General features: G+C 46.8%; 1 long non-coding RNA gene across 1 annotated transcript; it reads left to right on the forward strand.

Annotated features, from left to right (window-relative positions):
- Positions 1 to 16004: 16004 nt before the first annotated feature.
- LOC138430833 (uncharacterized) lies at positions 16005 to 51213 on the forward strand. The gene is made up of 4 exons (XR_011253401.1): positions 16005 to 16513; positions 26110 to 26152; positions 28749 to 28817; positions 51137 to 51213. It is a non-coding gene; the product is annotated as an uncharacterized lncRNA (long non-coding RNA).
- The last annotated feature ends 20876 nt before the right edge of the window (positions 51214 to 72089 follow it).

Below are 72089 nucleotides of genomic sequence, written 5' to 3' on the forward strand. Positions count from 1 at the left end.
GGTAGCAGGCTGGCTGGGTCTGACACCCTTCTCCCAGCTCCTGGTATGGCATCCTGAAAAGATGCACAGAAGGAAAAAAACAGAGGAGGAAAGTAAAGGCCCGGTCCTTCTTTGTCATGGGGCTGTCAGAGTATCGTGGGATGTTTACAGCATCCTGGTCTCTACCCATTAGCTGCGAGAAGCACTCCCCACTCTTATCTCTGGCTTTGACAAAAGCAGTGGTCTCCAGACACTGCCAAACTCCTTGTGGGGCAGAACAGCCCCAGGCTGAGACCCAGGACTTAACTGACCAGCGTAGCCAGAGCCGGGGCAGCCCCTCTCCTGCCTCTCTTTCATCACCGTGCTGCGTTTAGTGGCTCAGTTGTGTCCTGCCGGGCTCCTCTGTCCATGGAACTCTCCAGGCCAGAACACTGGTGTGGGCAGCCTTTCCCTTCTCTGAGGATCTTCCCAATCCAGGGATCAAACCCAGGTCTCTTGCATTGCAGGCGGATTCTTTACCAGCTGAGCCACCAGGGACGCCCGTGGTACCTCTTTTTTTCACTTTTTATGAAAGGAGCTGACCAGGGACAGATTGAAGTGCTCTGAAGCCTGGGGCAACTTGTTTCTAAAAAAAGTTTAAGGGAACACGTTTGGACCCCAAATCGTCAGTGCTGGTAGAAGCTAAAGTAATGGTTACTTTTGAGAGAGGGACTGTCGGCAGGGTGGGGACACAAAAATGGCTTCTCCAGTGACAGAAATACTCTGTGCCTGGATCTAGGGATGGGGATGCGTGTTGAAAGGTCCTCAGGCCCAACTGTGCAGCTGAGTGCACTTTGCTGTGTTTAAGTGATGATTCAATTAACAAAAGCATCATCAAAAGAAAGAAAGGCACAGGGCAGAAAACCCAACTCAGGCAAAGGAAAAGGGCAAAGGGTCATCTGTTTGCAGATTAACATGCAGAGAGCATGGTTCTGAATGTGCAGAGCCAGGCGCATGTTGGCCACCCGAGCTTGGTTTGGGACAGGGGTGACTCCTGGATTCTCACGAAGTCCGTGTGGAGCTCCACAAGCCCCGTGGGGTGAAGGGAAACCTAGTGTTAGAAGCTGGTCCTCGGGACTGGTAGATGCAAGCTACTACATATGGAATGAATAAGCAACGAGGAGAGACTGCATCGCGCAGGGAACCATATTTAACACCCGTGATAAACCGTAACGGAAGAGGACGCAGCAGAAACGGGTGGGACAGTGTAAATCCACTGTTCTTTAATAAGATCAAGGTTAAAGAAGCAGGACCTGTCTTCAACCAACTGCCATAGCCTTAGAGAAGTTTCAGGAAAACACAAAGACGCTGGATCAGTTTTAAAGATGCAGAACCCCCTAAATGTCTGTAGGTCTTGTCCTAGGGGACCTGGGCAGCAGGAGTCCTACCCCTCAGCTCTCCAGGTCCTGACCCTCCAAGCGCTGCCGGGGGTCAAGGGAGTGCCCGTCAGTGGCTTCAACATAACCCTCTCCTACCTCCTGCCTTTGTGTCAAAGGCGCCATGATTCATCCATTTGCTTATTTCTTAGTTCATGTACTCGCCCAGCAAGCATTTATTTATTGATAATTTTATTGGAGTCTAGGTGCTTTCCAACGTTGTGTTACTTTCTGCCGTACAGCAGAGCGAATCAGCTACGCACACACGTGTAGCCCCTCTTTGGGGGTTTCCTTCCCATTCAGGTCACCACGGAGCGCTGAGCAGAGCTCCCTGAGTTACACCGTGGCTTCTCATTAGTCGCCTATTTTAAATATAGCATCGATACTATGTATACGTCAACCCCAAACCCCCGATTCATCCCACCACCACCGCCTCCTTCCCGCTTGGCGTTCTTAGATTTGTCCTCTATGCCTGTGTCTCTATTTCTGCTTTGCAAATAAATCATCTATACCCGTTTCCTAGATTCTGCACGTATGTATTAACGTATGATATTTGTTTTTCTCTTTTTGACTCACTTTACTCTATACGGCAGTCTCTAGGGCTACCCACATTTCTACAAATGGCCCAGTTTTCTTCCTTTTAATGGCCGAGAAGCATTTATTATTTCACATAGACTGTATTCCAGGCGTTACTTTCTGCGTGAGGGCTATAGCGGTTTATGAGACAGACAAGATCCCTCCTCCCTTGCAGCTTATTTCCTAGTGGAGGAAACAGGCCAAGTCAATCAATAAACAAGTATATATTAGAGAATGATAAGTGCTACGGTGTAAACGAAGTCAGGACATGGGATATTGACTGGGCGTGGTGGGGTAGAGAAGGTGTAGTTTTGTCTATGCAAATGAGAATGCAAAGTCTTTAAAGACCCTAAGGTAATGAGGTGCTTGGTGACTTGCTAGCCTACTGGTATCCACTTGTTCCCTTCTTAACAGACCTCTTCTCAGGGAGACTGAGTGTCCCAGCTCCAGTGTGAAAGGCCCTGGGTAACAGCCCTAGTAATGGTGGCCCACGCCCTTGACAACGATCGGCCTAAAATTCTGGGCCTTAAAACATGGGGTTTTCCTGTCCTCTGGCTTTGGTTCAGGAGGGGTCCCTGGATCCAGCCTGAAGCGGGAGATGTGTCCAGGGAGTGGTGGCGGGTTTCTAGAAACATCTGGGAAGTTTCAGTTCAGTTCAGTCACTCAGTCATGTCTGACTCTTTGCGACCCCATGAATTGCAGCACGCCAGGCCTCCCTGTTCATCACCATCTCCTGGAGTTCACTCAAACTCATGTCCATCGAGTCAGTGATGCCATCCAGCCATCTCATCCTCTGTCGTCCCCTTCTCCTCCTGCCCCCCATCCCTCCCAGCATCAGAGTCTTTTCCAATGAGTCAACTCTTCGCATGAGGTGGCCAAAGTACTGGAGTTTCAGCTTTAGCATCACTCCTTCCAAAGAACCCCCAGGGCTGATCTCCTTTAGAATGGACTGGTTGGATCTCCTTGCAGTCCAAGGGACTCTCAAGAGTCTTCTCCAACACCACAGTTCAAAAGCATCAATTCTTTAGCACTCAGCTTTCTTCATAGTCCAACTCTCGCGTCCATAAATGACCACTGGAAAAACCATAGCCTTGACTAAACGGACCTTTGTTGGCAAAGTAATGTCTCTGCTTTTCAATATGCTATCTAGGTTGGTATCCTTAATAGGAAGAGATGGCCTGTTTTTCACTAGCTGAGAACGAGGAGGCAAGAAGCTGTGGCCGTGCAGGAAGTGGGCTCAGAGCTGAGTGCAGGGAAGCGAGGGGTCCACCCGGCCCCCGGGGACATGAGCGAGCCCGTGGCACACGCTGCAGGTCTGCTCGGCGGGCTGGGCCTTCACCCTGCGCGGCCGGAGCTCCTGTGTGTGCACAGAGCTGGAGGAAGGGCCCCGGAGGAGTGGTCCTCAGCCAGAGACAGGGAGAGGTGGTGGACGACTGAGACAGCTCGGAGCATTCCTTGTTCTCCAAGGAGGGACCACTTGCGCTGAGCCCTGGATGACGACAGGAAGATGTCTGCGAGAAGAGTGCTCCCAGCTGAGGCAGAGGTCGGCAAAGACCCTAATCTGGGATCTGTTTTGGCCCATTCACGAGTCAGCACAGAGGAGGGAGAGCATGACCAGCGTCTGCAGTCAGGGAATCTGGCTGAAGTCCTCGTCTGTTTCTAGAAGACCATTTATGTATGCACTTGACTGTGCTGGGTCTCAGTTGGGGCTTGTGGGATCTAGTTAGACCAGGGATTGAACCCAGGACCCCTACTTTGTCAGTCGTGATATTCCTGTTGGAGCTCCCAGTCTTAGTCCCTGGGCTATCAGGGAAGTCCCTAGAGTTCTCATTTTTCCTGCAACTTGATCTTTGATCTTGAGCAGTTTGATCTTGAGTGGGAGCTTCCTCTCCTTTCAATGGGCTGAACCATAGCATCCCCAAGTCAGGGCTGTAATTGAAACAGTGTAGGCGCTCCTGTGTCCTTATCTTTTGCAGGAAAATGCTGACTTGGGAGATAATGATTAGGAGATGCAAAGATGCGGAAACAAAGAATAGCTGTTGGGCTGAGGAACTGGTAACAGTTTAGCCTATAATTCTGCCACGTAACAGAATCACCAAATCCCCAGGCCCCTGAAAGATATGGATAAAAGCTTACATACATTCCCAAGCTGCTTTTACAGGAAGCAGACCTCCCTCCAGATGAAAATGCTGGCCACAAGAACATGGACCCTAGACAAGTTGAAAGCAGAAGGCTGATGATGCTTGAAACGTCACCTTGATGGCAGCCGATCCAAGAACTGCCCATGAGCTGACCACGTCCTGCTCCTTGAACACTATACAGGTCCTCATGACCCCCCCAGGGTGGATCACAGTCTTCAGGGCACTAGGCTAGTGTGCCCCCTTTGCCTGGCAAAGCAGTAACAGCTGCTCTTTCCTACTTCACCCAAAACTGTCTCCGTGTTTGTGTCTGGCACCAGTGAACAGAGGCGGAGATTCAGCAACATAATGAGACTCAAATGAGCTCCTGAGTGTGAAACGTCTGTTACGGCCCTTGGCCCAGAGAAGCTGTTCTCTCCCCTGGATCAGGTTTGCTCACAAATGTTCAGTTTGCCATGGGTTTTACATTTCTGTGTGTGCGGGGTCATTGTCAGAAGGAGCAGAGTAAGATCTCACTCAGCTGAACCTTGGGACAACGAGAGCAAGCCAGCACGGATCAACCCTGAGGAACCATAGCTAAGCGCCCGTCATAGAGGGGTTATCCGGATCCACTTAGAGCGGAGATGCCCCAGTTCGTCTCCTTGTCAGAAACTCTGGGAGCAGGCCTTCAGAGCTTGCACAGTGTGGGATGAGGGTGTCATCTGGACCAGGACACATCACTTCCCCGGTAGCCCTGTCTACTGCAGAGTATCAAGAGATACTCTGTCCACGTCCATAAAGCTTGTGGCTCACAATGCACACTTTGGTCAATTTGTCCATCAAATAAAATGGAAAACTCACTATGGACATGTTATTGGGAGGAGCTGGAAATTCTGATATGCTTTCCCTGGAGCACTCATGATTAATTACCTGGTGGACCTTGACAGGTGCCTTGTGCCTGCTTCAAAAGCTGCTCTAAGGCTGACTTTCTACTCCTAACGGAAAGAAGTGTCCAGAAAAGAGCCTGGACTTTCCCTGATGTCCAGGGTCATCAAAAAGTTCCCGCTGGATCAGCTGTGTTCAGTTTCCAAGGAAGCCAGTGGAAAATTGCTTATGTTAATGGCACAGATGACGCTGCACCATGAATTCAGAGCATACCTGCAGAAGAGGAGTTCCATCCAGAATGCTTTTAGCAGAGTGCTATCAAGATGTTGGGTTTAATCACGCGTATTCCTTTACGACAACAGAGACGGAGAACATGTGTTTCACCGCGCCTGTCGCTAGTGATATTTCTGTTAAAGTACCCTGTCAGAGAAGTCTCATGAAATAATAGCAACGGCCAAGTAGTATTTATCTAGGGCAAGTGATATTTTTCTGACCCCTAGGAAGCTCTGAAAGGAATCAAACCTCTCCATACTCAGTCAAAAGCGATTTCGGGACCATTTCTGTCTCCCATCATGAACTAATTTTCTATAATTATGGGCTATTAAAAATGAAATGAAGAGATAAAGAAGGATTCAATCCCGAGCTCTGGCAGTTACTCATTCTTTGACCTTATTAATAATCATAGTAATAATGACAGTTAATATTTATGACAGCTTACTGGGTCCTAAGCCTTATGCATAGCACTTAACTCATACCCGCCTCATTTAATACCTGCACAAAGCCTTTGGGCCAAATGTATTATCGTATTCTTTGTATAGATGAGAAATAGAGACTCTAAAAGGTTATGACTCTCGACTCTCGTCTAGGCTCACAGTCTTAGCGGGCGCCTGGGATGCCTTTCCAGCCTGGGCCGCCCACCGGGGGATCACTAGTCACAGTCTAGAGTCCACCTCCTCTGGGCCTGATGTCCTCAGCTCTGTTTGTCTTGCTCTCCGATGTAACTGGGGAGGCCAGGGCCTGGCGGACTGAGTTTCCGGACTCGGTGTGGGGGGACCAGGAGTGGCTCAGCTCTGATGTGGTGTGGCATGGAGCAGGGTGAGCCTGGAGCCGGGGCCGTGGCCGTAGGACAGTGCCGGGAGCAGACGTGCCCCTGAGGCGCCCGGTCCCCTCCTAGTGACCCACGTCGGCGACCAGCTGCAGAAACGCTGTGAGACCGAGCAAGGGTGTTGGGAAGGCAGATGGCAGAGATTGCCTGAGGCTGGGCGACAGAAACGGGGGCTTATCAGAGGCTGTCCGGGGAGGGGGCACAGAGTTGCCCAGGGAGACCTGCACAGATTCCGGCCCCCATGCGGCAGAGGGCCCCGGCGCCCCTGCCTCCTCGCACCACCTGAGGACTCATGGAAGAGCCTAGCGCAGGCAGTTGCAAACTCTCCAGTGAGGACTTTTAGTGCAAAGCATCGTCTGCGTCTGTGCACGCCGGATAAGACGAACCTGGGTGTCTGGTTCTCCCTCTGCAGCCCGGCCATGGATTTCTGGTGCCGGACCCCTCAGCCGGGTTTAGGGCTAGGACAGAGGTAGGCAGATGGTCATGATGGAGAAAGAAAGAGCTTCCCGTTTTGTCATTGTTCTGAGAGGGGATCTGTGAGGGAACCAGGAGGAGGACCAAGCCCACTGCAAGTTAATGCTTGACCGCGATGGTCTCTGGAGGACACCGCGTGGCCTGGTGACAGCTGGAATTCAGGACTTGGAGCCCGTGCGGCGGCTTGTATTCTGTAGCCACAGCTCAGCGGCGTCCGTTCGTGGCAGAGGGGTGCGCCAGTGCTGGGGGGCACAGGGTGAGCAGCCAGGAGACCCTGGGAGAATCTGAGACCCCGGACCTTGGGACGCAGGCTGGAGACGGGCAGTGGGGGTCCCGCTGCTGGCTGGCTCTTCCAGCCCGGGGAGCTGAAGTGAACAGAACCCGAAGGCAGCTGGCTTCCCGCAGCCGCTGCGGGCTTGTGTCCAGCGGGGTGGTGAGGCTTGTGTCGGAGCTGGCTGGCAGCAGCGGGCGGGCAGAGGCGCAGCTGTTACCTGGCACGGAGGCCGGGCACACGACAGGCTCGCGGCGGAAAGCCGGAGCTTCCCGGGCTCCGCCAGGGCTGGAAGGACTCGCGCAGAAACACGGCTCTGCTGGGAAGGCCCTTGGCTCCACTTGCACGCCGTTTAGTTCAGGCCGACTGGGAAACAGACACCAACGCCAACCAGCCCTCTGCGCCGGAGCCTGCCAGGACTCCAGGGTCAGTCAGGAGATGCAGGTGAACCCGGCCTTTCAGTCTGTGGAGGAAACACTAAGCCAGGGTCGGCCTGACCCTCCTGGAGGATGAGTGAGCAGGAACCAGCCAGAGGAGCTCGCGGAAAGACTCCGAAGCAGGGAGACACCGAACCCCCTCTTCAGGATGTAGGAAAAAATGGGCAAAGAGTTCAAAGTGATGGCAGATGGAGAGCTTAGGAGCAGGGAGGAGAGATTACACAGAGGTGACTGAGGTTTCTCAGAAAAGCAGACCAGGCGCTTCCCTGGTGCTCCTGAGGGTGAGGCTCTGTGCTTCCAGGGCAGGGCTGACGGTGTGGCCCTCTGATGGCCTCTCTACGATAGGAGACTTTGGAAGAGGTACATTATGGGAACAGATGGGGCAAAGATTTGGTGTAAGAACGGACCTATGCTCTCTTGTTTTGTAACAACCTGTAAGGGAGGAGGGGCTCCCAGATGGCGCTAGTGGTAAAGAATCCAGCCGCCAGTGTGGGAGATGCAAGACACGTGGGTTTGATCCTTGAGCCGGGAAGATCCCCTGGAGTAGGAAATGGCAACCCACTCCAGTATTCTTGTCTGGAAATTTCCGTGGACAGAGGAGCCTGACAGGCTACAGTGCATAGGGCCGCAAAAAGTTGGATATAACTGAGCGACGGACCACATAAGGGAAAAGAATCTGAAAAAGTATATAAAAAACTGCATCACTGTGCTGCAGACCTGCAAATAATACATTGTGAACCAACTATGAAAGTGAAAGTGAAAGCTGCTCCATGGAACTCTCCAGGCCAGAGTACTGGAGTGGGGAGCCTTTCCCTTCTCCAGGGGATCTTCCCAACCCAGGGATAACCCAGGTCTCCTGCGTTGCACTCGGATTCTTTACTAGCTAAGCCACAAGGGAAGCCCCCCAACCACAATTAAAAAATACGCTTTAAAAAATTTTAAAAATAATGGTGCAATCATCTTATTATAGCAAGTTCTATCTATCTATCCATCCATCCACCTCATTCCATTTCTGAAAAGGTAAGCCAAGTAACTAGCAAAGAAAGTCTCCTGAAAAAATGACTCAAAGGTGAACTCTAGCTGACTTAAAAGATGCGAAGGGCAGTGATGGGAAACTCATGGGAAAAAAGGCTCTGCGCTCATTGCAAGGCACGCAGAAATTCAGTGTGAAGAGCTGTGTTCAGTATGGCTCTAAACCAAGTGAGTGGCAAAATCTGAAAGAAATGCGTGTAATAGACATTTGTCAGGATAGCTTACGTATATCCTTCCAAAGCACTTGACACACAGCACATGCTTTATAAACATTTGCTGGATGAGGGTCGCAAAAGTTTAGTAGTATAAACTCTGAGGCGCTTGATGAGGCTCCCTGAGCAAACAGCTTCAGTCCTGCATTAGGAAGTCGAAGTGTCTGCTTCTGAGAGCAGACGGGTGTCTTTTGCCCTGTAAGCATTGCCATGTCAAGGGCCTGCAGGGAAAAAGTGTCTTTCCTGGTTTCCGACTGCCAGCCGTGGAATCCGGCCCAGGAACATCACACCCTTCCCTCACCTCTGCATCAGTGTGACTCTCCAGTTCTGGCTTTCTCACTTTGTTCTGGATTTACATGACTCAGAGTCACGTTAGTCTGGTTTTTCAGGTATAGGGAATCGACTGCAAACTGACGGGTAACCATGATTCGCTGGGTCTTTTAAAAGAATGAATCAGTCAGTTAATTAATTTGGTGGCACCAGGTCTCAGTTGTGACAGGTGTAATCTGGTTCCCTGCTCAGGGTGGAGCCTGGGCCCCCTGCATTGGGACTGCAAAGTTTTAGCCGCTGGACCACCAGGGAAGTCCCTTGATCATGATTCTTTCAAGATGACTACTTACCAGTGGGCCACCGAGTTGGCTGCGTAGGCGTCCGTATCGGACACCCCGTTCATGCCAAACAAGCTGATCCTCTGCATAGAAACAGCCTGCTCCGAGGGTGAGGGCTCAGATGAGCAAGGTGGGCTTGTGTTATGAACAACACAGGGTGGTCTGCTTCTAGCCGCTCTAGGGTGAGGGCCAAACTAGCAAGAACCATTTGCCTCGTTTGTCCCTGAAGATCTTAAATGAATGAGACCTGTTCTGGGTTGGGGATTAAGACCAAAACCCACCCAGGACGTTGTAGGCAGGAAAGTTGATTGTGGAGATGACGGATTCCAGAGCCAGTGTTTCACAGACTCCAGGGGTGACAAGATTTTCAACTTGAGCTTTATTATCATTTACGTATATTGCATTATCTTTTTAAAAATGTTCAAAATTCTTTTACCTATTACTTTTCACTAGGGTTTGTAGTGAATATCGTTCCCTGTGCAATACGGTAGGACGGTTTATCCATTTTGTACACCATAGTTTGCCTCTGCGGATTCCAAACTCGCATTAGGAGCTGCCATTAGGACTGGGAGTTCGCTACTTTGGGCGGCCAGGTGTGTTTCCTGGGGTGAGCACATGTCTGGAGACTGAAGGTGCAGGCTAGGTGCTACTGGTACTACACGGGGCACAAAGACACATTCTCTCTGCCCCCTGGAACGTGCACTCTAGTAGGGACACCAGTATGAGTCGTGTAACCACCTAGGCATCACGGATTCAGTCGTCGCTTATTCATCCATGCATCTGCTATTTTTTAAGCACCTGCCACGTGCCAGGCAGGCACTATTTTAGGTTTTGGGGACTCTGATTCATCAGTAACGAACAGGACAACAGGATTCCTGCCCAGGAGGGCTTTAGAAGGTGCCAAACTCTCTAGGCTGGAGCTACCTTTCCCAGAATTTCTTTCTCGGTGCATTTCTGGGATGGGAATGGCCCAGAACAATCTGTGACAGTTCTGTGCGGCGAGAGCCCAGCTCTGTGTGGCACCGTCTCTGAAGGTCGCTGCGGGGGCAGCTCGTGACACAGGAGCAGACCCGCTGGACCACCGTCCCGGGGCTGGGGTCACCTGTAGGCTTGCTGGGAATCTTTTGCTTCCTTCTCTGAGGCCTGGCTCCAGCTTGCTGCCACGTGAGGGCAGAGGACCAGTTTCTGCTGCGATTCTGTTTGACCCCGGGGCTGGAGGCAGGTCCCAGGTGGTCCCTGTGAGTGCAACCGTGCCCCCGCTCCCACACACGCCCAGGTCTCCTTCCTGACAGCCGGGAAGCTGGACTCCAGGCTCGCCAGCCTTCACCAGATGCAGAGGCGACAGCCCCCACGGCCACACCACCTGCTCCCGCAACCGCACAAAGACTAACCCCTGACATCTGTTCTGTTCTCCCGCGGCTCTCCTGCTCTGGCTGAGCCCTGATGGATAGCCCGCCCTTGTGCCATTGACACCCTGACATTCTAGACAACTGCACCAGGGCAGACTATCCTTCAGGGTTAGTTATTAAGCAAATAGCTTAATAGACAAGCAAATTATGCAGCAAGTTTAAGAGGGGAAGGTGTAATGAAAGAAAATTAAAGAGTCAGAGGGACCCGGGGCGCCAGCGGTGAATGCGGGCAGACAGGTGTGGTGGGAAACAGGGCCATCAAGGTGAGCCTCTCTGAGGTGGGATGTGAGGGGACTGGAGGGAGGGGAGGGGCCAGCCAGAGGAAGACTCCAAGGGCAGGAGGACACAGGACGCTCCTGAGGCAGGGGGACGCCAGAGCACTCCCGGAGCTCCCAGGAGGCCCGTGTGACCGGAAAGAAGGGGCAGGGGGACAGAGGGGGAGAGGCCCTGGAGGCTCTGCTGTGTGTAGCATGCGTGCCTGCCTGCTAAGCAGCTTCAGTCATGTGTGACTGTCTGCAGCCCCACAGACTGTAGCCCGCCAGGCTCCTCTATCCACGGGATTCTCCAGGCAAGAATGCTGGAGTGGGTGGCCAAGCCCTCCTCCAGGGGATCTTCCTGACCCAGGGGTCAAACCCGCGTCTCTCACGTCTCCTGTGTCAGCAGGCGGCTTCTTTACCGCTTGCGCCCCTTGGGAGGGGTCAGCAAACTCACTCTGGTGGCCGCGTCTGGCCTCCTGCCTGCTTTTGTGCGTCAGGTCTCACTGGCGCTCAGCCGTGCTTGTTCATTCCCACATCGTGCACAGCTGCTTTCTGGCCACTGCCGCAGAGCGGGAAAGCTGTGACAGGGATCGTATGGCCTAAACAAGCAGAAACAGTCACTCAGAAGGGTTCCCGATGCCTGGTCTAGAATCCGATGTTTTGCCTTTTAATCTGAATGAAGTCTAGAGCCATTTCAGAGCTTTGGGTGGAGGAGAGCCATGCTGAGACTTCCCTTAAAAGCAAAAGCGTTAGTTGCTAAGGTGTGTCTGACTCTTTGGGACCCCATGGACTGTAGCCTATCAGGGTCCTCTGTCCTTGGAATTTTCCAGGCAAGAAGACCATTTCCTTCTCCAGGAGGTCTTCCCAACCCAGGGATCGAACCCGTGTCTCCCGCATTGCAGGCAGACACTTTACCATCTGAGCCACCAGGGAAAGCCCTTATTTCAGGGTTATTTCTGCTGCTGTGTTGAGAGCAGATGGCAGGAGGCAAGGGCAGAAGCGGGAAGACTCACTGGGACGCGACTGCAACAGTCTACGCTGAGATGGGCGTGGCTTGGTTGAGAGCGGCAGCAGGAGGGAGCAGCGGAGGCCGGACGCTGATTATCTTTTGGAGGCTGAGCCAAGCCGACAGATTGCATCTGGGCTGTGGGGAAAACAGGAGTCAGCAACTGCATGACTGCAGGCATCTTAAGAGCCGGTTTCAGGCGTCCCTTGGAGAGGCCTTGGGGGCCACGGGGATGGGATGCTGCCGGGCTCCCTGCGCAGCTGGAGCAGCGCTGCGCTGTCTGTTCCGCGTGTTGGACTTTCCGCTGGAAGGAAGTCTAGTTTTCAGTCTTGGCTCCAGGTTAGAGCCGCCTGCGAGGTCTGGCGAGGTCTGCTGCCTGGGACCCACTGCCCCCGACCAAAGTCAATTCACTGGCTTCTCTGGTGGTTCAGACACTAAAGAATTTGCCTGCAGTGCAGGTGACCCAGGTTCGATCCCTGGGTCTAGAAGATCCCCTAGAGAAGAGAAAGGCTACCCACTCTAGTACTTTTGTCTGGAGAATTCCATGGATAGAGGAGCCTGGTGGGCTACAGTCCATGGGGTCGTGAAGAGTTAGACGTGAGTGAGAGACTCACACTTTCTTGACCTGAGCACTAGGATTCATAAAAGATTCCCAGATGATTCTTTAATCAGCCAAAGTTGAGAACCACTGCTCTGATATTTTCTTTGAACAAACTTTCTATGACTTGCCTTTTTAGATTTGAATATTGCTTTTTTAAATGAAAACATTTCTATTGGAGTACAGGTGAAATAAATTTATTTACAAAACAGAAACAGACTCAGATCTTGAAATTAACTCTATAGCACTTGAATGATGGAAATGGGCTGGTTTGAGGTCTAGAAGGGTGCAGTGGAGTTTGTCTTTTTTCCTTTCCTTTTTCTCTTCCAGCACTTGGCACCTTCACAACACCACCTTGAGTTCCTTTGAGGAAATTTTCCATCTCCCCTTTGTCCTTGGCCTTGCTGGTAATAACGCCTGTCCCGCCGTCTCTAAGGTGAACTTCCTGGGTCTTGTCTCAGCTTTTCTCTGGTGCGGCCGGATGGCAGCTCTTTGACTTGAGCCTAACCAGGTGGACACACGGATGTCAGAGATGGTTGGAGGTGATGCTACAGCAGTGGCCAACACGCGGCCAGAGTCTGAGCAGGATTTCCCACCACTAGGTGGTTGCCGAGCCCTGCTCCCGGATTTATGGTCCTCAGTGTCCTGGCTCTTTCCATCTATCCCCAAGCCTGCCGCCCCCACTTCCTGTGGCTTCTTTCAGGCCCTTTGCCCTGCCCTCTATCATGTCAACAAATCCCCTATTGCCTAAGTTAGCTTGAGTTGCTAATCAAGAACGTTCCCGAGGCAGAATGCCTGGGTAGCACTCTGCTCCATTTGTACCATGACGTTATTCCAACCTATTCATTTGGCAACTGTGCACTGTGGCTTTGATGGAAAAGAGCAAACAGCAGAAATAAGAATCTCTTGAACTGGGCTTATGCGATAGGGAAGAGACAGATACGAGTTGGAGCCCAATCCTTCAGAGGTTATAACAATCCTTTATAAAACGAGCATAGCTGCCAATAATCACCAGTAATTCCCAGGTGGTGCAGTGGTAAAGAATCCACCTGCCGATGCAGGAGCTGCGAGAGACACAGATTCCATCCCTGGGTCAGGAGGATCCCCGGAGGAGGAAATGGCAACCCAGTCCAGTCCTCTTGCCTGGAGAATCCCATGGACAGAGGAGCCTCTGGGGCTGCAGTCCATGGGGTCACAGAAGAGGTGGACGCAACTGAGTGAGTAGGCACACAACACATTAGCCATCTACTTCTTGAAATACACGCATTTGATTTGATATTCCAACAGACGCAAAGACTTTGGTTGAAAAGCAATGTAGATAAAATCTTCAAACTGGTGAGTTAACAAGACCTCTGTCTGGAGCCATGTGTCCAACATCCAGAGGAACAGCGACCTGTGCTGGCTTCAGTCCTGTAGGAAGCTGGCCGAGACAGAACTAGAAGTGCAAGAGGTTTAGTGTAGGAAGTACCCACGGAAGATCAAGAGGAGCGGCCGTAGAAGCCACTGGAAGGAAACCTTAGGCCAGGCTGAGGGGCTGGCACCTGCGAAAGGAGAGTGGAGGGGAGGGAGGAGCCTCAGGAACCCTCGGGGCGCAGCGCCCTGAGAAGGTCTCGGCTGCGCGGATGAAGCCCCAAAGCCACGGTGGCCAGTCGGAGGGGAGGGGTCTTGCATCGGCCCGAGGAGACGGCGGAGCGCAGGCATCCGTGAGAGCAGGCCCGCAGAGCGACCCGGGGTGGACGGTGGGGCGGATCTCAGAGAGGCAGCGGCCGCAGGTGGTTGGCTAAGCACGTTTCCTGCTGCAAGTTCGTTCCTGAAAGATGTGAGCGGCACCCTTCCGTGGGTCGTAAGCTAGAGGGCCAGAGGAGGCAAGACAGGATCAAAAAAAAAAATTCCTTCTTTCTTTTCCTTCTTCCCTCCCTTCCTCACTCTCTCCCTTCCTTCTTTCCTTTCCTTTTTTTTTTCACCTTTGCAGAATCTTAGTTCCCCAACCAAGGGTTGAACCTGCGCCCTCAACCTGCAGAGAAAACATGCAGCCCTAACCGCGGACTCGCCAGGGAATTCCCAAGGGAGGAAACTCTCTTTCAAAAATCAAGGTCAGCTCCCCACACCTGTCCTGATCATTATTCAAGACCACTTAGGGCCTGAGGACTGTGTATACGAGGGGAGGGCTTGTTCCCGTGTGCTTTCCGCCTGCTTTAGTAAGAGGTCTTCCAATCCGCTGTTCGAGAAGGATGAGGCATTTTGGAAAATGAGTGCATCTCCTTCCCTCTGGAGAGGGGTCAGCGGTGGGCTCTGGAGGGAAGAAGAGGCATTCTGTTTCTCAGAATGGGGCGCTGGGGAGGGTAAAGACTCCCACACTTCCTGTCGGCTCCAGCTGTATTCCTCTTGTTTTCCCCTCTCCTGAGCCATCCCGTGCCCCGTTTCTACTGAGCCATTCCTATCGTTATGTAAACGTGCTCTTGAAGAGCTTCCCTTTGTCCCAGATTCCTCTGCAATCAGCCTCCTCTTATTCCACATCCGTTCAAGACCAGGCTCACCAGCTCTCTCCTGTTCTTGCATACACATTCATTCCTCCCTTTATCTGACTCCAGTCTCACTGCCCTTGAAAAATGCAGTTGTCAAGGGCACCAGAGACCTCCATGCAGCAAACTTAACGACCAGGTCTCTGTCCTTGCCTGTGTGACCACTGGCCACTAACACCGCTGAGACCCCCTTCTTCTTGAAACACCTACCTTTCTCGGTTTCCCATCTCCTGTTTTCCCCCCATCTCTCTGGCTACTTCCTCTTTAAGTGTCCTTAGCTGACTCCTCTTCCTCAGTCAAGTCTGAACTTGGTGCTTTATCCGTGTTCTGAGCTGCGCGCTCCTTGTCTTCTCTGCTTTCTCCAGCGTTTCTTGGTCAGGATGCTTTGGGCCTTTGGGCTCACGTGCTAAGCCACATCAGCTCTGACTGACTCTTTGCCACCCTGTGGACTGTAGCCCAGCAGGCTCCTCTGTCCCTGGGGTTCTCCAGGGAAGAATACTGGAGTGGGCTGCCAGGCCCTCCTCCAGGGGATCTTCCAGACCCAGGGATGGAACCCGTGTCTCTTATGTCTCTGAAACTGGCAATCAGGTTCTTTACCACTAGCACCACCTGGGAAGCCCTTTGGCCTCTTGGGGAGGGACATTCTCTGTTGTGTGAGGTTTTTATGGCATTGAAGGACTTTTAACATCCCTGGTCTCCAGGCACCTAACTCCATTGAGACTGTGAGTTTTTAATCTGTTTTCCAGAAGCCAAATGTGAAAAGAGGTATTTGTGTCAGTTTATTAGGAAAGAGCTCCCTGAAGAATCAGAAAGGGTGTGGGGGAAGCCAGACAGGGAAGGGGAGAAACTGAGACTCGAAGATGTTTTGGGCCAAGATTCAGCCTCAGACAGATCCCTGCAGTAGCTCAGAGTGTAAATTACACCTCAAGGTTGCTCTGGCTTGGGAAGGGGAGCTGGGCTTTCATATTCCTACTTAAATCAGTCATCGCCTAAGAACTGCTGTGTATATGTGTGTGTGTGTGTGTGTGTGTGTGTGTGTGTGTTGGGGACCAGGATGTGTGGTGTGAGGACTCAGATAGGAACGCGGAAGTGCTTTTAACTCTCCGTTTTTGCAGCAACGCAGTCTAGTAGCTCAAAAGGAACCCCTGAAGAAAGTTGCAGATATGAGCCCTTAGAAGCAAAGCACCTTGAAGCTGGGGGAGGGGTGCTCAGAGCTGGTCAGGAGGATTCCCAGGACCTGGGAGGAGCAGGGGCAGCATCAGCTGTAATTGTCTAGAATGGAAACGTGGATGGAACGGGGTGGGTGGAGGCTGAGGGTGCGGAGGAGAAGAGGGGAGAGTGCCTCTCACCCGTGAGAGTGGTTCCCGGGGGTCTGCTTTCTGGAACGTTCTCAGGGGAGCACCTATAAGAAGACAGCTGTGCGAGTCCCAGGCGAGTTCCCAAGAGCTGTGCTGGTAGAGCCTGCATCTGCCTCCTGGTCCAGGACTCGCTCCCTGGGGTCAGCTGACCATCATCTGCACGCGAGGCCGGGCCTGCCAACGCCCGTCACGGCCTGGGCTGGGCTCGGCCCAGAGCCCCGGCACCCCACCAGCCTCCACACCTGTGTGCAGGTGAGTGCCAGCCTTCTCCTCACTGGGGGCAGTGAATAGGCATGTCTGATTTGCTGTCTTTCAGACTGAGGTTTCATAATTTAAAAATCACTAATTAGATGAGGTAAGCATGGAAAGAATAAATTCTTCTGTTAAAAGTGAGGAAACTGATTAATAAACCATTATAGGTACAAGTTTGAAAAGAGTGCATATAAATACACCACAAGTTGGAAAGAGAGGAAAAGAGGGAGCTGGCTGCTTCATTACGTGGAAATGTTGAGAAGCAGGGTGAGAAAAATCACCTTCAACCCTAACACCCAAAGGTATCTGATTTTAACATCTTATTTCTTTAGGATATTTTCCATCTCTACTGCTTTCATATAATGCTTTCCCTTTCTAACGTTACAATAAAAGCCTTTGCATATGCTATAGAATATTCTTGGAAACAGTATTTGAAATCGCTGCATAAAGTGCATATTGAGCTTTGCTCAACGCTTTCCCAACTGTTGGACATTGCAGGGTTTTATGCTTTTGTTTTCTAAATATCACTGCAATGGACAACATTATAGAGGTCTGTGTGTATGTATGCTTTGGACAACTTCTCCAAGATACCTTATAGCTTGTTGTGGTTTTACACCGTGTCTTTCCCCGTCTCTTGAGCGTGAAAATGAGATAAGCTTAGTGACCTGCATCTAATGAGCAGGCTATGGCAGAAGTGATTGGTGTGACTTTGGAGACTGGGTCATAAAAGGCCTGCGGCTTCTTCCTTGCTTTTTCTTGGGCCATGTGTTCCGAGTACGCCAGTTGACATGTTATAAGGATGCTCAAGCAGTCTTGTGGAGAGGTTCATGGGGTGACCAGCCTCCAGCCAGGCAAGTGAGTCATTTGGGAAGCAAAGCCTGTAGCCTCAGACAAACCTTCAGATGGATGTAGCCCTAGGCACATGGGTTGACTACAGCCTTACGGAAGAACTTGAACTAGGAACACCCAGCTAAGCTGCTCCGAAAGTCCTAACCTGCAGAAACTGTGGGGTGAAAAATCCCTGTTGTTTTGGGGGTAATTTTCAATGTAAAAACAGATAACTAATATAAGGCTCTTGATATGTTCAAATTGCCTTTTCAAAAGGTTATACAAATTTATACACTCATCAAAAACATAGATAAAATGGCTGTCTTTCTGTGTTACTTTTTCTACAAAGTTTGTGCTAGAAACAAGGTCTTTTATTTAAAGTTGTTTATTTCTTAAAGAAGGTGGCAGAGGAGGAGATCAAGATGGTGGATAAGGAGGATGCTGAGCTCACCTCCCACCATGAACACATCAAAAATACACCCCTGTGTGGAGCGACTTGCCCTAAAGACAACGTGGAGGCCGACAGAGGGGCTCTTCAACAACCATCAGTGTAAAGAAAGAGCCAGGCTTCCCCAGGGGCTCAGCAGTGAAGAGTCCACCAGCAATGCAGGAGATGGGGTTTCTATCCCTGGGTCAGGAAGATCCCCTGGAGGAGGGCCTGACAACTCACTCCATTATTTTAGCCTTGACACAGGAGCCTGGCGGGCTGCAGTCCATAGGGTCACCAAGGGTCAGACACAACTGAAGCAACTTAGCAGGTAGGCAGGCAAAGAAAATCCATGCAGAGCTGGGTAGGAAGGGAGCAGTAAATACTAGATAAGCAATAAGGATATACTGTGTAGTACAAGAAGAAATAACCAGCATTGTGTAATAACTTTAAATGGAGTACAATCTATAAAAAAAACGAATCACTACGTTGTATGTCTGTAACTAATATAATATTGTAAATCAACTGTACTTTCGTAATTAAATAAGGTAGCAGAGAGCCTTGTACTCAAGGAAGAGGGGGTGTGAAATGTCAGCGGATGGTACAGCCAGGGGATTAGCGAGTGGTGTCCTTGGGTGGTGCCCCTCTCCACAGGAGTTAGAAATCTCCCGGAGGAGGCAACATGGTGAAAAAAAGGACAGGCCGGATGTCGGAGAAAAACAGGCTACGCATGCGCATCTCAATAAGCAACTTGAGAGCTGCGAAGAAAGAGCGCCATCGCAGGATGGCTGGGCTTTGCCAGAACGAGAAAGTTCAGGAGCTCTTGAAACTGTCAGATCTGGTGATCTGGCTGGGAACCGGCTATGAGCTCCAGGTGACTCAGCTGAAGCCTCTGAACGATGGTAAAGAAGTCACAGACTGGGTGTGAGCAGAAGTGCGGAACCATGCCGGGGGCAGAGCCCCGGGACCCACAGATAAGGAAACGGGGTCTACGAGAGGCTAGATGACTTTTATCTAGGCCGCTTAGTCGATATGACGCACCACCTATCTCTACTCTCAAAAATAAGAGCTAGCATGAAATCTCCAAGGAGGCACTTAGCAAAGTGTGTTGAATGGCTACATCTGTTTATCTCTATGAGCAAATACAGTCATCCAAAGAATTCCAGAAAAAACAAACCAAACAAAACACCCTGGTTATCAGTTAATTCAGTATTGCAGTAAAAATGGAGCTTTTGAGCCTCAGCCCCTGTCTCCTGCCCAGCCCTGTTGCTGGGCAATTCACTGTGCTTGATTTGTAGGAGGTTACCCCAGGGATGGCAGTGTCATCAGCTCACTGAACACAGAGAAATGGGATTGTGGAGAGAATTTCTAAATGCAAGAGTGAGTTCATTGCTAAGCGAGGATACAAATGGGCTTGCTGCTTTTAAAATCACATTTAAACACACTGAACATGAAAATACAGAAATTTTTTTGATCTTCTGGTTATATTTTGTAGTTTATGAATCATCTTAGTCAACTTTTCTGGAAAACAAAGCAGTTGGTTTCACTCCTCAATGTCATGTTACTTTACGTGTCAATTGACCACATCCTCATTAATCTGGTTGCAGTGACTCAGCAGTTTTCAAAAGTCTTGGAGTCAGGGAAGTGTTTGTAAGCCTTTCCTTGCTACATAAGTCATGCACATAACAATAATCACTGTCATATCAAAATAGAATCATCCCTTAAGCAAAAGCCCAAATTTCCATTTTTCTCTACACTTTTGAAAGATTAGAAACAGGGAGGCAGATTTGTAGCAACATGGATGGGCCAGGAGATTGTCATTCTGAGTGAAGTCAGTCAGACAGAGACGGAGAAATATTGTGTGACATCCCTTCTCTGTGGAATCTAAGACTAAATGGTACAAATGAACTCACAAAATAGAAGCAAACTCACAGGCCCAGAGGAGGAGCTTCTGGTTGTGGGTGGGGGCGGTGAAGCAAGGTGGGGGGAGCGGGGCAGAGGGAATACTTAGGGGGTTTGGGACCGACGTGCACAGACGTATACACACTGCTGTGTTTAGAACGGATAAGCCGCAAGGACTCAGTGCTGCTTGGCAGCCTGGTGGCAGGGGAGCTTGGGGGAGAGTGGACGCATGTATGTGCGTGGCTGAGTCCCTTCCCTGTTCACCCGAAACTGTCACAACGTGGTTAATCAGTTATACCCCAATCAGTTCAGTTCAGTCGCTCAGTCGTGTCCAACTCTTTGCGACCCCATGAATCGCAGCCCGCCAGGCCTCCCTGTTCATCACCATCTCCTGGAGTTCACTCAGACTCACGTCCATCGAGTCCGTGATGCCATCCAGCCATCTCATCCTCGGTACAATCTAAAAAGTTTAAAAAATTATGGAGGCAGTGTTCTTACATTAAAACATCAAGAAAGCTTTGAACAAAATGTGGTGTTTGTAGGTTTTCAAATAGCCTCATATATGAGAATGAATATGCACGGTATAATCAACTACTTTCTGATTTCTTTGTTTCCAAAAGCTCATCCATTCCTCGTCCTCTTTATTTTGAGTTTATAGAGCAATTAGGAGCCACTTTTGTGAGTGGAAATGGAAAGCTGTTTTGCCTGTTCAGTCATGGAAGCCCAGAGCTGTTGACTGTGCTGTTTTCCCACCAGCAGCACACTCTGAGCTGCCAGTCGGGCGTGGTGGGGGCGTATAAACCAGAGCAGGACTCTATGGTCTTTACCGCCCGTGTCCTCAGCCTGCTTCATGTCTGGAGAAAAGCTTCGCCAAAGAGCTTGATCAGAGAACAAAATCATGCCGTTTGCGGCACAGAGGCAGATGAGCATGCTAAATGAAGCAAGTTAGGGAGCGAAAGAGAAGCACCATGTGATGCCACTTATATGTGGAATCTAAACTATGACACAGATGGCCTGTCCATGAAACAGTCAGAATCGTGGACAGAGAGAGCAGACCGGGGTGCCGAGGGGGAGGGGAGGGCGTGGAGGGTTGGCTGGGAGTTTGGAATCAGCAGATGCGGACTAGGATGACCACGATGTACAGAGGGGATAAACAACGAGGTCTTGCTGTATAGCACGAGGAACTATATTCACTATCTTGGGAGAAACCATAATGGCAAAGGATATAAGAAACAAAGTGTGTATAGATATAGATATAGATATACAGATATAGAAATATAGACGTATAGATATTCTCCAGGAGATCTTCCCCACACAGGGATCGAACCTGGGTCTCCCGCACTGTAGACAGACGCTTTACCGTCTGAGCCACCAGGGAAGCCTCATCTATACCTATATCAATATACATCCATCACATATATACATGTGTGTGTAGGCGTGACTGCGTTACTTTTCTGTCGAGCAAAGTTAACACAGCATTGTAAAGCAACTATATGCCAATTGGGAATTAGAAAAAATAGATTTTGGGAAAAAGGAGAAAAAGATGAATTTCACAGTTAATACAGATAAATCGTGCACTTAACCTGGCAACAAATAAACAAAGCAAATCTGTGATAACAAAACCGCCTCCCTCCACTTCTGGGAGCCGCGGTGAGGAGGCCGGCGCCCACTCCCGGGCAGGCTCGCCCTCCTGCAGTCCTCCGCTGCCTTGGTGGTCTCCAGTTCCCCCCGGAGCCCGCCTGAGGGGTCTCCCTGCCAAATCGCCTTTCACTGGCCTCCCCCAGGTTGAGTGGGTCTTGCCTGATGCATGGTGGTCTATTGCAAGTGATGGTATCCCTCACCCTACCAGTCTTCGAGCTTCCTGAGGGTACAGCCCTGTCTCCTTGGTGACCCCCGAACCTCACGCGACGTGTGGAAGTGAATGAAGAAGGGTGGGGATCAGTGCCAGCCCAGGCCTAGCAGCTAACTGGGAGCTCTAAGTAGCAGCTAACTGGAAGCTCTAAGGCGGCCTGTGGACCTCAGAGCCTGTGACCCAGGCCCATCTGTCTTCTCTTAAAAATATCCACTTTAGGAACTTACTTGGTGGCTCAGTGGATAAGAATCCGCTTGCCGAGGGCACACGGTTCGATCCCTGGTTCGGGAAGATCTCCCACACCTCGGAGCAACGACGCCCGTGGGCCTCAACCTCTGAGCCCGTGTCCCAGAGGCAAGCCGCGCAGTGGGGAGCCCACCCGCTGCGGGAAGAGGCGCGCCCACTCGCCGCACATGAACGCCCTCACAAAGCAGCCCAAAATAATGAATTAATTAAATCATAAAAGAATAAGACCACTTCGGTCCGTGCTCGGCTGGCCCACGCACAACCCTCATGGGGGAGGAAGCTTGAAGGGGTCTCAGTGACGCTCATCCCTCCAGCTGACTAGGGGAGGGCCGGGTCAATGCTTTCCTTCACAAAAGCAATTCTTTTTTATTTGATTTGTCGTTTATCAGCCTCCGAGTAACTCGCTCCAGGTGCAGAGAGGCAGGTGAGAGAGGGTGTGTCCTGGGGGAGGGGGCGGCTGGCTGGCTGCCCAGGCTGGCTCTCCCAGGTGTCATTGTCCCCTCAGGGCTGCCACGTGCTCAGCTTTGCACAACCGTGATATTTCACTCAGTGTGAAAGGGATCAGATAATCCAGCCCACAGGACTGATAAATATACCCCAAGACCCCAAACTATTCATCTACAAGGGAAAATCTCACTAGAGACCAAAGGGGAAATTCGTATTAGCTGCAGAGTGTGTTCCTAGAGGAAAACGCATGTAGGAAAGAGATGTCTAAATCCCAAGCTGCATGGAGGATGGGAGGAGGGACAGCGATGAGTGTCACTGAGCCACGAGATGAGATGCACTACTGCCCTGGTCCCTGAGCCGCCAAGCGGGCTGTGTATTTGTGCTCAGAGGCCCTGGCTGTGGCACCCACGAGAAAGTCCTTGGGTTTTGACTCCCTGCTCACATGATCGCAAAAGGAGCAGTTTCTGCTATCAGCAGGATTCCTCCCGACAAGGCAAACCGAAGCTGTCATGTCCCCAGTTCCGCATTAAAATGATAATCCAGGACACCTGGATTGGACTTCCGTATTTACAAATCCCTAGAGTTCTGCGTTGGCGTACATTAATTGCTGCATTTAGCTAATCTCATCCATCATGTATTAACTCAGTGATTTCAGTCTTACAAAATAAATAGTGTAACAAAATGGTCACATTATTCATAGGTTTGGGGGGTCTGGGCTTTGCTTCTCACTTTGATAACTGTTTTTGGGCACTTGGTACACACTCTCTGTAAGCACTGATGGTAATCATTCACTTGGTGCACACTGCCTGTAAGCACTGATGGTGATTATTTGTTAAGCAGGGCTTTTCAAAACTTCAGCCTCCGTGCACGTGTATCATCAGATCAGAGGAGAGGGTTCTGATCAGTGGCTTAAAAATGAATAAGAAATATTAGAATTCATGGACACAGGTAAATGTTTTCCATGTATTCTGTGTACTACATAGTGCTGTAAAATGTTTTTCTGCCTCTGGATCAGTGTTAAAGAAATTTATAAACCCCACCCTAGAGCTCAGATCTTCACTCTCTGCCTTAGAGAGCAGGATGCTTGTTGTATAAGAAGATGTTAGAAAATTTATGTAGATGAAACTTTTGCCTGTTATTGAGGGGACAGTCTACGTTCTGTGTCAGAGGTCTGTAGAAATATCCCATGTTGACAGTGTGTGATGGGAGGTAAAAAGCAGGTGCAAGGTATGTCCAGCCAAATGTAAATGAGAAAGTAGCTGAGAGGAAAGACTTCTGGATGCCGGCTGGTCACTGCTTCTCTGTAACTTGAGTTTCTCCTCTTACCCCAGGGCTTGGGGTTCCAGATGGTCAGGGCAGAGCTGCGCTGGGCTTAGTGAGTTCCGAGTGATACAGGGTCGTGGTGATGCCTGCTCAGATTCAGCTGGTCAGAATGAATAACGAGATTCTGATATGAAATTTAATTCTCTTAGGAAATTGTTCTCTTAAGCATGAATATACAGAATATATTTGGGCATTCTAGAAATTGTTTGGTAAACTCTTAGAGATGAAAATGCATTTTACTTTTTCCTTTGGAGTCCAGTGAATTACATTGTGCCAGTGTGTTCATGAACCCGTAGTGCTGAGTATTCTAAACGTTAGGCTGCATCCATCCATCCATCCATCCATCCATTTGTCCATCCATGAATGTACCCATCTGTCTGTCCATCCATTCATCCATTTGTCTGTCCATCCATCTACCCACTCATTTGTCCATCCATCCACCCCTTCCCTGTTGAGCACCTATGTACTCTGTGCAAGCAGTTTGCTCTCTTATCGTGTATTTTCAATTCCAGGAAATCTTAGGTTGGGTGGGAATAGGAGGTGGCATTGGAATAGGCCAGGAGGGGGTGAGGGAAGGACCCATAGAGATCTACAGCACCCTGGGGAACAGCTGATACAAAAGCCCTGAGGCAGGACCAAACTAGATATATCTTAGAAAGAGGGCAAAGGCAGCGGGGCTAAAGAATAGTTAAGGGGAAAGTACGGGAAGAAATCACATTAGAGAGACCGACATCTTCTCTATAGCTCTTCTGGCCAGTTTTTGCAATCATGGGAATCAGTTCAGTTCAGTCACTCAGTCATGTCCAACTCCTTACGACCCCATGGACTGCAGCACACCAGGCTTCCCTGTCCATCACCAACTCCCAGAGTTTACTCAAACTCATGTCCATCGAGTTGGTGATGCCATCCAACCATCTCATCCTTTGTCGTCCCCTTCTCCTCCTGCCTTCAGTCTTTCCCAGCATCAGGGTCTTTTCCAGTGAGTCCGTTTTTCACATCATGGACACCCTTCTGAATGAGAAGGTTCTTCTCTGTGTTTCTTTTTCACTAATTACCCTCAGAAGCCTCTTGTCTGACCCCCATACAGCTAAGGATTTTGAAAAGCTGCTTTTCACCTACTTGTCCATCCCAGTTCCTGAGCCAGTTTCTCATTGCCTGGTTTCTGAGCTAATCTTAATCTAGCCTGATGACACGTTAGGATCTTCACTCCCATCCGAGGTTGGGATCAAGACCGAGGCTGACGTCTGGCAGGTGAAAGGCCTGTCCCTATCCCAAGCGGCACCCTTAGCGCTCCCACTCTGCTGCCCAGCCTTGTTCCTCTGTTCCTCTCTGATTTTGCCTCGAGGTTGATACCCCAGCCTGAGTATCATACTGACTGGGGCCCAGGCCACCTTCCAGTCCTTTCCCATCCGTCTGTCCCCAGCCATTGGATGGACAGATTCCACCTGAATCCTGCCCACCGCCCTGCCCCCCAGCCCAGCACTGTGATGTCCACATCTGCTATGCAGGCGGAACCTTGGGCACTGATGCCGTCCGAGACTGCGTCTAAACAGCCAGGTCCTCTGAGCATCGTAATCTAGATTCTTGCTTTATCTCCTGAGGCCAGTCCAACTCTGGCACTCTCTTCTGAATTTCTCTGCCTAGTCTTCTCTTGGCAGCTCCTCTGTGAGTCTCATCCAGTTATGCACGTTGGTTCTAATCCTCCGTATTGGTCCTAATTCTAGCCCACAGGGCCAAGTCTATGAAGCGCTTCATAGATGTGAAGACGCTCACTGTTTCAATTTTCTCTTGCCCCCTAACAAATCACCACGGCTCAACACAATGACAGTAACTTTTATTGCTAATGATCTTGCAGTCTGGCCAAACCCAGTGGGGGGAAAGCTTATTTTTGCTCCATGTGGTGTCGGCCAGGGTAGCTTGCTGAAGTGAGGATCTGTATCCAAGTGGATCACTTAGGTGGGCTTGCAGGGAGCGCCGCGGGGCCGCTGGCTGCCCCCTCAGCGCTGCCCTGCGTGGGTCTGCCCTTGTGGCTGCTGGAGACTCCTTCTAACAGGGCGGCCGGATTCGAAGCAGGAGGGGATGGAAGCTGCCAGGCTGGAACTGGCACCGTGCCGCTTTCTCCCCATTCTCTTGGTCAAAGTCGTCGTAGCATGAGCTCAGATTCAGGAGGGTAGAAATACAGCTCTATTTTTTTAAAAAGGATAAAACAAATATTTTTTATTAAATACATTTCCCATGACTTATAAACTTCCTTTGGAAACAACTTTCTTGTGCCATAAATAGGTATTGTAAATGTACAAATATCTAAAAGGATTAGTGCCTAGAATATACAAAGGACACTGGAATAAATGGAATAAAGTAAAGGAGATAATAGAAAGTAGCACTTAGAAGGTGTGACTGTAATCTTGGAGAGGAGGAAACCCAGTGGCGAATGAAGTATGTGAAAGATGTTGAACTTCATGTTAAGTAATTTGAATTAGAAGAAGGTAAGATTTCAGGGCTGCCAGATGTCCTATATTTTGATGATGATGTAATTTTGATTTTGATATTGTAATTTTGTTTGTTGGCCAGCACATGGAGAGAAGAGGACCCGACGTCACTGCAGCAGAGAGAGGTCAGTTTTAAAATAGTCGTTATGATGTACACCTGAAGCTAATGTGTCATATATTAACAACTCAATTAGAAAGAACATTGCTTACTCCACAGACAGAATTTGCAATGTCTCATTTAAAGATCATTTTGAAATGTTCTAAAACCCTAAACTTTACTTCTAATTGTATGCCACAGAGAAATTTCTGTGTGTGATAAAAAAGACACACTGTAAGCTCCGTTTCTTGATTTAGGGACTGGACACACATCTGGCGGCCGTGTGCAATCTCGCCCACACCCAGAGGCTCATCTGACCCTGCTCTCCCGTGTCACCCACATCCCACTCCTTCAGTCTTCTCTCAGCTTGAAAGTCCCTGTTGCTTTCCCACGTGGCATCAGTCCAAGTTTTATCAAGATGCCTACAGCATTAACTGGGACAACAATAGTTACGGTCAAGCCAGAAACTGAGATGCGTCCTAGTGATGCTGAGATGACGGAGACATTGTCCCTGTCCTTAAGGAAACGTGGATTTAAAAGAATACTGTTATCCCCCTTCCTCTGATCTAGTTTTAAACCTCCCCCCACCGCAGGTATCCTACCAAGAACATAACATATATTTTAATATAAGCCTATTACAGAATATGAGAAGGCGATGGTACCCCACTCCAGTGCTCTTGCCTGGAAAATCCCGTGGACGGAGGAGTCTGGTAGGCTGCAGTCCATGTGGTTGCTAGGAGTCGGACCCGACTGAGCGACTTCACTTTCACTTTTTACTTTCATGCATTGGAGAAGGAAATGGCAACCCGCTCCAGTGTTCTTGCCTGGAGAATCCCAGGGATGGGGGAGCCTGATGGGCTGCCGTCTATGGAGTCGCACAGAGTTGGACACGACTGAAGCGACTTAGCAGCAGCAGCAGCAGCAGGACAGAATATAGAACAAGAGTTTCACCTTCTTTCTATAAAAGCTTACATCTTTCTTGATATAACCCAAGGTCATGCTCACTTCCTGCAAAGCTACATTTCATTGCTAACGGACCCTGAACTTATCATTGACTACGACTCTAAGGCTTCCTTTTCTACTGTCCTGTTGGTATGGCATGGCACCTGTGTCTTATACTCAGAAAGCTCACGTTTGGACTCAATTTATCTACTTAATATTGAAAGCTGTCCTTGTCAGGTTTAGACTTGTCGTATCTAAACTACTGTTCAGCCTATAGGATATTTTAGATCATCATCTCTTGCCTAACATAGCAGTGTTCAGTCAACACAAAGGTGATGTTGGTGCCCTTAGGTGTTCAGGCAAATAACTGATGACAATGTTAAGTGGACTGAATGCAGTCCCTGTGATCTACCGCTGGAGGTCTTCAGGGCCACACAGGAACCGCCATCCAGCTCGCAAAGTGTTCTTGCCCCTGGCCGCGAAACTTCATCTGATCCAACAGTGTACTGTGAAAATAGCTCTCCACTTATCTGCTGAAGTCCACGCACTTTTCCTCTACGGCACATCCCAGATCTCGTGGCCCAGGAACCCTGTTGGGGAAGAAAAACTATCAGGCAAATACCACATTTTCTCAATGAAAATATACTGTGTCCCAAACAGACTTACTCCTTTTCTAGGCTCTTAACTGACTTAAAAATATCATTTTGTGTTTTCATGATTTCTTTTTTGAGAATTAGTTTGATTGAAGTTATAATTCATGAACAACAAATTACACTCGCTTAAAATGTATAATTTCGCATATGTGACCACTTATATGTGGAATCTAAAATGTGATGGAAATCTACACATCTACAAAACAAAAGCAGACTCAGAGGCTTGTGCTTGCCGAGGAGGAGGGGTGTGAGGGAGGGGAGGAATGTGAGCTTAGAATTAGCAGACGCAAACTATTACATACGGGAAGGATCAATAACAAGGTCCTCCTGTAGCGCACAGGCAACTGTACTCAGTATCCTACAATAAGCTGTAACGGAAGAAAATATGAAAAAAAAATATGGCTGAATCACTTTGCTATGTAGAAGACGTTAACAGTTTTGTAAATCAATGATACTTCAATAAATTAAAAATATTAAATGTATTCTTTGATGCATTTTGACAGACTTATGAGATACATAATGTAAGAGGTGTGTAATCGTATGCAAATGTATTCTTCGATGCATTTTGATGTACCGTTGAAACCACCCCCGGATGGAGCCTCAGGACATTTCCACCGCCTTCCAAGGCTTCCTCTTGTCCTTTCTCCATCGCTTTCCTCGTCCATCCTTGGTCCTCAGGCAGATCTGATCTCCTTTCTGTCATCATAGGCTACTTGCTTTTCCTAGAGTGTGTTACAGATGTGCTTATACAGTGTGTGCTTTCTTGTGTTTTTTTTTTTTTCACTCAACGCAATGATTCTGAGGCTCGTCCATATCGCTGTTCTCCCATATTGCTGTGCTCCTTCTCATCGCTGAGTGGCATCCTGTTGCAGACACCTGTTGGCAGACATTTTTCCAGTTTTGAGCTCTGATGAGTGTAGCTGTTTTGACTGTTCATGTATGAATCTTGGTGTGGATGTGTGTTTTTATTTCTCTTTTGTACCTAGATGACTTCTCCTTTTAAAAAATTTTTATTTTGTTTTTTCACAGATTCTTCCTACCTAGAATTAACACCACCATTCTGCAGTTTTATGGCCTATTTTGGAAACTGCAGAAAAGGTAATCCACTTCCAACCTTCTGGAATATCTTTATAGTTCCTCAAAAAGTTTCCATTTACAACTTCTTTCAATTCTTGGAATATAGTTCCATAACTCAGAGAATGTATTCTCTTTTGGCTAACAGATTTTGGCATAAATTTTCCTGAAAACTTAATGTGTCAGACTAAGCATTTTATGTACATTATTTCATTTTCTGCTTATAACCATCTTATAAGAGAGATGCTACTTTATTTTTTAGCAGATGAAGAAACAGAAGCATAGAGAGATGATGTAAGTTGGCTAAAACTCTGACAGCTGAGCAGATAAGTGGTTTGAAGCTAGTGATTCTGGCTGGAGCTGGAGTCAAAACCATTTCACAACATAAGATAGATGGTGGTGATTATGATAAGAAACTGGGCGTTCAGCATGGTGAGTGTTTATAACAGGAAGATTCCTCTGGGTGAGGACAGAGGCAAACTTTCTTGACAGGGAGGTGATGGCTGAAGTGGGTTCTGAAAGCTGGGATGAATTTGGTCATGGTGGGGTGGGGACAGACTGATACAAAATTCAGATACACAGGCAATATAACCAGAGGCTCAGGGGCAGGGATGGGGCACCACTGAGCTGCCTCAGTGCAGAGATCTGTGCATGACAGGACAGGGGAAGAGTGACCTGGAGCCCACGCTTGCTCTGTTTGCACCCAACACGCCAATAAATTGGGAGATGAGATTTTGGGGGCAGCGGTCAACGACTTTAATCAGAAAGCTAGCAGACAGAGAGATGGCAGACTAATTCATTAAAAAAACAACAACCCCTCAGCAGAACACATGCCCCTCAGTCTGACTTCGGCTCCTTTTATACAGAGGAAGGGGGGTGGGAGGGCACTCTGCAATACCAACCAACGGCTGAGTGGGACTGCTGCTGCTGCTGCTGCTGCGTCTCTTCAGTCGTGTCTGACTCTGTGCCACCCCACAGCAGCCCACCGGGCTCCCCCGCCCCTGGGATTCTCCAGGCAAGAACACTGGAGTGGGTTGCCATTGCCTTCTCCAATGCAGGAAAGTGAAAAGTGAAAGTGAAGTCGCCCGGTCCTGTCATGAAGGTCGGATGAGTGGGACTGCTAATGATCGCTAACTTAGAAGAGGGGCCTGCTGTGACGTTGACCAGCGGCGTCACTAACTCTGAGGGGGCCTGCTCTGACGCTGACCAGTGGCCTCTCTAAGTCTGAGGGGGGCCTGCTCGGACAATGACCGGTGGCCTCTTTAACTCTGAGGGGGGCCCGCTATGACGCTCACCAGTGGCCTCTCTAACGCTGAGGGGGCCTGCTCTGACGCTCACCAGTGGCCTCTCTGACTCTGAGGCAGGCCGGCTGTGACGCTGACCAGTGGGGTCTCTAACTCTGAGGAGGGCCTGCTGTGACGCTGACCAGTGCTGTCCCTAAGTCTGAGGGGGGCTGGCTGACCAGTGGCCTCTCTAACTCTGAGGGGGGCCTGCTGTGACGCTGACCAGTGGGGTCTCTAACTCTGAGGGGGCCAGCTGTGACGCTCACCAGTGGCCTTTCTACCTCTGAGGGGGGCCGGCTGTGACGCTGACCAGTGGCCTCTCTGACTCTGAGGGGGGCCCGCTGTGACGCCGATCAGAGGCTGAGTGTGACTGCCTCAGTTGCTTCCTAACATCCAGGTGCCTGCCCTACCCTCATTATAATGACTTCTTGATGGACAGATCTTAAATACATATTTTAAAAACTTCTACAAATGTATACATGCACAGAACCTCCCCCGAATGAGACAGAAAACTGTTCATCACCCAGAATATGTGCTTTTTTCAGACAATCCTACGTCACTCCGTGACCCCTCCTCCACTCTTCTGGCTTATCACCATAGACTTGTTTCGACTGTCCTAGAATATCCCATAAACGGAACCACGCGGCATGTACTATTCTGTGTGTGGTGTTTTCTGACCTAACTGTTCTAGAAATTTGTCTGCAGTGGCTGCACAGATCTAGACTTCCTTCCTTTTCACGGCTGAGGTGTTTTCTGGTGTGTGAATACACCGTTGTTTGGCCAGCCTCCTGCTGGTCTGGGTTGTTTCCAGTCTGGGGCTGTTATGACTAGAGCTGCTTCTTGTGTGGACCTTTTTGTGCCCATATGGTTCTATTTCTTAGACAAATAGCTTGGAAGCCATGGCTGGGTCATATGGTAATCTTTTAAGAGATGGCTACACTGTTTTCCACAGTGTTTAAATTTTTAAAAAATATTTTTAGATTCGTGGGTTCTAGACATCTTATTCCTATAAAGCCTACCTCAAGACTTGATTAAGAATGCAATATTCACGTTAGGCTTACAATAGTATTTTCTGAGACAAGGAGGACTTGGCAATTACAGATGGCTGGCTTAGCCATCCACACCCCTTCCCCCGTAATTATGCTATAAATTAGGGGTGACCCTTGAGCCTCTTCTAGTAAGAACTTCGATTTCTGGAAGGTGAACGCAAAATCCTCCAAGGTGTTCTTAAGTGGTGTCTAAAGGAAAAACATGCTATAATGTCACAGAAGTTAATAATTTTAAGGAGCCTGTAGGCTTGGCAGTGGACTTAAATGCTTAACAATAATTCAAAAATGGCTTAGAGAAACTTAAAAATGTGAATCATTAAGTGGGTCTGAAATTATGCTCCTGACATGTGTGTGTGACACACGAGAGCACTTACCTGGGAATTTATTACCGGCTTCTGAGCAAACAAAGCCTGACCTACATTTGACTAAAGTCAGCTGTCTTTGGTTAATCCTATGGGCTTCTTTTTATTAATGACACAATTGCTAATGTGGTAGAACATTGTCATTACCGAACAGCACGGTGGGATGAGCTGCAGCTGTTGCTCCTCTTTCTGAACCTACCGAGTCATTAAATCTGAGTTTGGGAGGAATACAAGTTGTAAAGATTATTCAAATTCTGATTCAGAAATAGGACTACTGGGAAATTGTAGGTACATAAAGTAAAACTTTGAATCAATCAAGGTTCCTTTTTTTGGTGAAGGTTGAATGTTCAAAATTGTTCCTTACATTTCATTTAAAATGGAATGTCAAGGAAATAGAAGGTGAAGGAAAGAAAATCAAAGAACAACAATAATTACACACTAAGTCTCTTTTATTGCAAGGAAACTGATGTATTGTTACTGGGGAAATATTAGGAAGATAATTTTCCTTCAAAAGATCATAGCATTTTAAGAATCTTAATATTAGTTTAACAAGGATTTGCTTTTGTCCTAACAAGCCAGAGAAGAACTGATTCCTCTTCAATATCTAAGGGAAATTTTGTTACACTGTTTGTAGGTCTTCCTTGCAGAATTTTCTCTTCTTTTGGAATTCTTACTTTGCCTTTGTTGACAATTAGTCCTTTGTAAAGGGTATGAACCGGTAGTTTCCAAACAGAGTGAAGTTACCTTAGGGTGGCTCAAAAAAATGTTCAGTTTTTGAGGCGTGTGTGTGTGTGTGTGTGTGTATGTGTGTGTGAAGTTGCCTCAGTATAGTGATATTCAATATTTGTTGAAAACCACAAAAACTATCAGCCCAAGATACTTCACGGTTTCTTCAGTATGACTGGACTACATCCCCTTCCAGGGGGTCATATGTAGTTGCTGGATTTTGACAGCTGCTGTGTTAAACAGCAATCACCACCTGGAACACCAGGTGGGTGAGGGTTGTGGGTGCCAGTCCACACTGATCCCAAAGTTGTGCAAGGAACTAGGATGCACACATCCTGATTAATAAGTGCTTGTGATTATTTAAGGATGAAAAAAAAGCAGGTTTTCTTTCAGTTTATGCACGTTATTTTTTCAAATGGCTACTAAATTGTTAGGAGAAAAAAGAAAACAAACCCAACTTACCAAGTTGTATGGACCTAACTATTTAGTACATAAAGCAGCTGATTATTTCTTTGGAGTTAGGAATGCTGTGAAGACAATTTCTAAGTCACTTAAGGATCCCTTGAAAGTGAGAAATTTTAGGAGCACCCGGTGTAATCTGATGATCATGTAAGGTAACTTGTGACCTGTTATATCCGTTACTGTGTTTTGGAAGTTATTTTTAAAAGTTGGGAGAAATAGAGTTCACAGAGAAGCCTTTCTTTCTTTTACTTAAATTGAAGTATAGTTGATCTACAATGTCATGCTAATTTCTGCTGTACAGCAAAAAAATCACAGACTTGGATCACTGTGATAGTGAATGGTTTGCCTTGGGAATGAACCGAGGTCATTCTGTCATTTTTGAGATGGCACCCAAGTACTGCATTTCAGACTCTTTTGTTGACTATGAGGGCTATTTCATTTCTTCTATAGTTTGCCACAGGATATTGAAAATAGTTCCCCTGCTATACAGTAGGACCTTGGGGTTTATCTATTCTATGTATAATGGTTTGCCTCTGCTAATCCCAAACACCCAACCCATTCTCCACCCCACCCTCCATACCAAGGTGTTTTTGTATGACATCCATAACTGGTCTCTCTACTTGAGCTCAGGGGTTGGCCAAGGGTTTGTCCAATAGCTGGCTCATTCCACAGTACGTTCAGTCATGAGAAGTGTTGCTGAATGCATATTTCATACAAGGTGCTGGGGTTCACATCTTTGCTGAGATGAGCTCACAGTCCTGCAGAGGCCTGTGCACAAGGTTAACCAGACGAATCAGATACAAAGCGAGAACTACTACGGTTGAGAAATGAGCTCAGCTTTTTGGGAACACTATGACAGTGTCTCATGACTGAGGGGTCGACAAGCCCCATCTGAACTGGCTCTGAAAGAGTTCCCCCAACTCCAAAGTATGTGAAAACCTGTTGACATAGATTAGTAGATGTTTATAGTGAAAGTGAAAGTGAAGTCGCTCAGTCGTGTCCGACTCTTTGCGAACCCCGTGGACTGTAGCCCACCAGTCTCCTCCTTCCATGGGATTCTCCAGGCAAGAATACTGGAGTGGGTTGCCATTTCCTTCTCCAGGGGATCTTCCCGACCCAGGGATCGAACCCAGGTCCCCTGCATTGCAGGCAGATGCTTTAACCTCTGAGCCAGGGCTATATGGGTAACTATAGACTAATTTTTTCTTTTTTAATTTGATTTTTATTTTATATTGGAGTACAGTTGATTTACAATGTTATGTTAGTTTCAAGTGGACAGCAAAGTGACTCAGTTATACATATATATATATATTTCAGATTATTTTCCCATTTAGGTTATTAACAGAATATTGAATAGAGCTCCGTGTGCTATTCAGTAAGTCTGGCTGCTTATCTATTTTACATATGTGCTTAGTTGCTCACTTGTGTCCGACTCTTTGTGGCCCTTTGGACTGTAGCCCGCCAGGCTCCTCTGTCCATGGGATTCTCCAGGCAAGAACACTGGAGTGGGTTGCCATGCCCTCATCCAGGGGATCTTCCCAACCTGTGGATCGAACTTGGGTCTCCTTTATTTCCTGTATTGCAGGCAGATTCTTTACCCACTGAGCCATCAGGGAAGCCCCATTTTATATATTCTAGTGTGTATATGTTAATCCAAAATTCCTAATTTATCCCTTCCATCCACCTTTCCCCTCTGGTAACCATAAATTTGTTTTCTAAATCTGTGAGTCTGTTTCTTTTTTGCAAATAAGTTAACTTGTATCACTTTTTTAGATTCCACACTGAAGTGATCCTATATGACATTTGTCTCTCTCTGCTGACTTGCTTCGCTTGGTGTGATAATCTCCAGGTCCGTCCGTGTGGCATTACTTCACTCTTTTTATGACCGAGTAGCGTCCGCCGTGTGCACTCACCACGCCTTCTTTATCCATTCCTCTGCGGATGGACATTTAGGTCCTTTCCAAATCTTGCCTGTTGGGAATGCTGCTACTATGAACATTGGGGTGCACATACCTTTTCAAATCATGATTTTTTCTGGATGTATACCCAGGAATGGAATGGCTAGGCTGAGTTTCTAGATCTTTTTTTTTTAAATCAAGGGGCTAGTAACAGCAAAGAAGGTTAGTAAAATATCACTGCTGTGCTGGAGTCAGAGGCCAGGGTGAGACACAGGCCTGGCTTTTTCGTCAACTCACTGGGGACCCTGGAGCATAGGTGGCAGTAACCTTCTCTGTCTATAACCTGAGACCATCAGATTACATGGTCCTGGTGACTCTAAACTGCATAAAATTTAACAGAATGCATTTAAAAAGCACATGCTTGGTTTATGAAACAAAAGAAAATTTTAATTGGAAAGCATTTTAAACTTTTTTTTTTTTTTAAGTAATGTACTATTTGGTTAAATAATAGGAGACATCTTGGAGAAGATCTCAGAAATAGATGCTTTAATCTGGAGTTACCCTGTCTATCGCTCACTCCTTTGTCTTCTGGAAATGTTTATAATCATGAAGGGTTGGCTCTGTAATGGATCCTTTATATTTTTCACAGCGAATGATAAAATCGGTCCCGCAACAGCCCTGACGTTTTGACACTGATGCTCGTAGATGTTGCTAAGGATCTGATGGGCTCGTCGATGTTGCTAAGGATCGAATGGTGAAAGGACTCAGCATGAACTCACCTCATGAGCTTTCCAGAGGCTCGTGAGAGAAGCTGAACAATAGATTCCTTGATGAAAGTCCCGGGTGAGGAGAAAATGTCTGCAATGTGTGTGTGCTTATTTGTCAGGAGGGCGTGGCAGCCCACGCCAGGATTCTTGCTTGGAGAATCCCCAGGGACAGAGGAGCCTGGGGGGCTACAGTCCATGAGGTCACAAAGAGTCGGACACGACTGAGTGACTTAGCACAGCACAGCACATGATACTGTTTAAGGTCTCTGAGGAAATTGGTATTTGAAATTATTTAAGATACTGAAGCTGAAACTCCAATACTTTGGCCACCTGATGCGAAGAACTGACTCACTGGAAAAGACCCTGATGCTGGGAAAGATTGAAGGCAGGAGGAGAAGGGGACGACAGAGGATGAGATGGTTGGGTGGCATCACCGACTCAATGGACATGAATTTGAGTAAGTTCTGGGAGTTGGTGATGGACAGGGAGCCCTGCGTGTTGCAGTCCATGGAGTTGCAAAGAGTTGCACGTGACTGAGCGACTGAACTGAACTGAAGATACTTAGCCTTGGAGGTGGCAAATAAGATTTTCACCAGATTCTGTTTATTCTGCTAGCGTGATGATGGGAAATGGGCTTGGAGTGAGCCGCTGTGACCGCTTGGAAAGTTCAACTCTCTGCGTTGCAGATCTGCGAAAGAAGGCTGACAATAAGGCTGCTTACATCGTAGGATGGAAAGGCGTGGTGCGCGCGTGCGTGCTGTTACTTTGTGTCCGGCTCTTTACGACCCTGTGGACCACAGCCCGCCAGACCCCTCTGTCCATGGGGCTCTTCAGGCAAGAATACTGGAGTGGGTTGCCGTGCCCCGCTCCAGGGAATTTTCCTGACTCTGGGATTGAAGCTGTGTCTTCTGTGGCTCCTGCTTTGCAGGTAGATTCTTACTGCTGAGCGCCTGGGGAAGCCTCAGCAGAGGCGACAGGCGCCATGAATTACCTGCATTGTCTGGCGAAGCGAAAACACTCAAAGCAAAGATTTCTTACGGTCGCTCGGGAAGATGATACAGCGGGGCCAGATGCCGAAAGGACGGGCCCATGTCTTGGATTAGGAGCGCACTCGCCGTGTAGCCTCAGATGAGTCCACGATGATCTTCAAATCCTGAGTCTTTCATTTGTAAAACTGAAAGTACCGAGTCTGCTTTCTTCTCCTCTAAGCCTGTTGTAGGGACCGGAGGAGAATGTGAACGTGGAGTAGTTCCTGCCTGCCACGGGCCGGCGGAAGCGATTCCCATCCCCGTCCTAGCGCACAGAGGGGCTCCCAGGGAGACGCAGGAAGAGACGGAGGCTTGTTCAGCGCCTTCCCGCAGCACAGCCTATTGACCGTCTCCAAAACACACCGAATTCAGTCCACTTCTTTGCCTCTGCTGCCATCTTATCTCCAGATAGCATCGTCTGTCACTGAGGGAGGTGGCCTCTTTGTTGGTATTCTGCTTCTGCTCCTGATCCCTTTTAAGCCGTTTCCCACTCAGTTTCCAGAGCAGTACTCTTCTGCTTAAAGCCCTCTAGTGGCTTCCCATCACACTGGGAAGAAAATCTATGCTCTTGACCTTGAAGTCTTTATGCTGTCTGCTGCACACCAGCCTCACGAGCCATCCTTCTGTTCTTTAAGAAGGCCAAGTTCGTTCCCAGGAGCGTCGTCTATTATAAGCGTGGCCCTGCCAGTCTAGAGCATGCTTCCTCCTGATGGTTCCCGCAGTCCTCCAGGAGCTATTTCTTGTTATTATTTGGTCTCCCTGGAGAGGACTTCTCTGGCCATTTTATTGTGCTGTCCTATTTTCATTTCTCCGTAGCTTTTGATCACCATCTAACTTTCTCTTTGAAGGCTAGCTTCAGAAGAACAGTATTCTTCTCTATCTTATTTCACGTGTCATTCCTAGGAACTGGAAAATATCTGGCATACAAGAGGTGCTAAAAAATCCATTAGCTAAATGGACAGGGGTCAACATGAGCAAGGACATGTTTGTTGTTACTAACTTTTTATCTGTTTCACTTAGAAGACTCTAAAGGACCTCAAATCTCCTCCAGCATAGAACTTCAAAGGCTTGAATTTACCTTCTTCGTGTACACCTCATGGAACCTGGAATGGCTCATAGCTTCTAGAAGGACCTGGCTGTCTGCTTTGGGGATAGAGTTGACATCTGGGGAGGATAACACACAAAGAAAATAAGACTGAGGGCATCACCAACAGTAGAATGGGTCTGTAGTGGTAGAACATCTCCAACAAATGGTTATATATTTATTCAATGGAATATAAGCAAGAGACCAGTGTTGCTACTTGAGGCAGTATGTTGCAGCCATATGATGAGGGAAGGAAGCAGCTGAGTACAAAGTCAGCTGAATGATTCCACTTATTTGAAGTCCGTAAACAGACAAAACTAATGTATGGTGACTCAGCTCAGGGTGGTGTTTACCTTTGAAAGGAAGGTATTGACTAGGATGGTGCATGAGAATATTCTGTTACGTATGTAAAAGTGAATCCCCTTTTATATTTAATATGTGCATGTTTAGCCTGTCCATTATGTGTGGCTGTCTGTGACCCCATGGACTGTAGCCCGCCAAACTCCTCTGTCCATGGAATTCTCCAGGCAAGAATACTAGAGTGGGTTGTCATGCCCTCTTCCAAGGGATCTTCCCAACCCAGGGATAGATCCCAGATCTCTAGCATTGCAGATGGATTCTTTGCCATCTGAACCACCAGGGAAGCCCAAGAATACTGGAGTGGGTAGCCCATCCGTTTTCCAGGGGATCTTCCTGATCCAGGAATTGAACTGGGGTCTCCTGTGTTATGTAGGTGGGTTTTTTACCAGCTGAGCCACACAGGGTCAGCTGTCGGGAGACATGACGCCCTGGATTCCGTGGGTGCAGTAGACCAGCATGCACCTTCCCGTTGTTTGGATTAACATATATACACTGACACATAAAACAGATAACCAACAAGGACCTGCTGTATAGCACACGAAACTCTGTGCAATGTTCTATAATAGCCTATAAGGAAAAGAATTTGGAAAAATAGATATGTTAACTGAATCACTTTGCTGTACACCTGAAACAACATAATATTGTTAATCAACTATACTTAAATATAAAATAATTTTGAAAAAATTTAAATAGGATAATATTTTTAAAATTTAAAAAAAAAAGTGAAAAAGGAAAGTAAAAAGACTTTACCAACGTATCCTTCAAGATTCAATAATTAGCCTAATTGTGGGGTTGCAACTCCAGTGCCCAGAGAACTGAAGCTATTCAACATTACTCAATAGTTGAGATTTCAGCAGCAAAAACAAGCATGGGAAATGCTGAATTCTCGAGTTTAAAAAGAAAAGCATAAACAGTGACATACATTGCAAGCAAAATTTAGCTGCATGGCAACAAAAAATCAGACCACCTTCTGATTAAAAAGAAGGAAAAACAGCATACATTTCTGAAACACAGGAGTCACAGGGGTTTTGATAGGACAGACTAACCAAGGGAAGCCCTCACCACCTAACCCCGTTCACGAACAGAGCCGTAGTTTCCTCTAGGTTAAGATGCAGTGTCTTTCTCAAGTACCGTACCCCCCTGAACTCCGTGGAGTAGAAGAGAAGGTCATGGGCAAAGGGTCTGCAGGCAGGGGACGCGGCATCCTGAGGCTTGTATAGCCATTTAATTAGATGAAATGACAGCGCCATAGACCACTGCTTGTAGGACTTGCATTCTCCACAAGTTACGGGGCAGCTATTTATTCTTTGCAAAGAGTGTTTCCTTTCCTCCTTTTTGGCTCAGATTCCCTTGGATTTTTCAGAATGATCAAGTTTTTGGAAATATGTTTCATGTGGTTTGTTTTATTTTTAAAGGTGGGAGGGGCATATGTGTGGTGGAAAAGCCAGCTTCAAACGTGAAATCCTTTCCTAACTTCTTCACAGGAAGCTCACATTTCCAAATGAGCTTTCACGACTGACATTTCGAAGAGCGTCGTGTTTTAAGTTCTTCACAGAAGACCCAAGTTTGGCTTGAAGAGCTGGCTTGAAAAGCACAGTTTCCTTATTTCCACAGAACAAAATAGCTCGCAGTCTGCAGCCGTTCAGAACTGGGCAGCACTGTGGGAAGCGGTGCTTTAGTTCCTGTCTCCTGAGGTCCCTGCGGGCTTCCTCTTCGGTTGCCCTGTCTTATTGGGTCTTCCTCAGGAACAATCCGTGTTCCTACCACCTGTTTTCTTGGGTCTTCCTCAGGAACACTCCATGTTCCTACCACGCTTTGTCCTGGCTTCTCCAGCTTGTGCTTATAAGCACCAAGTGGGCCTTTTCATCACTAGCTGCCTGGACTCTTCCTTGCGATAAACACTGCCCTCTGCTTCACCGCAACTTGCTGTCAGAGGGCTGGTTTTACTGTGTTCAGGCAAGCTGACCCAAGCTTGGTTTGGTAACAGTTTGAGTTGAGGTCCTAGTATTTAAACCCAAAGGGTCCTGACTGATCTCTTAAACTACGTTGGGGTCATGTTTACAGCAGTCCACATGTGAGACTATAGTTCATTTTCCTTTTGAATTTTAATATATTTTTTGTACACCCTCATTCAGAAGATTTAAATATGTTATCTAGTCGAGTCATCTGCAGTGATTTGTCTCTTAATTTCATATTTCAATTCATTTACGTGATCATGCGTTTCAGTGACCATACCTTCCTATTAACTCTGGTTTTATTTTTATTGCAAATGCTTTTTGCATTTTATGAATTTGCTCTGTAAACTAAGGCTACGCAAAATCGATTCCCAGTTTTTAGTGAGCTCTTACTCTTTTGATGGAAACAGCAAAATGACTGAAATGTTCCACATTTCATACATCATAAAGCAATATTCTATCATGAAGTGGTAATCAGCATTCCCAATATTATAAATACTTGTTTGCAGGAAACTGCTGGCACTTGTAAATTTCCTTCGGTTACTCCCACCCTTCTGAGTTATGACCAGGAACAGAATTCTGTAGTGGTTTTTTTTTTTTTTTGTCTTATTGCTATTTCAAAGCAGGCCTTTGTGATTAAGGAAAATTTTTGACGGGTATCGCACCTAGGGTAGGCCAAAGGGGTGTGTCAAAGGAGTGTGATATTAGTGTAAGTGTGATGTGGTTTTGTACCTTGAATGCTCACTGAATGCCATTTGTGCTCTGAGGACATTTTTAGGCTTCAAATAAGATACATCACAACATTCCTCCCTGTGTGAGCACTGGGCCCCTGCCTGCCCTGACTGCCTGCTGGCTGAGTGGCCCCAAGGAGCTCATGGCATTCTTCATTGTATGCCAGGCTGTGTCTCAACTCGGAACTTCTAAACACGCTGGAGATAGATGGGAAATAACGCGTAAAGCTAAGAAAAGAGCTGCAGAAAGTGAAAGTGGTAGAGAGGTGTCTCCATCCTCAGGTGAGGCGCCCTAGCTTTCTGGGGCCGAGTGGGGCCCCCTGTTCCCTCTGGCTCCTGCCTGCATGGGGGAGCTCACGGCACGAATGGTTTCTACAAGTGAGTTGAAAATTAGATTTTTTTGGGGGGAATAGATGTGCCTTCTGAGAGCAATTTTCCAAAGCTGTAGTTCTTAGTAAGGAAGAGCTACAACCTTTGGAAAGTCCCTAATGCCCAGCTGGTTGGGATTCTTTCCAATTCAAGTTGTCAGTCATCAGCTATAATGTGGTGATGAAGGGAGAAAGTGATTATTTTTATCCACATCTTTCATAGTAGATAAATGTGTGCCACTTCATTTTTAACTCTGAGAATGAAATTTCACGATTTATTCCGTTTGCCCTGTTGCTTCAGATTTGTTAAAGACAGTCTGTATCTGATGAAGTTACCTCTGAAGGGAGGCAAACACCTTATTTCTTACCAAATTTGATGTTATTTGTTACCAGATGTTGTCAAGAAGGTTTTGGCAAACACCAGGGTTCAGTTGGTGAGAGAGAGTCAGCATATGATACCGTAATACCATGCCGTGCATTATATATATATAATATATACACATACATACATACATACAGGGACTAATTGGTCATAGCAGATTAGAAATTTAATTTTTCAAATCACTAATAACATTTCAAACCTACATTTCTGGCTTTGCACTTTTTATTAACAGAGGTAGCTAAAATAAATAAACAAATAAAAGGTTGCTGGTCACTGGTCCCGGTGGGAAGCTGGCATTGCCAAGGGTGTCGCATTCAGACGGCCACAAGGAGGAGCCCAAGCATCAGACAGAAAAGGAGCACAAACCAGGAAGTGAATCTTGCTGCTTGGGGCAATGTGTTAAGACCACATTGATTCTTAAATGGAGGTGAGGTGATGTGTGGGCCTCTTGCCCAAGTTAATATCGCACTGGGGATGTTTATGCTGATATGCTGGTATGTATCCGAACACATAAATAACTGTGATAACATAGGCACCATCTATTCTTCACCGGGCAGCCAGCTAGATCTTTAAAAAATGCAAACGAGACCATGCCCTGGCCTGGCTTAAAGCTTTCTCATGGCGGCTCTGCACTTTGGGAATTAACTACGTGGTCTCAGCCTTGGCCTTCCAGTCCCTGCTTTATCCAGTTCCCACATCCCTATCTGGAGTCGTCTCATGCCTCTCCCTGGCACATTCACCTTCCAGTACATTCTAGAATGGCTCCTTTTCCACTTGAGGGACTTGCGGTTTCCTCTCTTATTCCTGATCTTGGCATGCCTGCGTCCTTCTCTTCCTTGGAACCGGGCTTCACGGTTACCTTGAGAGCCTTGTTTCCTGACACTTACTTAAGAAGACTTCGGCCTGCCCTCCTCCTCCCATGAAGTTTCTGTTCATTTCTTCTCAGCATTTGTTACAAGCTGTCATTCCCCTGGTCATTTATGTGTTCGCCATTTATCACTTGGTTTTCATTTTTAAATTTATATTAGGGCAGGAACATGGCCCATTTTGTTTCAATCTCTGGTGCAGGAAGATCCCCTGGAGGAGAAAATGGCACCCCCTCCAGTGTTCTTGCCTGCGAGATCCCATGGACAGAGGAGCCTGGCGGGCTGCAGTCCATTGGGTCGCAAAGAGCCAGGCACGACTGAGTGAGTGAATAACAGTGTTCTACGTTATCACTTTAGGGCCTACAGGGCCTGGAACAATTCTTGGCACACAGGATGTGTGCCATAAACATTGGTTGAATGAATGAGGTTTGATTATTGGAACTTCCGGAACATGACTGGGCCAAGGCAACCCTGAAAGAATAACTGTGAAATGTTGCTGGTGAACTTGAGGTTCTTTCTTGGTCAAGAAAAAATTCAGAGCTGAAGCAGAGAGCTTAAGAAGGTAATATGGGCTTGCTCAGAGGCTAATCACGTCTTACTCTTTTGCAACCCCATGGGCTGTAGCTTACCAGGCTCCTCTGTCCATGGGATTCTCCAGGCAAGAATACTGGAGTGATTTGCCATTTCCTTCTCCAGGGAATCTTCCCAACCCAGAGATCTAACCCACTCCACTGCATCACCTGGGAAGCCCTAAGTGAAGAGAGAGTTTATTCAAGCAAGGATACGCTCTGGTGGCTCAGATGGCAAAGAATCTGCCTACAAGGCGGGAGACCCCGGTTTGAACCCTGGGTTGGGAAGATCTCCTGGAGAATAGACTGGCAACCCACTCCGGTATTCTTGCCTGCAGAATTCCAGAGGAATCTGATGGGCTAGAGTCCATGGTGTCTCAAGAGTCGGAAACGACTGAGCAACTCAGACCCAGAGTCTCAGAGGGAGAGCAGACAAGCATGTGAGGAGCTGCTGCGCTGGGTTTCTTTGTTAAGCTTGCTTTAACTGCCATAGATGGGGGTCAGATGGTAAAGAATCCGCCTGCAATGCAGGAGACCCGGGTTCGATGTCTGAGTCAGGAAGATCCCCTGGAGGAGGAAATGCAGCCCACACCAGTATTCTTCCCTGGAGAATCCTGTGGATGGAGGAGCCTGGGATCGCACAGAGCTGGACACGACTGAGCAACTTCACTTTCTTTCACTTTAAGTGGCAATCGAACGAAGGGGCAGAATATTCCTTGGGGAAGGAGGCGTTTGGGATCGACCTTCCTGATTTCCATCCCAGCTCCTTGTTCCTGAGGGGAGGAGGGATTTTGTCCCCGTTTAGCTTAGATGGGAAGTGTCATGGCTTGGCACTCGATGAGTACCTCTTATCTGTGAGGCTGATCGTGTGGTAATGAGAGCCCTTGAGCTAAAGGTTACCTCCAGATGCCGGAGATCGCTGCCTTTCCCCACCTGTCTTTGTCTGCAGCTCAGACCCTTGCCACCCAGAAGTGTGGTTTCCTGCCAGTCTGGAGGCACCTGCCTTCCTTTGTCTTCCTGCGGACCTTGCTGTTTACAGGATGCGTCATTTCCTGCCACCTGGCTCCTGCCCCCGTTCCTCTGCTCACGCCCAGCTACCTGCCTGCAATACCAGAAACAGTTTAAAGAAATTAGTCTCCATCTCAGTGACCTCTACTCATGGTTGCAAGGCCCACTCGCTGGTTCCCCAACAACACAGGCACTGCTCCTCCTGCCCCCAAGAAGAGGCGGCAGACGCTGCACAATGAAATGAAATCTGAAGCCCCCCGCCCCCGGCCCCGGGGGTAAATGACGGAGAGCATTGCTGGACAAACACAACACTGAGCAAAGTATACGGACACCTTCCATCGCTATCAGTATTGTTTGACCTCTGAAGACACGAGCTTGTTTCTGAAGACAGCATCTTCTGCGGGTCAGTGGGATTGCCCTCTGATAGTGTCGCCAGCCTCGCAGTTCAGAGGTGGTGACAGAAATGACCCTCGGTGACCCCGTCTCTCAGACGCAGGAGGATTCTTCGAGAAGGTGCTGGTCCCTTCGTCTTCAAGGAGCCAGTCTTAGAGTTGCAGCAAGCAGGCTCCTTTAAGACAGATCTGTGCTCATGTGAGTGCTCCCAGAAAATTCCTGGCTCTGCTAAAACCATATCCTAGGACTCACTAAGCTTGAGTTTCTGCCAAGCGTATTATTTTACTAGGTATAATATATTTCACTTTTACCTTGTATTTGGTTTTATAAATAGCTTCTGATTCTGCCAGTAATGACCAGTAATTATTCAACCTTGTTCATGCTCTCCATCTTCTCAAGAAACTTTTTCTAAGTAGTACTTTCATTTTCCGAGAAAAGAAACACTTGCTTTCTGGAAATGTACTCAGGGAAGATTCCCCAAAGAAATGTATTTGATCCTTTCACAAGAAGAAGGTTGACATATTACCTGTTAGAATCACCATTTCAAAGACCACGCTTACATATTTTAAAACTTGCAGGATAACAAGACAAGCTAACGTTGGCGTCTGTCTTGTTTATCTCTCTCAGCGGTTACTTTGTCGGGCTGTATATGCCTGGATTTAATTTCTGGGCTTTCTGTTCTCTCCCATTGGTCTACGTGTCTATTTTTTTTGGCAGTACCATCCTATTTTTATTACTATGGCATTAGTATTATTTTATTACTATGGCATTTTATTACTATGACTGTAACTTAAAATCAGGAACTGTGGTACCTCCAGCTTTGTTCTTTTTTTTGAAGACAGGAAAACCACTTAATTTTGAGTTGGTTTGTTACACAGCATTATTGTGACTAGGTGTGCTATTGGACACATGTTTCTGAGTGACAGTGATTCTGTCCTTTTCAGTTCAGTTCAGTTTTTGCTCTGGGTTATATTAACTATGGTTTTAGATGGCAGTGGTCTGTGGTTCTAGGTACTGGGGACTCGATGATGGAACTTGGAGGTACTCGTGGCAATGTAGCTAATATTTATGGCTTTTGATAATGATTGACTTGTACCTTTTTTTTTTTGGCCATGCAGCATGCAGGGACTTAGTTGGCCTACCAGGGAGCAAACTCATGCCCCCTGCCATGGAAACGTGGCCTCTTAACCAGTGGACCACCAGGGAGGCCCCGATGGACTTGTGCTTTTGTTGGTTATGGTACCTAAGCTAAAAGTGGTTATTCTGTTGACAGTACTTCACGTGACAGCCCACGTGGTATGCTAGAGAGCTCAGATTTTCTGCCAGGTTACCACGGTTTGATTACTACCTAACAGCTCTCAATGCCACATAATTTCCAAGGAAGCTAAATATACCGAGTTCTCGGTTTCTTGCTAGACCGGGGAAATTGAGACACTGATGGGTTTCTTCTCACTGTTTATATGTGCACGTGCGCGCGCGCACACACACACACACGCACACGCACACACACGCACACACACACACAGAGAAGACGTAAGGGATTCCTGGTTATTGCTCTGTATGTGTGGCAGTCAATCTGGGCCCATTTGGCACAGATGTCAGAAGTGGAGAACTTCTTATACTTATTCTCATGATTTTCCAGGAGAAAACACCTTCTCTAGGCCCACGTTCGGCCTTTACAAGAAGGGCTGGTACACTGGTATAATGATACCGACTGGATCACCCTTTCTTTGGCTCGGCTCATGCAGTCATGAGAGGCAGAGCCCTGCCTGTGCGTCGGCAGGGGAGCAGTCCGCGTGTTGGGTCCCCCCCCCCCCCCCCCCCCCGCCGGAGGAGCTCGGTCCCGTTGCTGAAGCTGTCCTATTGTCCAAGGAGGGAGCTGGGGATGCTGGCTTTTGTTTTCCATGTGGCTTCTTTGCCAGTGTGCCCATTTGAGTTACGGGGCACCATCGTTCTCTGTAAGAAGCCTGCCACGTCTTCTGAGGATATCTCTCACTTTTGTGGATTAATGGTTAACAAAACTCTTCACTTTTTTCCCCTCCCTTTTTTTGAATGAGAGTCTGACCTTTGGCTAGCTGTCTGGCTCAGTGCCTCTGGCGGCTCGACAATGACAGACCCGTCAATGTGTTTCCAGGCAGGATTGCTCGTGCTGGGAATGACCTCTGACTGGCACATTGCATCTGGCTTGAAAAGGCTCTAAATACTTGACTGGGAAGCTATGTTTTGGACTTCCCTAAGAGCTGTGACTCTTGGACCTGGGCATGCATCCCACAGGGACCCAGGACACTACAAATCCCGTGGGTTAGCATCTTTCAGGTCAGGGTGGATCCTGAACCTGCCTGATGTGGGTCTCGTCTCCTGGCGTCTGAGCCATTAGACTGCTCCAAGGACCACTACAGAAACAGTCCACCCGAAGCTGTCCTTTTGGTAAGCTCTGGGCTCTGCTCTCTAACCTAATAGACGGGCCCCAAGTCTTGTGAGTCTGAATGTTTAGTGGAACCTAAGACGATTTTTAGTAGGCATTGCAGACCTGGCACAGGTCCATAGCTCCAGCTGCTGACACGCTTGAGGCAGACATCGTCTGACCTGAGAGGACTCCATGGCAGATGAGCTGTGCGTCTGTCTGGGAGTGATTCACCATCCCCAGAGGTTAAGGGGCAAGATGCCCATTTTCTTGGAGTTCCCAGACGATGTTACTAGCACATGAACAGAATGTTGTCCAGGCAACCTGCCTAAACACCACATCCCTACTCTGAGTCAGAGGATATGGAGAAGGGCTTTGAGAAGGAAGGAGCTTGGGGGGATGATTATGTTGCAGGCAGTACTGGCCAAAGGGTGACTATTTCTTGTCAAACCAAAGGGCGCTGACAACTCGAGTCTCTCAGGAACCACACAGCTGGTCACAGGAAAGCAGGAGAATGAACGCCCCTCTCAGGCATGCCCCCAACCACAGGAGGGCCTTCTTTTTTCTTGGTGGGGGAGCACAGACGAGTTCTGGCCCCTCTGCCATGTCGCGTCTTGCCTAGAGACGGAAGGTGGGTCTGTGGGACGAGTCAAGGGCTCCAGCAGTGGCCTCTTGAATTCTCCTCCTCTCAAAGCTCTCTTCCACTGTTTGTCTCCAGTCGGGTGTTTCCCAGGAGGAGGTGGGAATGAGCATGGCCACCCCAGGCTTCCGTTTTGCACCTTAGCAACCACAGAGAGTTGGACTGTGAAGAAGGCTGAGCACTGAAGAATTGATGCTTTTGAACTATGGTGTTGGAGAAGACTCTTGAGAGTCCCTTGGACTGCAAGGAGATCAGGCCAGTCCATCCTAAAGGAAATCAGTCCTGAAGATTCATTGGAAGGACTGATGCTGAAGCTGAAACTCCAATACTTTGGCCACCTGATGTGAAGAGCTGACTCATTGGAAAAGACCCTGATGCTGGGAAAGATTGGGGGCAGGAGGAGAAGGAGACGACAGAGGAAGAGATGGTTGGATGGCATCACTGACTCAGTGGACATGGGTTTGAGTGAACTCTGGCAATTGATGATGGACAGGGAGGCCTGGCGTGCTGCAGTCCATGGGGTCGCACAGAGCTGGACACGACTGAGCGACTGAACTGGATTGAACTGAACCTCAGAGGGGAGAGCATCCTCCTCCCTTCCCTCCAGCCGGCAGGCCCTGGCTGACGCTCCCTGGGCTTGGACCGTCCTCATCACACCCGGGAGCAGACCACTCAACACACCTGGAACACACAGCCTGTGATGGAAGCAAATGGCTTCCCCAAAAGGAAAACTGGAGGACGGGGTGCCAGGCCATGGGGAAGGACATGGGGAAGGCTAACCATGGTTGTTCCCCACGGCATCCCTGAGCATCCAGCAAGAATGTAGAAAGGCAGTGATTTGCATTCTCTGGCCTGGAGAATACCATGGACTGTATAGTCTGAGGGGTCGCAAAGAGTCGGACCCCACTGAGCGACTTTCGCTTGCTCACTCTGCTGATGAGAGTACGCCGTGCTGTGAAATGGATGATACACACATGCTCACGGGCTTCCCCAGCCAGCGGGCGGCTCCCGCTCTCACGAGTTTGGGCGAGACTAGAAAACAGGCAAGGCCGGATAATGTGTGACCAGACTTATTTGCCGCACAAGCATGTCTGGAGAAAGTTAATCTTTAAACGTCTGCTCCCGCCCTGTTGTCTGGACCTCTCAGAAGACAGAGAATACCGTTCCTTTTCCTTAGACGGCTCTCCTCTCAGGGCCGTATTAGGGAAATATTGATTTGACTCCTTGATTTGTTAAGCAGCGCATCCAGCAAGTTTTAACTTGTTCACTTGAATTCCATAGCGTGGTCTTAATCAGACCCAGTGCAAACCCAGGAACCCAATTGTATTCTAAACCAGATTCTTCTCTCCTATCCGAAGAATAAATGGTGAAACTCTTCAAGATATTTAAAGACTAAATGTTTAAGCCCAGAACTTAAAAGATGAATAAAACAAGCAAAACAAAAAAATTAAGGCAGCACCAAACTCTGGGCATTCAGGACATGTTGCCATTGAGGACCTCGCTATTTCTCTGCAAGTCATTAATGATTTTGACTTTGGTCAAAGGCAGAACAATTCCAATATAGAATGTTTAGTAGTGTTTTGGGCTGTTTCCTTTAGTGTCTGGTTTTCTCTTTTCTCCTCATTCAATTTAAATGACAAATATAATGCAGTTGGCACAATGGACATTAGACTGTTCCAACAAACAAATCCTCAGCTATAACTCACCTGAGCTGTCCTTGAATCTGTTTTTGGAATGCGGGGTGAGGGTGAAAGCGGTTATTACATAGCAGAGTCAAAACCATATATTCCTGTCGGTTCCTGACACTGGAGCAGAGTGAGAAGGGAAAGCGTCTTTGAGAAAAGAAGAGCGATTTTGTAACGCAAGGACTCCAGTGCCAAGCTCTGAGTTTTTGTTTATGGTGGGTGGATACTAATGAGTTCATCTCTTCTCCGCTTGATTTTTCTCATTCAATAAAACCGCAAAGCTATGTCAGTGTTTGTGTCTCTCACACACAATTTGCAAACCCTTTGGCAATAAAGTCAATAAAAAAGTTATGGAGATCGGGCAGCCTGCCTTGACCGCCTTCTGTCATCGCTCTACTGCGGCTGCCTTCCCTGAGCCTCTCCTACCACTGTCGTCCTGATCGGGAGACCCTTAGACCATTTCTCATCACATAATTCCTTGTTTATTTATGTTCGTTGACTATCTCCCTCCTTAGAATACAGATCTACAAAAGCTGGAATCTTGGTATTGTTCACGGATGTGTACTGAGTCCCTGGAACAGTATCCACCTGGCCCTTGCTAAGCTTTTGATAAAGCAGTGAATAAAATATGTATATATTTATTCAAATGATATGTATATAGATTTATCTATTATGCATGTATACAAACACACACATATGTATACATATATTGGCCTTTAGAAGACATTAACTCTCATCTTCTTAGACAAGGTTGAATTTAAAACAGGAATATAGCCATCTACTTTTATCTCAAATGCAAAAAGGATATCATGGAACACTATCTCATACTTTTTTTCCAACAAAAGAAAAAGCTTTTCTTTTTCTGTCATGCAACAAAAGATATCACTTGATAAAGTGTTGATGAAAGTTCATTTGGTAGAAATAAAAATTTCACTTCCGTGTAGATCAATTCACTTTTCCCAAAGGGTTCAGGTAAATCAGGGTTTCTCAGTCTTGGCACTATTGACATTTGAGGCTGGTTAGTTCTTTGCTGCGGGGTTTGTTCTGGGCTTTGTTAGATGCTGAACAGTACCCTGCCCTTGACCTACTAGGGACCAGTGTCATCCCCTTCCCACCAGTTACAGCAACTAAAAACGTCTCTAGCCATTTGTCGGATGTCCCCTGGCTGAAACCATTTATCCAGAACAACCCATCCAATTTTAAATAGTCTCATTGGCTCACCAAAGAGTCTGTTTAATTATTAAAGCGACAGCAGCTCTCTTCCATCAAGCACTTATGTGATCGGCAGAATAATGTCCCCCCAAAGGTCCACATCCCAATCCTGGGGACCTGTGAATATGCTACCTTATATCACAGAAGGACTTGGAGGTGGGATTCAGGCTAAGGACCTTTAGATGAGGGGACTTTTTTTTTTTTTTAATGTTCAGGTGGGACCAATCTAATTATACACATCTTTAAGAGAGGAAAGGCTTTCTCTTTCTGACTTACTTATTAACGCATATATGTGGGATCTAGAAAAATGGTGCAGATGAACACACTTGCAATGCCGAAATAGACACAGACCTAGAGAGCAAATGCACGGACACTGAAGGGAAAGCAAGGGATGAGCTGGGAGAGTTAGACGGACAGATATACATTGTGCGTGCGTGCCAAGCCGCTTCAGTCGTGTCTGACTCTCTGTGATCCTGTGGCCTGTAGCCCGCCAGGCTCCTCTGTCCATGGGATTCTCCAGGCAAGAACACTGGAGTGGGTGCCATTTTCCTCCTCCAGGGGAACTTCCCAACCCAGGGATTCCTGGTCCAATGAGTGGTGTTCTTAAAGGAAAAGATTAGGACACAGACACACACAGGGAGAAGACCACAGGAAGACACCTCCAAAGAATGCCATCTGTGAGCCAAGAAAGGCCTTTAGAAGATTCCAACCCTGCTGCACCTTAATCTTGGACTCCTGCCTATAGAATTGTGAGGAAAATATTTCTGTTGTTTAAGCCACCCAGTCTGTGAAACTGTGTTATGGCAGCCCTAGAAAATCCATATAATAGATGAGGAAATGAAGAGTCAGAGAACAGATAAGTTTCCCTAGGACACCCAGCTAATACAGAAGGGATTAAGGCCTCCAAAACCTGTGCCCTTCATCCACACACACTGTGGTCAAGATCATGGATGGTCCGGAGGATTCTAACTACTGCCAGTTTACAGAGGAAATGCCTGAAGCAGGTGCTCACATCCTGACCGATTTACAAAGCTGTTGTATCTTGAGTAACATACTGACTTCAGAAACTCAATTTGCTTGCATGTAAAAGTGTTATTATTTTCTTCCCAAGATTACTTACAGAATTAAACTGGACGATGAATGCAAAAGGCCTTTGTCCAGTTCAGGGCACTGCAAATGTGAGAGGATCTTCTTCAAGCCTTATCTTTACTGGAAAAGAGGAGTGTGGCTCTGATAGCATCCTCCAGACCTTCTTTCAGGTGTGTTTCGTGAATGTCGTTTGGACCCGAAAAGCGACATATGACGTATTCTTCAACTAAGGGGGAGCAAGGATGTTCAAGAGTCAGTGCTTCCTTTCTAGATTTCCTTCTAAAAGGCAATTCACATTGGTTTTATTGTTTGAAATTCCCAAGGGAGGTCTTCTCAAGTGTAGATTTCAGAAAGCCAGAGGGAAGAATAGCAACTGTTTAAAAAACTGTCCACGCTGGTTTAGCATGTCAGATTTATTACGGGATAAGTCCTGGTGGCTCAGATGGTAAAGAATCTGCCTGCAATGTGGGAGACCTGGGTTCAGTTCCTGGGTTGGGAAGATTCCCCCTTAGGAGGGCATGGCAACCCACTCCAGTATTCTTGCCTGGAGAATCCCATGGACAGAGGAGCCTGGCGGGCTACAGTCCATGGGGTCTCAAAGAGCTGGACACGACTGAGTGACTAAGCACAGCACAAGAGTAAAAACAGAGAGAAAAGGACCATTTAGCTGCGGTAAAGCTAGCAAGGCAGTCCTCCCACAGGACAGCTGCGTGGGTCACAGGTCTCTGGGTCCATGTACTGTCCTTCTGGGGGAAAGCACTGATTTTGGTTTGAAACTCAAACTTCTCTTTCATAATACATACTCTCACAAATGATAGTCTTTGTATATCAGGTAACAGAATCCTCAAGCGCTCAAAAGGCTCTATGAGCCCCATGAATCTTGCTTCAACTGTGCTGGGGTGGGGCGGGGGGTCGGGGGCAGGGGGAGCTGTACGATCGACCCCTCCCACCAATCTTCAGATGCCAGGCGAGGGCAGACTTAGTGCCAGGGCGGGGAGCTGGCATGCTTTCTCCTAGATGCTACCAAAATAACATTACGTCCTGATTCCACATCAGCAAGATATACAGAGGCTACCCATTTTCTAAAATGTCTTTTCCTCTTCGTCCCAAGGTACTACTTCTTTTTTGTTTAAAGATTTTTGGTATGGACCACGTTTAAAGTCTTTTTTTTTTCTCTGGTTCTTGGCCGTGAGGCATGTGGGATCTGAGCTCCCTGGCCAGGGATCAGCCCTGCACCCCTTGTGTTGGAAGGAGAAGCCTTTACCCCTGGACCTCCGGGCAAGTCCTCCTTAAGGTACTTCAATCTCAACATCAAGTCCTAGCTCAAATTTCACCTCTCTCATGATACATTTTTTTCCATCTTTCATAGATACAAATCCTTCACTCATCTGTGCATCTCTACTACCTTATTCAGATCTCAAATACAGTCTCATATAATAATAGATACTCTTAATATAATAATATAATATGCTACTTACTCTCATTTGTAATAGTTGTTTACCTTTCTGTGTAATAATGATTTGTGAGGTCTCCAATGTCAGGTATATTTGTGTTTCCAGCACTGTGCCTGAAACATAGGAGCTATACATATACTAACACATTTCAGGTGAGACGAGGGACTTTGGCTAGCTTTTTCAACCTGGTTATTAATTTTTAATTTTAAAATTTATATTTGCTTCCAGTTTTATTGAGATATGATTGACATAAAACTTTACAAGTTTAAGGGTATAGCATAATGATCTGATTTGCATACATCATGAAATGATGACCACGGTAAGTTTAGTGAACACCCATCATATCATAATTTATATGAGATTTAACAAAATCTGCATGTATTTAACTAAATTAAGGAAACAGAAAAGATTTTTTCTTTGTGATGAGACATCAGGATTTACTCTTGTGACAGCTTTCATGTATAACGTACAATGGTGTTATTATATTTATCATGCTGTACCTTACATTTCTACTACTTATGTGTTTTATAACTGAAAGTTTGCACATTTCAAGTGTGTTTACCCAATTCTACCCCCTTGGATAACCACAAATTTTATCTCTTTTCCTATGAGTGAGTTTGTTTGATTTTAAAGTATAATTGAACCACAACACTCTGTTAGTTCCTGCTACACAACATAGTGGTTCAATATTTCTGTACATTACAGAATGTTCACCATGATAATCTAGTTACCATCTGTCACCACGGGGAGATATCACGTAATTGCTGATTATGCTCCCCCACACCGTTCATCCCCCACCCTGACTCATTCATTTTGCAGCTGGAGGTGTGCATCTCTTCACACCTCAGCTATTTCTCAGCGATTTCAGCTACTTCCCTTCTCTCTCAGCTGTTTCTCGACTCCCCCACTCCCTCCCCTCTGGGAAGCACCTTTTCTCTGTGTCTGTGACTGCTGCTATCTCGTTATGAGAACACAGGGCAGCTACGAGCAAGAGAATCAGACTGGACTGCATCAGGCACAAAGATACATTCCAAACTGATTAAAGACTTTAAACTTGAGACCTGAACCCATAAAACTTCTGGAAGAAAACATAAGCAGGAAGCTGTCCCCGGGAGAGAGATTGGAAGCGTCAGCGATTCGGGACCAGGAAGACTCTAAGCCACCAGCTTTGAAGACAGATGGGGACACACAGCCAGGATCTGGGGGTGGCCCGTGGGAGCTGAGAGCAGAGCCAGCAGACGCCCCCGCCCGCAGAGACCTGCCTCTCCGTCTGTCTGGGTGGGCGTGGAAGCAGATTCTCCCCAGAACCTCTCGAAAGGCAGGGGGCACGGCTGACCCAGATTTTGCTCCTTGAATCCCTGAGCAAAGAACCCAGCACACCACGCCTGCATTTCTGAAAGCTTGTTTTTCTGATGGGCTTCTTTTGATCACTAACATGTTTCATTCATTACTCAGCAATAGCAAACGGATACAAATAATACGGAACTGAATTTTACAGTGGCCTGAATGGGGTTGGAAGAAGCAGGTCAATCTTAGCCAATACCTTGATTCAGCCCGGGAGATTTGAGCAGAGAACTCAGTTACTCTGTGTCCAGACTCTGACCTGCAGGGAGTCTGAGAAGATAAACTGTGAGATGCTTTAAGTTATTAAGATCGGGGACCAACTCCAATGGCTAACATCCCCCAGCCCCACCCCCAGCTCACATCAGAGGTAGAAGGCTGAAAACACTGATCTCTGTCAAAACAAATTCGGGATTAGATGTTGGGTGTGAGAAGGCACTATTTTATTGGAATAATTTTATCTTCTAAATTCATAAGTATACTAAAAGTTAATAAATGGAAAATCACCATAGTGTTCTAAAGAATATATGAAATTGGGGCTTCCCTGGTGACTTGCTGGTTAAGAATCTGCCCTTCCATTACAGGGGGCAGGGGTTTGATCACGGGTCGGGAAACTAAGATCCTGTGAACCATGAGGCACAGCCAAAAAATAAAAATCAACTTACAAGTTAAAAAAAAGAATATACGGAATTGAAGGTTATGAATAACAATGACTACATTCAATTTGTTTCTCTTGTTTCTCTCGGTTGCACACAAGACAAGCCCAGCTTACACATAGTTAGTAACTGCCCAGCCAGTTTCAAGATTGTGTCTATTGTGGACATGTACAGGCTGGAGTGAAAAGAATAGGCCACCGCCGGGTTACCGCCTCTGTCATCACTGGCACCATTACAGGGAGTCGTCTAATTGACAGAAATGATAGAATTTTTATGCCAGGATTGGTATAAAATTCAACTTTTTGTTGCTTTACAATTAACGTGGTCTCTAGAACATTTCAATTTGATATGACATTTAAGTGTGCGTACTGATTGTATTACAGTATTTTAAACAGATGATTATATATGCCTGTGTGCGAAGTTGCTTCAGTCGTGTCTGACTCTGTGTGACCCCATGGACTGCAGCCCGCCAGGCCCCTCTGCCCATGGCATTCTCCAGGCAAGCATACTGGAGTGGGCTGCCGGGCCCTCCTCCAGGGGGTCTTCCCGGCCCAGGGACTGTCTCATGTCTCCTGCGTTGGCGGGCAGGTTCTTACCACTGGCAGCATCTGAGAAGCTCATGAAAGTGAAAGTCACTCAGTCACGTCTGACTCTGCAACCCCAAGGACTATACAGTCCATGGAATTCTCCAGGCCGGAAGACTGGAGTGGGTAGCCTTTCCCTTCTCCAGGGGACTCTTCCCAACCCGGGGATTGAACCCAGGTCTCCCGCATTATGGGCTGATTCTTTACCAGCTGAGCCACCAGGGACTCCCAAGAATGCTGGAGTGGGTAGGCTGTTCATTCTCCAGTGGGTCTACCTGACCCAGGAATCACCCGGGGTCTCCCCCATTGCAGGCGGATTCTTTACCAGCTGAGCTATGAGGGAAGCCTGAGAAGCCCATATTCGTGTACATATGCACACACATGCGCGCGCACGCACACGTGCACACACGCACACGCACGTGCACACACACGCACGCACACACATGCACACACACACACGCACACACACGCGCACACACGCACACACACGCACGCACACACATGCACACACGCACACACGCACACACGCATGCACACACGCATGCACACACACGCACGCACACACGCACACGCACGCACAGAAGTCCGCGCACTGTGCACCTTTGCGGTCCTCCAGGTTTCCAGAGATGTGAAGGCTCTCGCTCAGACCCTCTCCATGCTGACAGCAGCTGGTCCTTCAGTACAGCTGACCTTGTGGAGGAAGGAGCCAAATGGATTCCTGAATGAACAGACAGCTAGCTACCTCGTGTTGAGGTCTTTAGCCTGTTGGGAAGCTGAAACCACGGGGCGAGAGGAAGCGCCTTAGATGTCCGCGACAGCAGCTGTAAGCTCCTTGGAGCTCGGCTCCGGGAGTGATGGCTTGGGGGCGGTGCCCCCTCCTGGGGGAGGTGGGAGGGAGCAGTGATTTCTTTCTTTCTTTATGGCTGTGCCGGGTCTCTGTGGGTTGGGCCTTTCTCTAGCTGTAGGGGCTTCTCTCTGTTGTGGTGCAGAGTCTTCTCAAGGCCCCGGCTCCTCTTGCGGAGCCCGGCTTCTAGGAGCACAGGCTTCAGTAGTTGTGGTGCTTGGACTTAGCCGCTCTGTGTGCAGCACCTGAAATCTTCCTGGACTGGGCACTGAACCCAGGTCTCCTTCACTGAAGGCTGATTCTTAACCGCGGAGCCACTGAGGGAAGCCCAGCAAGGATTTCATCTACCTGGATTATGATATGCCAGTGGGGAGTCACTTGAAGGTCTGAAGCAGGGACTGATTCTCACCACCGTGTGGCGAAGGGGATCCCAGCCAGAAACTCATTTTCGTGGTCCAGATGGGAGGTGGGGAGAAGGAGAGAGGAGTCCCTCAAGATCTTAACAATCTCCCAGGCAAGGAGCCCCTTGCAATGGGAGTGTGTCAGTCTGAATACTATCAGAAAGCCAATTAAATAAGCTTCAGGCAAGTGGGACGCGAGTTCCCATCTGCCATTTCTTTCTCGGGGCTGCAAACATGTGACGGAGATAAAGGCGGTGTTGGTCATATCAGCAAAAGAAGTTGCAGATAGGAATTCAAGTAGGTTTAAATCACCAACGATGTCAACAAGTGAAAAACTGTAGCACCAGCTGCTACAACAACCTCCAAGTTTTAGTGGCTTTCAATAACAGAAGTTTCCCATTTCGGTTCTCATGCACGGGCTTGCAAGGTTGGCCTCTGTCATCTAGGGGTTCTAAAGTGTCCTCAGACAGAGATGGTGTGGACGGTTATGAGCCTGTGTTTAAGCTGGGCCTCCAACCAGGATCTGTTCCACGTTTCACTAGTCAGGACCTGGCGGCATAAACACACTGCACTGCGGGGACCAGGAGACCTAAGGTCCATTGCGGGCTTGGCATCTCCGCTCCGGAGGTCAGGCTCTGCCACATGCTGCTGGCTTGAGTGGTCTGTTCGAGATGAAGCTGGGGCGCTTCCTTCTTTCTCTTCAACTAATGAAACCACAAACTCTCTCTCTGGGACATCAATTTGCCTCAAGGGTGGGAAGGTTTTCATTTTGTTTTTTGGTGGCATTTGTTGGCCTGCAGTCTACCGACATCAATCTATTCTTATTCAGTTGGTAGAAGCTGAAACCTCATCTATTTTCTTTTTTTAAAGACCATGCTTCCTTTTGGCCTCTTCATTAATTGAACACCTATTTGGGGTTTCCCTGTATCCAGACATACCTGGCAAAGGCACAGTGTTATTTTGTTTCCTGAGGTCAGCTTTGTAAAAACAAAGTGTTTTATAAGATAGAGGAGTTAACTGCTGGATTGAGGGCCTACTTAGAGCAGTCAAAGCTTGTGCCGTCTATTCACAGCAGCCAAGCATGGAAATAACCTAAGTGTCCGTCGACAGCTGAATGGATAAAGAAGGCGTGGGACATGTATACAACGGAATATTATTCAGCTATTAAAAAGAATGAAAGAAGACTCTTGAGAGTCCCTTGGACTGCAAGGAGATCCAACCAGTCCATTCTAAAGGAGACCTGGGATTTCTTTGGAAGGAATGATGGTAAAGCTGAAACTCCAGTACTTTGGCCACCTCATGCGAAGAGTTGACTCATTGGAAAAGACTCTGATGCTGGGAGGGATTGGGGGCAGGAGGAGAAGGGGACGACCGAGGATGAGATGGCTGGATGGCATCACGGACTCGATGGACGTAAGTTTGAGTGAACTCCGGGAGTTGGTGATGGACAGGGAGGCCTGGCGTGCTGCGATTCATGGGGTTGCAAAGAGTCAGACACGACTGAGCGACTGAACTGAACTGAATGACATTTGGATGCAACTAGAGATTATCATACTCAGTGAAGTGAGTCAAACAGAGAGGCAGATACCAGACAGTATCACTTATATGTGGAATCTAGAAAATGTGATACATATGAACTTATTCTTAAAGCAGAAATAGACTCACAAATGTAGAAGGCAAGCTTGCGGTTACCAAAGGGGAAAATAGAAGGAGGGATAATCAGGGGATTGGGGTTCACATTGCCCACTGCCTCACATAAAATAGATAAACAGCAAGGATCAGCTCTATAGCACAGGGGACTGTGCTCATATAATAACCTAGAGGAGAAGAGAACCCACAAAAGAACACATAATAATGCATATATATATAAAACCTATATATTTGCACAACCCCTGACTGTACAACTCTGTCTAGTCTCTCTGTTGTTCTATCTTTAGTTATAAAAGTAACAGCTGATATTTACTGAATGCTTTCTGTGTGCTGGGCCTTCTTCTAAGCTCTTTACCTTGATTGGTGTGGTCTTAACAAGAAAGCTATTATGTGGGTACTACTATTCTTATTTTAGATGGGAAAATTGAGAGAGAGGTTAAATAGTGTTAGAAAAAGTATAGATTTCAGGACCATCAAATTAAATGACTTTCACGGAACTGGGTGGGTCTCTCGTTTTCACTTGTAAATCTTTGGAGAAGGCTTTTGTTCCTTTTTCTCCAGTTAAGACTCCGTAATGAATCTGGCTTTCCTTACCTTATTCCCTAAGGCTTCCCTAAAGCTTCCCGGGGGCCCCAGTGGTGAAGACTCTGCCTATCAATGCAGGAGACAGAGAAGTCTTGGGTTTGATTCCTGGGTTGGGAAGCTCCCCTGGCGAAGGGAATGGCTACTTACTCCAGTATTCTTGCCTAGGGAAGCCCGTGGATAGAGGAGCCCGGGTTTGCAAAGTCAAACATCTGGGTGACGGAGCACGCACACGCACCTTGTTCCCAAGCTGGTTTCGCAGGAAGAATAATTTAATGCTGTCTGGCTAAGGGGGCATGTGTCTTTACAAGCACTCAAGATGCTTCCTGTGAGTCTCAGCATCTCAGTGATACTGTTTTCAAGGAACTAATGGGCTGAATAAATATGTTTCTTGGCTGTAGACCCACTGTACTCTTTGGATGACATTTTTGAATACTTATCTAAAGTGAACATTTTGCTTTTATTACCGGAATTACGTGCTGCTGAAGAGGCTGTTCATGACTCACGTGGGACAGGACCGTGTGTACATCTTCTGGGCAAAGTGCTCATTTTCAGCTTGCATTTATTGGCACTGTTTAACTCAGGTGAGATTGCTGTGGGAAGTAGCTCTCTTAATCAATCAGCTTTGAGTTTATTTGGTCTGTAACACAATCTAGCCCTTGTCAGACACATTGACTGCTGTTGACCTAGGAGGAGTCTCGAGGAGGGCCGGGCCACTTCTCAGGTTGCTCAGCTGCGAAGGGCTAACTCAGAAGTTGGTTCTTCCGCAGGTTTACGTTTCCTCTTAAATCCCGGCTGATGTTCCCTGTGTTTGCATACTGTGGGAAAGTTTCTTCCAGCTGGTAGCGAGCTATCAGGGATCACGAAGAGGAGGCTCAACCCGCAGGCGCTGTAAGCCCCCGGACTTTACACAGCGGTAGATGAATTTTCACCGTGAAGACCCGCGGCGGGGGCATTCCTGCGGCGCTGCTCTGTGCGTGGCCGACACGAGCGTTTCTCCGAGGCACCTGCGCCCTGGGGGGCGTCCTGCACTGTTCTTCAGTGTCTCAGGGCTGACTCCCCGAATTTCTCTCTTTCAAAATACGACTGCCTTTCGGGCCAGGCCACCAACTGGCCACATTTTGGGACTTCTCAAAACTCAGTCACATCTGGCTACCATCCAGTCCTATTTTCACCTGGAGCAGGAAATGGAAACCCCTGCAGTGTTCTTGCCTGGAGAATCCCATGGACTGAGATGCCTGGCGGGCTGCAGTCCATGGGGTTGCAAAGAGCCTGACACTACTGAGTGACTGAGCTCACAGACGTGCGCACACACACACACACACACACACACACAAATTTTTATAATAAAACATGCCACAAATTAGCTGGTCCATTTAGTACCTGTTAGTAACAATCAAGATTTGGGCTGAAAGTATGGGCTAAGGGTTTAGTGTCTGTGGTGTGCGTGGCCATGGATACTACTCGAAATATTATGTAACTTCTGAATAGACACATGCATTTTTAATCACTGTGAGCCTGGGGGAAGTGTTCCAGTTCAAGAGACAGGCAATTACTTACTTAGTAATACTTAGCATACTTCCTTATCACTCTAGCTTTTACATAAAGCCCCAAGTTCTGAAAAAACAAAACAAAACCCAAAAACTCTAAGAGATTTAAAACCTGTACGGACCAATATGGTAGCCACTAACGTGTAGCTAATGCACATTTGCACCGTAGCTTGTCCAAATTAGTGGAAAATGCACTGTGAACGTAAAATACACAACAGATTTCAAAGACTTAATACGAAAAAGAGGGTTGGCTACATATGAAAATATAGTATTTTGGATTCATTGGGATGGATAAAATATATTATTAAGATTAACCACTTATTTATTTTCCCCTTTTTAAATGTGACTATTAGAAAATTTTAACTACATATGTGGCTTATATTTGTGATATGCATTATATTAATATTGGCCAACATCATGCTAAACAATTAATAAAGACTGTTACAATCTTAATACATATTAATGTTTAGCACAGATCACAACTGAGGAATATTGGCATTTAGTGGTCTTGATATTTGTTATACAACAATTACAATTAAAATGCCAATACATTCTCATTAATTCAGGACACTTATTTCTTACCTGAGTTCACCCATTCATCTTCCAACACCAATGCTTAAAAAAAATCTCCCTAAGATCAGCTTGGATGAGTGCTCCGTCTCACTCTGAAATAGTCTCATTGCTTTTGGTGGATTTTAGCTGAGAAGCAGGAGGCACATGGTTTGTTTTGACAGCGAGGCATGCAGGAGGCTTTCTAGTTTAGATTTGGCATTCCATCTGCTGTGTTTTACAAGTAGAAGAGCTTGGTGACGAGCGATCTGCTGGAATGAGGTGGTGGAGGTTCTGTTTTACCCCGTGTCGTCTTCTTTTTCTTTTTAAACTTACGAGCTAAAGAAGAGATACAAACCGCACCCCTGTGTATTAGCGACCGTGCCAAGTGTAGCAGATGAACGTGCTTCTACTGAGTATCGCTTGGTCTTCGCCAGTCAGATTGCTCACTGCTCTGCCTCCATTCCCAGGGAAAACATCTCTCCAGAGCTGTGGATTCCATTTACGGCTCAAAGGGAACTGCTTCCTACAAATCGCTGTCATAAATCAAAAGCAGGAAGCCTGCCTCCTGGGATCAAATTGAGTAGATTTCCGATTGCCAGGTCTCTGTGGAGTTCAGGGGATTTATAAGTAGGGACTCAAAGGATTTATCTCTCTTGCTCATATGTAAGCAATCTGGAGTCAATTGCTTTAGGTTGGTGAATGCGATGTCTACGCACACTCTTCCCTTCCGGTGGGCGGGGAAGGCAACGAGGAGACTGATCTAGAAACTGGTAGATGTGGAGCTTCCATCAGCCTGTGTCCCTGAAAGACCACGTGAAAGAGGAACATGGTACTTGGGCGTTCTTTGAGAGAGAATTAAACTTCCATGTGTTCGGGCTGTTGCATTTGTTATAAATGCTTGGCCTACCCTAGCTAATGTAAATTCTGTTAGCTATTTCTTCTACTGAAGTATGGTAGATTTTCAATATGGTATTAGTCGCAGGTGTATAGCATAGTGCTCCAATACTTTTATAGATTATATTCCATTTAAAGCTATTACAAAATAATGGCTATACCTCCCCGTGCTGCTCAATATATCCTTGTTGATCATCTGTTTTGCGCATATACTGGTTTCCTCCTAATCCCCTGCCCCTCTCTTGCTCCCTCCTTCTCCTCACTGGCTCCTGCTGGTTTGTTCTCCATATCTGCAAGTTTGTTTCTGTTTTGTTGTAAACATTCACTTGCTTTATCTTTTAGATTCGACACGTAAATCATTAGATGGAGTGCTTGTCTTTCCCTATCTGACTTGTTTCACTAAGTGTGATACCTTCCAGGACTAACTATGTTGCTGCAAATTACAAAATCTCATCTTTTGTTCGTGGTGAGTTATATTCCATTGCTTCCCTGGTGGCTAAGACAGTAAAGAATCTGGCTGCCATGCAGGAGACCCGAGTTCAATCCCTGGGTCGGGAAGATCCCCTGGAGAAGGAAATGGTAACCCACTCCAGTATTCCTGCCTGGAGAATTGCGTGGACAGAGGAGCCTGGTGGGCTGCAGTCCATAGATTGCAAAGAGTCAGACGCGGCTGAGTGACTAACACAACACAATATTCCACTGTGTATATGCATCATGTCTTCTTTATCCATTCATCTGTTGACGGGTGGCATTTAGCTTTCTTCCAGATCTTGGCTATTGAGAATAATGCTGCGATGAGCCATGCATGTGTCTTTTAGAATTAGTGGCTTTGTGTTTTCAGATATATACCCAGGAGTGGATTTTCTGGGTTGTATGGTAGCTCTGTTTTTAGTTTTTAGAAGCCTATATCCTACTTTCGTAGTCGCTTCATAAATTTTCGTTCCTACCAACAGTGCACAAGGGTTCTGTTTTTTCCCCTCCTCTCCAATATTTGTTATTTGTAGACTTTTTCATGATAGCCATTCTGATGGGTGGGAGGTGATAGCTCACTGCTGTTCTGATTTGCATTTTTCTCATAATTAGGGATGATGAGCATCTTCTCAAGTGCCTGTAAACCATCTGGGCGTCCCTGGCGGCTCAGCTGGTAAAGAATCCGCCTGCAATGTGGGAGACTTGGGTTCAATTCCTGGGTTGGGAAGATACCCTGGAGAAGGGAAAGGCTACCCACTCCAGTATTCTGGCCTGGAGAATTCCATGGATCTATATATTTTCTTCAGAAAAATGTATATTCAGGTCTTCTGCCCATTTTTTGGGGGGGTGTTGTTTGCTTTTTTGATGTTGAATTAAATGAGCGGTTTATATATTTCGGATAGTAATCTGTAGCTGTTACTATCCTCTGCAAATCCTTCCGTGTCTTAGGTTGTCTTCTTGCTTTGTCAGTGGTTTCCTGTGCTGTGCAAAAATTTAAGTTTAAGGAGGTCCCATGTGTTTGTTTATTTCTTGTGTCTTAGGAGACAGAGTCAGAAAATATTTTTATGATTTATGTCAAAAGTAATCTGCCTTATGTTCCATTCTAGGAGTTTTATGGTTTCAGATCTCATATTTGTCTCTAAACCATTTTGAGCTTATTTTTGAATACGGTGTGAGGAATGTTCCAGGTTCATTCTTTCACATGTAGCTGTCCAGTTTTCCCAGCACCACTTATTGAAGAGACTGTCTTTTCTCCATTGGACAGTCTTTGTCTTAGATTAATTGACTGTGTGTTGGTGAGTTCATTTATAGGCGTTCTATTCTGCTTTATGGAGAAGGCAGTGGCACCCCCATCCAGTGCTCTTGCCTGGAAAATCCCATGGACGAAGGAGCCTGGTAGGCTGCAGTCCATGGGGTTGCGAAGAGTCGGACACAACTGAACGACTTCTTTCACTTTTCACTTTCCTGCACTGGAGAAGGAAATGGCAACCCACTCCAGTGTTCTTGCCTTTAGAATCCCAGGGATGGTGGAGTCTGGTGGGCTGCCATCTCTGGGGTCACACAGGGCCGGACACAACTGAAGCGACTCAGCAGTAGCAGCATTCTGCTTTATTGACCTATGTGTCTGCTTTTTTGTGTGCCAGTCCATGCTGTTTTGGTAAAGCCCTATTAGTTATTATACTGGTAGTTATCTGATTTGAAAATAAGGAAATGTCATAAATCACAAAGGAGATACTTTTTTCTCATCCTCTTTCATCTTCAACAGTCATGATCTTATTTCTAGCATGTAACTGAAGCTGGCTTAGACGTTAGTCATGGAGGTGGAAGATATTGGAACTGGGAAGTTCAGTGCCTCACTTTGCAGATGAGGAAACACCCTTATCTTGCCTGCCTGGTGTGACATGACTAGCAGTTTCAGGAACTGGAGTTTGCTGTTTCTCATTTCAGTATCTTTCCGATATATCTAAGAGGTGGAAGGGCTTTCCTGGTGGCTCAGACAGTAAAGAATCTGCCTGCAGTGCAGGAGACCTGGGTGCGATCCCTGGGTCGGGAAGATCCCCTGGAGAAGGATATGGTATTCCACTCCAGTATTCTTGCCTGGAAAATCCCATGGATGGAGGAGCCTGGTAGGCTACAGTCCATGGGGTGGCAGAGTCGGACACGACTGAGGGACTTCACCTTCACTATCTGTCTATGTAGTTTAAACTTTAAGAAACACATTTATACCTAGACAAAACCATAATTCAGAAAGATGCATGCACTCCAATATTCAAAACAGTGCTATTTGTAATAGCCAGGACATGGAAGCAACCTAAATGTCTATCGACAGGGTAATGGATAAAGAAGAGTATTACTCAGCCATGAAAAGAAGTGAAATTGGGTCATTTGTAAAGAAATGGATGGAACTAGAGGTTGTCATACAGAGCCAAGTGAGTCAGAAAGAGAAAAACAAATATTGTATATTAATGCATACATGTGGAATCTAGAAGGTTGGTATAGATGGTCTTATTTGCAAAGCAGAAATAGAGACGCAGACAAACAGAGCACGTTCATGGACCCCAGGGGGGAAAGAGGGAGTGGGAGGCAAAGGGAGGTTGAGATGGACACGTGCACACTCCCGACACTGCGTACGAGACAGATGGCTGAGGATGCACCCAGAGCACAGGGGACCCGGACGCCCCGTGGCAACCTGAATGGGAGAGAGGTTCAGAAGGGAGTGGATGTATGTGTGAGGACGGCTGATCCCTTTTGCTCTACAGTGGAAACTAACACAACATTGTAAAGCAACTATGCACCAGTAAAAATGAAGGAAAGGACACACTTATTCAAATTCACTGAAAATAGCCAAGTCCACTGATAATACTATGGTTAATCATTATAAGAAAATACATTTGTGTGGGGCTTTTATTTAGGTCTTCTCATTTGATCTCCTTAACAAATCTGTGAGTTTGACAGCAATTTTTCTTATACCATGGCATAACTTGGAAAAAGGGCTCCGTTTGGAGGTGATAAAACTGTGGCTTGGGAAGTGTGCATGGCAAAACACTAGGCCACGTAACAGGTAAGTGAGGAAACCGGAGCCTGATTTCAGACCAGATGCGCTTTCTCTACATGCCATTTCCTCCGTAACCCTTTACAATTAAAACCAGTTATAGTTTGGTTTGGATGTTCCTTATGGAGATGACTGCTGTGTCTCTAGGATGCTTCACATTCCAGACGTTTTGAGTTTGACTTGGTAATTTGTCGTTGTTGACAACATATAATGGAGATCTCCGGCGTCCTCTCTCCTCCATTTGTGCGGGTGAAGTCGTGCACTCTGCAGCTCTTGGTCAGGGAGTTCTCTCGGCCCTGGTTCTTTGTATGATCGTTCTTGGCGCAAATTAACCAATCCTGTTGTTCCCAGGTGGCTCAGTAGTGAAGAATCCGCCTGCCGGTGCAGGAGACGTGGGTTCGATCCCTGGGTCGGGAAGATCCCCTGGAGGAAATAGCAACCCACTCCAGTATTCTTGCCTGGAAAACCCCAAGGGCAGAGGAGTCTGGCAGGCTACAGTCTGTAGGGTCGCAAAGAGTTGGACATCGCTGAGCACACACTCAGGCATTGTATCATGGTGATTCTTCACCACTGCTTTTCAACCTAGCTTAGGTGTGACCCTTGGACAGAAAACAACTCAGAGTGGCCCGCCAGTGAGCTTGAGATGCTGAAAGGAGAGCACAGACGGGCGGAACATCTGTGCTGAATCAAAGCACCCCACGTGCCTTCTGCTTTTCTTTCTGGGTTCTGCTCTAATCAGGTAACATTTAACAGTTGTTCAATGACCTGGATTGTGTGGTAAGTTCTGTACAACTCATATCTTTCACTGTTAAAAAAATTTCAGATTGTTTCACCAGACAAACACTTATGAGTAGACGGTTAGGCAAACAGTTCATTTAATGTTTTATTAAATTGCATATTTTTCTGCTGTGCCGCGTTGTAATTTGACATCTTTATAGACTACAGAGTGATCACTACCGCACACCGAGTTACCGTCTATCACCACACCATCGACCCCCTCCTTTCGTCTTGCCCATGCGCTCTCATAAGCACTGGTGCTTGGTCTACTCAGAGTTTCTGTTTCTTCATGATTTGTGCTCGAACCATGTTTTCCAAAGAGTCTATCCCTCTCTTCTAGGCTGCCCAGTCTGTTGGCCTGTAACTGTAGCAGTCTCTTAGGACCCTCTGTGCGTCTTTGGTATCAGTTGTGAATCCTCGTCTTTCACTTTTGCTCCCGTTTACCTGAACTCCTCTCTCTTTGTTCTTGGTTAGTCTAGCTGAAAACTCCTCTCTCTGTTCTCGGTTAGTCTAGCTGAAGTTTTGGGTACATGCGTGTGTGCAGGCTCAATCAATAAATCAGGTTTACTGATGTTGCTTATCTTTTCAAAGAGTCAGCTCTTAGTTTCATTGGTTTTTATGATTTTTATGGCTCTATTTTGTTTATTTCTGCTCTGACCTTTATTATTTTCTTCCTTCTGCTAATTTTGAAATTACTTGTTATTTTCTTCTAGTTTCTTTAGGGGTAAAGTTAAATTGTTCATTGGGTATTTTTCTTGTTTCTTGACGTAAGTCTGTGCGGCTGTGAACTTTCCTCTTAGAACTGCTTCTGCTCTGTCCTACAGACTATCATATTTTTGCTATCGTTTGTCTCTAGATATTTTATTTTTCCTTTGATTTATTTGATGAACCATTGAACTGGTTATTCAGTAGCATGTTGTTTAATCTCCATGTTTTCATTTCTTCCAGTTTTCTTTTTGTAACTAACATCTGGTTTCATATACCGCTGTCACAAAAAGTGCTTGATATGATTTCAATCTTCCTGAATTTACTGATCTTATTTTGTAAACTGTGGAAAATTCTGAGAGAGATGGGAATACCAGACCACCTGACCTGCCTCTTGAGAAATATGTATGCAGGTCAGGAAGCAACAGTTAGAACTGGACATGGAACAACAGACTGGTTCCAAATAGGAAAAGGAGTATGTCAGGGCTGTATATTGTCACCCTGCTTATTTAACTTCTATGCAGAGTACATCATGAGAAACGCTGGGCTGGAAGAAACACAAGCTGGAATCAAGATTGTCCGGAGAAATATCAATCACCTCAGATATGCAGATGACACCCCCCTTATGGCAGAAAGTGAAGAGGAACTAAAAAGCCTCTTGATGAAAGTGAAAGAGGAGAGTGAGAAAGTTGGCCTAAAACTCAACATTCAGAAAATGAAGTGATGGGCATCCGGTCCCATCACTTCATGGGAAATAGATGGGGAAACAGTGGAAACAGTGTCAGACTTTATTTTTTGGGGGGCTCCAAAATCACTGCAGATGGTGATTGCAGCCATGAAATTAAAAAACACTTATTCCTTGGAAGAAAAGTTATGACCAACCTAGATAGCATATTAAAAAGCAGAGATGTTACTTTGTTGACTAAGGTCTGTCTAGTCAAGGCTATGGTTTTTCCAGTGGTCATGTATGGATGCGAGAGTTGGACTCTGAAGAAGGCTGAGTGCCGAAGAATTGATGCTTTTGAACTGTGGTGTTGGAGAAGACTCTTGACAGTCCCTTGGACTGCAAGGAGATCCAACCAGTCCATTCTGAAGGAGATCAGCCCTGGGATTTCTTTGGAAGGAATGATGCTGAAGCTGAAACCCCAGTACTTTGGCCACCTCATGCGAAGAGTTGACTCACTGGAAAAGACTCTGATGATGGGAGGGATTGGGGGCAGGAGGAGAAGGGGACGACCGAGGATGAGATGGCTGTTTGGCATCACTGACTTGATGGATGTGAGTCTGAATGAACTCCGGGAGTTGGTGATGGACAGGGAGGCCTGGCGTGCTGTGATTCATGGGGTCGCAGAGAGTCGGACATGACTGAGCGACTGAACTGAACTGAACTGAATTTTGTAACCTAACATGATCTATTTAATGCACTTGAGAGGAAAGTATATTCTGCTTTTGGATGAAATGCTTTATATATATACATGCATCTGTTAAATTCATCTGGACTGATATGTCATTTAAGGCCCATGGTTTGCTCATTGATTTTCTGTCTAAATGATATATCCATTGATGTAAGTTTGGTGTTAAATGTCCTCTGCTATTATTGTTTTGCTTTTAATTTCTCCCTTCAAGTCTTTTAATATTTGCTTTAAATATTTAGATACTTCTCTGTTGGAGAAGGAAATGGTAACCCACTCCAGTACTCTTGCCTGGAAAATTCCGTGGACAGAGGAGCCTGGTGGGCTGCTGTCCATGGGGTTGCACAGAGTTGGACACGACTGAAGCGATTTAGCAAGTGAAGGACCTAAGCTACTCCATTTTGTAAGGTTCCGGGAAAACAGCCTTTGGAAATCCCCTAACCTCACCCCACCGCCCACGAGCCAATCGGACCCCAGACCAAAATCTCCTGACTTAACGTTCAGGAACTCGTGGTCTACCTAGGTAATGGGAACCAATCAGAACCCGTGGCCAGCCCAGGAAATGGAAACCAATCAGAAACCAACACCTAACCCTTCCACAGAAGGTAACCAATTAGACGTCTCCCAACCCGGAAACTCCTGTTTTTCAAAATTTTCACACGAGAATACCCTATATAAGCAGTGTAATCCAGAGCTCAGGGCTCCTCCCTATAGCCGCTGTGTCGGTATCGGTGGGAGCCCCAGCTCGAGCTTGGTAATAAAAACTCTCTTGCTTTCGCATCGGATATCGGCTCCCTGGTGGTCATTGGGAGATTTCGCAACTTGGGCACAACAGCAAGTATGCATGCATGTCGGGTGTATGTGTGCGTGTATGCTCAGTCATATCTGACTCTTTGCAACCCCATGGACCGTAGCCTACTAAGCTCCACTGTCCATGGAGTTGTCCAGGCAAGCAAACTGGAGTGGGTTGCAATTTCCTACTCCAGGGGATCTTCCCAGCCCAGGGATCAAGCCCGTGTCTCCTGCATTGGCAGGCAGATTCTTAGCCACTGAACTACCTGGGAAGCCCATGTTGGATGCATATACATTTATAAATGTTGTATCTTCTTTACATTTAAAATATTTTATTTCATGCATCTCTTAAATGATTATTATAATTTTAGTTTCTTTGACTCCTTTTGTCTTTTAACCTTCATGCTCACTTTATACGTGATTAATGCACTACCTTTATTTTGTATTTACCTTTTCTAGAGAGACTTTCACTTTTGCATGTTTTCTTCTTATTTGTTAGTGCCACTTCTTTTCAGTTTAAAACTTTTCCTAAAGTATTTCTTGTAGGGCCAGTTTAGTGGTGATGAACTCCGGTAGCTTTTGTTTATCTGGGAAATTGTTAAAATCTCTCCTTCAATTCTGAATAATAACCTTGCTGGATAGAAAATTCTTATTTGGAAATTTTTTACTTTTCAAAACCTTGAATACATCTGCTACTCCCTTCTGTCCCATAAGGTTTCTGCTGGAAAATCTCCTGATAGCCTTTTGGGTCAAGTGAGTCTGTGAATGTGCTTCTTGAGAGTGGGTCTTCTGTTCTCTGCAGTTCTACGGTCTTGCTGTGCCTATTCCTAGGCGGTTTTTAAAGTGAAGTGTTTTGGAGCCTTCTCTCTCCTGTGCAACATCAAGGGGTTGGTGTGCCTCATGTGGGACTCAAATTGCTTGCTCCTCATGGAAGAGTCACACCTCTGTGATCCCTCCTCCTTATGCAGTGTTATAGCTGGAGTGTGGTGAATCGTCCTACGCACGGCTGCGTATTTGACATGTTCATGAGAGGAGCTGAGTTCAGGACCTTCCTACACTGCTGTCATGAACCCTCTTCCCTCATAAAAAATGTAAAATTACGCTGAAGATTCTGTCAGCTTACATTCAGAGGGAAGTATCTGGTGTATTTGATACCTCTCATGATATTCTTTTGGGTTAAATGGAAGCAATTATAGACGCAATGTCAGAATGCTGCTGCTGCTGCTGCTAAGTTGCTTCAGTCGTGTCCAACTCTGTGAGACACCATAGATGGCAGCCTACCAGGCTCCCCCGTCCCTGGGATTCTCCAGGCAAGAACACTGGAGTGGGTTGCCATTTCCTTCTCCAATGCATGAAAGTGAAAAGTGAAAGTGAAATCGCTCAGTCGTGTCCAACTCTTAGCAACCCCATGGACTGCAGCCTACCAGGCTCCTCCATCCATGGGATTTTCCAGGCAAGAGTACTGGAGTGGGTTGCCATTGCCTTCTCCAATGTCAGAATAGCGAGGTAAATTCTTACCAGGCTGAAAAAAATGTTGGCTAACTGGGTCAACCAGATGAGGTTGGGCCCTGTTCTGTTAAACATTTAAATTACAATTGGGATGAAAGACATACATAGAAATTGCTCAATAAACTTTGGATGTCACAAAACATTGGAAGAACAGTCAATGTATTAGGTGATAAGCTGTTCATCAAAAGTTTTGCTAATAATCTTATCATGATGACCTGGAACTAACTGGATATAATTCCTAAATCTAGGGCTGAAAATAAGATCTTTTGTGAATGTCTATAAAGAGGAAGACTGAGTTTAGTAGGGCTTTATGTGCAGAAGATTTCAGCTGATTACAAGCTGAACAGGAGCCAACAGCACAGCCGCAGCTGCTGGGCAGGCTAATGCAATCTGAAGGGAGTGTCGGGACAACATACTATTTGGATCAGTGGCAAGGATGGCTCATTGTAATGGGCACTGGTCAGAACTCATCAGGATTATCGCACTACTTTTGGTTCCATATTTTAAGTGGGTATTGTCAAATGAAGGAAATTGGATGCTGAAGAAGCCCAGAGTTCAAAGACTCGAGGATGTTCATCCTGAACGAGGGAAATGGTGATGATGTGGTAACTAGGGTGACGATATGGTTGGGTTCACCCAGGTCATTCCCTGTTCATGCATGTTTCTTAGTATCCCATCTGATTTAGCATCTGTCCCAGATATGTTATTTTTACATTTTGGAGAGCAATTTATTTTTTTTAACGCTTTTTTTCCCCCTGTTTTTTTGGCTGCACTGTGGGGCAGGTGGGATCCTAGTTTCCCAACCAGGGAATGAACTTATGTCCCCTGCCCTGGGAGCAGAGTCTTAACCACTGAACTGCCAGGGAAGTTCCTGAAACTGCTTTTGAATTAGACTCTTTTAATAGATCTCCCACTGTATTAAAATCTAGTACTCAATTAATTAATGTAAATATTAACAATTATAATACATTCATTATTTTAGTACCACTTTTTATTTTCAAAATTTGTCCCTGTCTTGGATAGTAAGTTGCATACCTAATAATCTTCTTGCTATTTGGAGGATTCTCTTGTTGAGAGATTTACTTCTGTGTAAAGAACTACTTTTATGTCATTCACAGGAGAGAAGGTTGATCACCTGGTAGACATGATAAGAAGTCAAGTTTCAGCTGAGTGGTAGGATCTTATGATCCTATGAAGTGGTAGGATCTGATGAAGTGTTAGGATGTCACCTCTGGAAAAGCTCAAGTGAAGCTTGATGACCTCTTGTATGCCAGGGGTTTAAACATACTTTGCTATGGAAAACTTTCAAATATACGCCAAACTAGAGAAACAGTATACTGTCAGGAACATTTGAGGATGGAATCCAAATTTCCAAGTGGCCGCAGTAAACCCAGTGCCATTGGTTGGTGGACGCAGCAGTGGCGACCGGGCTCAGGTGAGTGCCCACTCGTCATGCCACAGCCCACATGATGCTGAGACCAGGGCCTCCTGTGCCAGGTGTTGCTGCCAGCTAGACTTGCAGGCCCCTGGGAATCAGGAGTCTGTTCCTTTCTTACCTTTGGCTTCTTTGATAATTGATTCCTCATGCATAAAAGAGGGTCATGTTTTCCTTCTGGTATTTTCAATTTTTTTCTTCGTGAGAGGTCTTTTCGGAGGTGCGGGCTGTCACTGCCTCATCCTGATCCCAGCTTAGGTGACGCCTGAGCCCCTAACACACAATGTCTGTCTAACCCATTGTGTCTGTGATTA

The sequence above is a fragment of the Ovis canadensis genome, chromosome 26 (genome assembly GCF_042477335.2).
Source record: "Ovis canadensis isolate MfBH-ARS-UI-01 breed Bighorn chromosome 26, ARS-UI_OviCan_v2, whole genome shotgun sequence".
Lineage (NCBI taxonomy): Eukaryota > Metazoa > Chordata > Mammalia > Artiodactyla > Bovidae > Ovis > Ovis canadensis.